Source organism: Condylura cristata, unplaced genomic scaffold (genome assembly GCF_000260355.1).
Source record: "Condylura cristata isolate star-nosed mole 26May11 unplaced genomic scaffold, ConCri1.0 scaffold00036, whole genome shotgun sequence".
NCBI lineage: Eukaryota > Metazoa > Chordata > Mammalia > Eulipotyphla > Talpidae > Condylura > Condylura cristata.
Genome location: NW_004567137.1, coordinates 13,399,311 through 13,471,164, shown reverse-complemented (window position 1 = coordinate 13,471,164; position 71,854 = coordinate 13,399,311). Strand labels below are relative to the sequence as shown.

At 43.8% G+C, this 71,854-nt stretch overlaps 3 protein-coding genes across 4 annotated transcripts in view; 2 read left to right on the top strand and 1 right to left on the bottom strand.

Moving 5' to 3' along the window:
• The window catches only part of CREBL2 (cAMP responsive element binding protein-like 2), a 19,250-nt gene extending 16,332 nt beyond the window's left edge, over positions 1-2,918 (top strand). Inside the window, exon 4 of the mRNA XM_004693268.2 lies at positions 1-2,918. This exon is cut by the window's left edge and continues 132 nt beyond it. The gene's annotated coding sequence lies outside the window, so the exon portion shown is untranslated.
• An 11,533-nt stretch (positions 2,919-14,451) lies between these two features.
• Positions 14,452-44,492, bottom strand: GPR19 (G protein-coupled receptor 19). Of its 2 annotated transcripts, XM_004693267.2 has the most exons (4): positions 44,427-44,492; positions 43,862-43,913; positions 33,100-33,252; positions 14,456-15,853 (listed from the first exon to the last, which is right to left on the bottom strand). In XM_004693267.2, exon 4 carries the CDS (start codon positions 15,829-15,831, stop codon positions 14,584-14,586), a length of 1,248 nt encoding a protein of 415 aa, XP_004693324.1. In that variant the 5' UTR covers positions 15,832-15,853; positions 33,100-33,252; positions 43,862-43,913; positions 44,427-44,492; the 3' UTR covers positions 14,456-14,583. The 2 variants fall into 2 exon arrangements, with proteins under 2 accessions (XP_004693323.1, XP_004693324.1); XM_004693266.2 differs by lacking the exons at positions 43,862-43,913; positions 44,427-44,492 and having other exon boundaries at positions 14,452-15,853; positions 33,100-33,306.
• Positions 44,493-59,293: 14,801 nt separating this feature from the next.
• CDKN1B (cyclin-dependent kinase inhibitor 1B (p27, Kip1)) lies at positions 59,294-64,369 on the top strand. Its single transcript, XM_004693265.2, has 3 exons — positions 59,294-60,302; positions 60,825-60,954; positions 63,087-64,369. The coding sequence occupies exons 1-2, from the start codon at positions 59,828-59,830 to the stop codon at positions 60,944-60,946; spliced, it is 597 nt and encodes a 198-aa protein (XP_004693322.1). The 5' UTR covers positions 59,294-59,827; the 3' UTR covers positions 60,947-60,954; positions 63,087-64,369.
• Positions 64,370-71,854: the final 7,485 nt, after the last annotated feature.

The window sequence follows — 71,854 nt, the reverse complement described above, 5'->3', positions numbered from 1 at the left end:
TTTCTACCAAATGTGCGATCCTAGATATCAAAGGATTTTGCTTTAACTTTCAACACATAGAAAATTTACTGACTTTTCAGACCTGTTCTAGTTCTTATCGCTGCCCATGGCATTTAACATGTTGCAATGCTTGAAAACACAGGAGTAGCGAAAAATGGTGAAGATTGTATTTTTGCACCTTAACTCCACGTTGCTTTGTTGGTTAATTTATATTCTTTCCATGTAATTCATGTAGTTGTGTGTGTGTGCGCACGCACGCACGCATTTAGATGTCGCCTCCTTTCTTGTCTTGTGTTGCCCTACAAAGAGAAACCAAACAGGCTTATCACTGAGTATAAGTTCTCAGTCTTTATGGACCTAATCTTACCTTTACATTTACTTGAGTAATGTTTATTTTCTGCATGAACCATGATTTCTCCTGTGAGCCATTCCAGCATAAGCTGTGAATATATATTAACAAATATATACATTTCTATTTTTATAATCCATACTGATATGACTGTTTTAAAAAAAAGTACATGTTAACAAAATCCATCAGAAAAACCCTCACGGCAGCCTCATATTTAAAACATTTGTTGCTGTCTTCTCAAACTATATTTATAAAAGTTTGCTAGGACCTAACTCATACTTGGAGAATAGGCAAATTTTATTTTTAAGCAAGAAGTAACTTTTTAGGCATTTCAGCTGCATATGTCACCTTGACAGCCCAGCGTATGTCTGTGTGTACGTGTTCCTATTGTATGTCTCTACATGTATGTGGGGAGGGCAGGAGTGAATGTTCACACACATTTCTTTGTGTACTCAACTAACTTAAAGAATTTTTTTAAAGAAAATAGAATGAAACTAGCTGCTGAGATCGAGTTTCAGCCTCAAGAGATCTGGAACAAAATGAGGGGTAAACTGCTGGTAGATTTAATGGCTGTAGCCATAACCGGAACACTTAGTTTCTTCCCTGCCATGTTTCTTCCTCAGAAGGTGTTCTGAGCCAGAAAAAGAAATGGTGTCATGTGCATCTGCGTCAGCACAGCCATGCCGGCAGCGTGAGGGAGGCACAGGAGCTAGAGCCACACACGAGGCCACGAGAAGGTGCCGAGTGCACCTCCGTTCCCTTCATAGCTGCCTTACTTCCTCCCTGGCTGGCCAGTGGCATGATGGTTGAGAAATCAAGCTCCTAATATGACACACTCAGATAGGCCGAGGAATCTTTTGATTTCCCATTGGACACTTCTCTTTCCCATAGTTAGATCAGGAGTCATATTCTCCATGGCTGCTACATTATAATTGTTCATTGGTCGAAGGAAACAAAATATTTGGCTTCCAAACCAAGTAAGTTCTGTTCTAAAAGGCAGTCTGAGAGGAGGTGTCATACTCTAGCTTGTCTGTGAGGTGACACGTGAGCTGGACCATATAATTTCAGATGACAAGGTACTTTCCCCTTTCTCCTAGGCCACACGTTTGAATAAAGTGCCTCCCTTCACCTGCGTTCCTAAAGATCTCTTGTGTGTAGGTAGCAAACTCAGATCTCTAGTCTAGTCCTGTGTGACTACTGATATACCACTAGCCCAGCTTGTTGGGTTTCTCTGTATTTTGGAGGACTGGGGATTTACGAGTATTTAATGTCTTTTTAGGATCACAAATATCAATAGATTAAGGATTGTTGATATTCAGGCCTTCGGAATTTAAGTGTTTTAAATATAGTGTTCAGATTGTAATGGGTATGTTTTTGCCATCTGGTCTACTCAAATGTATATTTTTATTTTACAAAACAACCCAAAACTTACTCTATGTTGCTTTGTGCAGGACCTTTTGAATTCCGGAGAGTTGTTTTCAAAGCAAACATTCCAAACGAATGTGGCTCTTCAATGGAACGTCTCCATTGTGCTTGAAGTATTTCTTCTCTGGTTGTAATTTTAAACACAGGGTCACTCAAGCTTCCTTCTCTCCCCTCATTACTTTTATTAAGAACAGTGACAGTAGAGGACTTGTTATTTTGGGTGAAAGTAAATTAAAATTTATTTTCGTTTATTCCTAAATCTATCTGTGTTTGATATTCTGGAGTAGATCAAATCAAGCAAAAGCAGGTCTCAACAAGGAAGATTTTGAATGCTTTGGGGTTTGTGCCAGCTGCTCACTTTGGCTACTTGAAGCATGTGTATGTCACTGGTTAAAGCAGCTGGAGCATTTCTTTCCCCATTCCAGAGCAGCAGCCAGCAGGGGCAGAGTCTAGCATCTCTGCCTTACCTGTAATAATGGCCAGTGGACTGAGTGAGAGCAGAGAGCTTGAGAGTGAGCTCAGGCCCTCTAGATCCGTGCTGTTCTCCTTGCCCTATGCAAATGGAGGGGTAGTTTTCTTTTTTTCCCCAAAGAAGAAAGGAAAGGGGGAAATTATCTGTGTATTTAGACCATCATACTCTGTCATTAATTTAGATAGACCTGCTGTGTATTAGAGCAACTGAACAGAATATGGAATAAGTTTGACAAGTCAAATTTTAAGATGTAGTTGAAGTTCTTAATTTTTTTCCTATTTTATCTAAAACCTTTCTATTATTTCTAAATCAGAATCTATCTTATTACAGCAAATTCGTATCACTGTTTGCCAGCTAATTGACAGTATTTATCAACAGCACTGTTTATCATTTTATTTTATCATCTTTGAATTGTGAGCCTTGATATGACTTGCTACAAAAAGCATAGGTTTAATTTGGGCTGACCTTTAGTTTAAGCAGGGGCAAAGAAAACTGAAAAACAGGAATGCTCTATTTCACAAGAAATCAGTTGCATATAATCAATTACATATTCAGTTAAAGAGAAGATTACTGTTAAACCACATGGTATTTGGGGGGCATTGATGGAATTTCTGTTTCTGAAGAGCATTGTACAATTATATTTTTATGAAAATAAAATATGTCTTCACCAGAGAGATCTCAGTTTGTCTGTCTCACAGTAATGAAATAGCATCAGTAGTAAAAGGAGTGTAAGATACAGACAGAAGAATAGGTCTTGAGTTCATTTTCTGAGTCACCTTGAATTACTTAATCTTTCAGTCTGTTTCTTCATCTTATAAAAAGGGGAAGGATAACTTTGACAGAGTAACTGGTAGGCCAAATAAAAGCTATGAGGAACTACTCCTAAATACAATATAATGCATAAAGAGGTCTAATGAGCTGGAAATCTAAATATGCAGTATTTTAAGTATCATGTTCCCAGTATTTAGCTGTATCATGTCTATTCCTGGAATGGTATAGTCGAAGGCTCTTTTTTTGCAAAATAGCTTTCTATTAATTAAGCTAATTTTAAGAACAGTGTTCCAACTGGCAACAATCCTACAATCTGCATAAAACAGGTTGTCAAGCGGCTTAGTAACTAGGTTCTCTTTTTTCCCCCCAATTCTGACATTTGACATAACTATAGCACAATCATGAAGCAGAGCCAGGATGGCCTTGAAGATCACATGAGTTGTACACGGCATAAAGACCCCTAGTCGAGGGGGCGAGCGGTCTAGCAGCCACTCAACAGCCAATGTGGCAGAAAGGGTCCCTGCACCTGCATTCCGGAGCGCAGGTGTGGCGGGAGCGGGTCTGCGCAGAGATGTGCTTTTCTGCTAATTTGCCCCAAACTGGTACCCTGCTTAACTCCTCCACCCCTCGTTTCCTTGGGTGCTGCAGCTGGCTTCTGGCTTTCCCCAGAGGAAAGCCACTTATGTGCCAGGCATCAGGTTGATAGATGTTAATCAGCAATGATGGGAGTAAAATCAGGTCCTCAAATAACATTCTGTTATAAAGTGAGAAAAAGAAACAAGCAATTCCCAGTGGGGGCCATAGTGTCAAGAAGTTGGCACATTCTTCAAATGTCTGTGTGGGTTTTCTCTGGGAACTGCAGTTTCCTCCATCACAAAGATGTGTGTATGAGGTTCACGGGCAGGTCTTATTTCCGTGTGGTGTGGGGGTGGTGTGCATGTGCACAAGTACCCAGGCTTATCCTCCCTGTAATGAAAGGGCATCCATCCTGGCTAAGGGTGGGTCCCTGGGAGCTGCTGGGGGAAGCCCCGGCCATCCACAGCCCTGAACTACAATACACATGCTAGAAAATGAACGAACACCAATTTTTGTTGTAATTTTTGTGTGAATACGAATAACTGGTCTTCATTTAGAAGGTTGGTGATGCTTTGTGGCCAGAGATGTGCTGTAGAAACTTAACTCTTATTTACATCAATATGCCTATGGTCAAATTGTTTTCGTTAGTAGCTTTGTTTAGAACCACAATTTCTAATAATTTATTGACCACATTAAGTGAGGGCTTATGTAAGTATTGTTTACCCCATAAAAATCAGTAAATGCAGCGAATCAGGGATTCCTCTCCCCGAGTCAATTTCTAGGATACCTCTGAAAAATGTCTAGTGTAAACTTGAAGGGTCATGATCAGAGCAGGCACATTTGAGACCCACAAATATATAATTGGGTTGGGGACACAGAGTTAGAAAGAATCTTTTTATAAATCTGTAAGTAGGGGCCCTCCCTGGTGGTGCAGCAGGTTAAAGCACAGCATTGCAAGCTAGTCCAACTGCTTCAGTGCGAGTTTGATCCCAAGCACTGGAGGTGATCCACCTGGCACAGCAGACCTCTCCAGACCTGCCCGCTGCCCCCCTCAGCAGTGTACTTCATCACTCTGCCTGTTCTGCTTCCCACTCAGTCTCCGGTGAATCCTCTCACCACCCCTGCACCTCTGGCCTGCACCCCAGTTCTCTATGCATAAATAAATAAATCTTTAAAAAAAAAAAGAGCTGTAAGTAGCTTGGAGATATATCAAATTAAAGTGAGTTCACAAAATAGCTAATAGCTGTGACTCAGAAACTGTTATGGTCACAGAGAAATATTCAGCCTCACTCTAGAAACTATGGGGAAATCTGCTGGATTCTTAAGGCAAATCCTGGAGTCAAAGCAGACACAATAATGCACCCACTGTGTTGTGATATAGTATTCTGATACTGCTGGGCTGCAGGCTAGCTGCAAGCTCTGGCTCCGAGGCCATTTTGAGGCTGCAGTAGAATACATAGGTGAGCAGGAAGAATTTCCTGTGGCCTGGCAGAACCCAACCCAGTCCTGTCATGCCTAAGCACCCCCTTCCTGAGAAGGAGTTGACAGACCCAAACCTTGACAGATGCAAGTCGGTGGTTGGTGTGACAACTGGTACCCATCCTGGGTAGGCCTGGGTAGCCCAGACCCAAACAGGCCATCCCATGCCCTCACTGACTTTTGGACTCTGCCAGTTCAATGGAATGGAGGTCATGCCTGCCAACAGCATAAGTAAAGTAGGCCCAGGATATGTGGAAATAAATAATAATGGTTCTCAAACCTCAGGCCAGGACAGCCCTGGGCCCCAAGTACCACACAACAAGAGAGCATGGAGAAAGGAAGAACACTCCACCTCCACCTCCAAACCCCCTAAAAAAAAAAAAAGAAAAGAAAAGATGGTCAAGTCTTTTCCCAGACAGAGGATTGCCATAGGGAGCCAATGGAGGATGAAAGCTGACAAGATCTCCTCCCTGTGGGACGCGCCCCTTCGTTTGCCGTTCCAGGCCAAAAGGGATATGAAAAGGCTCGGAGCCTTTTCAGCAGGGTGAGTAAGAACTATGCATGGCAATAGCCGATAACTATTGGTTCAAAACTGAACTATGGTAGCTCTACTGCTGGACAGGGCAGAGTAAAGGGGGCTTGAAGGATTGGGGTAGAGCCTTGAGTATCACTCAGCTCACAGAACCACAAAAAGAAAGGAGATGTTGCTCATGCAGATGGTAAAATGATGCCCAGACAGATAAACTTGCAGGATGTCAGCCACACGTGAAGTGTGAGCGAGGGTCCTTTCAAATGCATCGCAAAGTCACTTTAAGTTCACTACTTTCATACAACTTAATGTTTCATAGCTCACTAACAACATCATTATGCTCCTGGAGTAACATGAACATCAAGCTGCCCTGTGTCCATTTGCACCAGGTAAAGTGAAACTCGTCTTTCTTTTTATATGTGCCAAGGGCATTTTGAGTAAACATGGATCTTAGGAACAAATTGTTGAGTAAAGAGAAGTAACCAGTTGTGCTGGTAGATGTTTAACAACTAACTCTTGGCTAGGCAAGACTTGATTTATAGTATTTGCCAATTTCTGGGTGGAGATATTACCACCACGGTTGATTTTGAGCTACTGTGTGCTCCACCAGCAGCCAAAATTTTGCAAGTTTAGAACTTTGTTCTGGCAAACACGTATGAGCTAATCTCTACCACTGCATAAACTATACATAGTATGAGAATGGGAGATTTCGAGTCTTTCAGCAGCAAATAAAGAAAACTTGACTAAACTGGCACAAACAGTAAAGACCTGCTCCATCTCATATAATGGGAGTGAAAGCTCCAGCCATCAACAATGTCATTAAATCCCCAGAATATTTTCTTGGGCTGCCTATCACCTTCTAAAGAAGAACAGCTTGTATAAATTATCCTAAGCAGGTGGGCTCATATCCCCTCATGGTTGTAAAGTGGCTGACACAGCTCCAGCCATCACTCTGAGAGGAGAGATGGCTTTTAGGAAGTGATCCAGCAAAGGCACCGCTGAAGATTTTACCCCAGAGCTCATTACAAATGACTGACTTTTGGAGACCTCCCTAAGTTCCAATCAAGGTGACTTTGGAAGAACCTCAGGAAATCAAATTAGGATCTGATAGAACCAATTATGGAGAATCTATGACTAAACTCAAATGTGTCAGAAGGTGGAGTTCATTCACTATTCCTCAGGAGAAAGAAAATGGTTACAGTGGACAAAGCCTCATGGAACATAATTAGGGCATGGTGGTTTCTAGGTTCCAGGCGAAAGTGATTGGTTTATGGAGGAGACCATGACCCAGCAGCCCAGTCAGAATCAAGGAGACTTAATGCTGCAACTTCTATGAGCTCTCAGGGTAGCAAATTTGCTTTCCTGCTTGAAATTTGAAAAACTGTTAACGGCTTTAGTCCTGCTGCTCCCATTCATTCCCACTGAAGGGAAGCCAGTGTGAGGCAGAGCTGGAAGAAGCCTCTCTCGTTCCAGTTGTCACCAGTACAATAATGCCTGAAGCTCTACCCCTAAGTTCGCAGCTTAGGGGTTAGTCCATTCCTTCTTTTTTGCCAATTTGAGGCTGTCACTTATGATCAAATGTGACTGAACTGGTAAAAACAATTCACTACTAACACAGGCAAAAGGACATTGTTGTGCCAGCAAGCACAGGACAGGTTCACCATCGATCCAAGCACACAAATAAAGAGAGTCCTGGAATTCCTCAGTGGATTTTTCAGGCTTTAATGCTCTCTCAGGGACCCAGGGACCCAGGTACACAGGCACGCCAGGCAGGGAGGCTGGCATACGAGGATGCAGACACAGACTGGGCAGCGGGGGTGGGAGGCAGGCTGGCCGCTGAGCTTCCCAGCTCCCCAATAACCTTTACTCTTTCTGGGCTCTCTCTGGCTTTCTCTCATGGTCTTGCCTCTTCTGTGGTCACTCTCATAGCTGTCCACCTGTCGCAAAATGATGCTGCCCCTATTGCCCTGGCCTCTAAAGCTCAGGTGTGCCCATTAGATTTAGGCACATCAGGCAAGAATGCCCAGTGCCCACTCCCCTAAGCACCTTGTGCATTAACACAGACAAGGCTGCAGGTGGCAGCCATAGAGGCTAGTGGCCTAAAAAGCCCAATTTATCCCATTTACCCTATAGACATGAAAAGAAAATTGCTTTTAAATACCACAAAAGTAATTCAACCTCATAAGTAAATAAGTGTATATTGAAACATTAATATATCTGAATAAAGATCAAGTTAATAAAGGTTGAACTGGTAGATACTAAGGGGGAAACAGTTATGCTTATAACACTGTGGGTGGGAGATGAATCCAGCTGCCATGCTGGAGGGACAATCTTTTAGAAGGTAATTTGAATAACAACAATCAAAGTACAAATGCACATACCCTTTGATTCAGCACCTCTACTTTTATAAAGTTAGTCATTAGATATATTTACCCTTGTGTGCAAAGATATGTATGGGAAATTTATGGCATACTTATCTGTAAAAGAAAGTCTGGAAACAACCTAAATAACTGCTAGTAAGGATTAAATAAATTATAGTATAAACCTTGTCATGGAATAGTATGCAGTCATTAAAAAGAATCCTGTTATGGAATGATCCTTAAAATATATAAAGCAAAGCACCAAATAGTTTGTATAATGTTCTTGGTTGCATTTTTAAAAGTTGTGTTGTATATGTATATGTATGTATGCATGCCTTTATGTCAAGGGAAGGGGAGTATGCAAGGTGTGAATACCAATCTCAAAAGGCAGCAATCACTGGCCATTTTACCTGTCTACCACAACAGCAGAGTGGCATGTGGTAAAAAGCAGATACTCCCTCTTATAGTAAACCTCCTATCTTGTAGTCTTCTTTTCTAGGGGTAAAGATTATTTTTTTTAACTCCTTAGAAATCTAGAAATACTCTATGAATAGAAAAGTGTTATGATACTCAATTATTTAATCAAACACTAGTAAAGGTATGCTGTGATGACTTTTTGTAGATATGGCTAGCATTTACAATCAGAAGACTCTCAGTAAAGGAGATCACCTTTGACAATACATGAGGGCCTTATCCAATCAGCTAACAACCTTAAAAGCAAAATGAGGTTTCCTAGAGAAGAAATTCTGCCTCAAGAATACAGAATATATATTCAGTTATGTCCCTGGCCTATTCTATGACTTTTAAACTCAAGACTGTAAGATCATTGCTTGCCTGAGTATTCAGCCTGTTCTACAGATATCAAGCTTGCCAACCTCAATCACATGAGCCAACTCATTAAACCTCTGCCTATCAATAATCATCCATGTCCTACAGAGTCTGTTGTTGTTGTTGTTGTTGTTGTTTTTTGAGAAATCTAATACAGGAGGCACTGTAATTCATTTTAAAAATCAGAAACTTATTCCACAATGATATGCTGAGTTAAATAGATAGAAGACTGAACTTGGCCATAGAAGTTGACTTTAGAGCCATCGAAAGCAACCATCACACTAATTTATGATTTAGAGAAACTCTGCAGGCTAAATGTACCACTAACAGTTTGTATCTAACTTCTCCTAATGTTTAAAGAGTCATTCAAGTATACAGTGCACCTGCCTGGGGAGTCACATAGTCTAGATGAGTATAGATGGAGCATAATCCTAGCCTGCTCAGCTCCTGTGCAACTGTTCGTTTTCACAAGACTCTTTATATAGACTTGCAGTGGTCTTATCTAGCACCTTCAGGGTTCTACTAGCAGAATGAAAGCCTCCTTAAAGAGACTATTCTTTTAAAGATATAATGGGGGAGCAGAATAGAGACGATCCATTTGAGATTGCCAAAAGGAATTTTCAATCTCCTGTATCTAGCTATTGTGAGCAAACAGCTGGAACTAGTTTATTTAGGGCCTGCTGAACTCCAGATTATGTTCTCAAGCCTGCAGACCTGCATCCTAATCCTGAAACCAGATATACGTGTAGAACACCGCCCAGCAATTTACTTCCTGCAGCCCTAAGATCACACATTCTTCAAATTATAGGTCAACTGTGTAACCCTAGTGGTATAATTCAATTAGGATTGTGGAGTTGTTAGCGCAATGGTTGAAAACAGGCTTTTTCTAAGAAACACTTTTGAAAGGAAGTGTTTTATTGAGAAAAAGTTGAGAATGGCCCAATGAGACAGGTCTAAAATAAATAAACCTGCCTACTTAGCAGCAGCATAAGATAAGGACTTTTAGGGACACTCTAGATTACAGTGCTATAAAAAGGTCTACAAATGTTCAGTCAACTAATAAAAGGCGCAGCAAAGGGAGTTTGGCCCTTGTGAGTGTGGTGTGCCCAAATGCTAGTTTGAGGGTCTGATGGGGCTTTTGGGGAAATGATACCATTTGTAAGAGAGGTTTAAAATAATATTTGGACTCGCATGTCTGTAAAGGGTATTAGTTATTTTGGAACTTCCCCCAGCATTAGGTACTTTGTTTCGCACACGCTGATTGATTATAATCTACAGCAGCTTCTGGGTGGGTGCTCGGCACTTTTCGCCGGCTCGTTGCTATGACACCGGATAGCGCCGAACTCGCCCACGTGACGGGCATTTCCAGCAGGCCGCGGCTCAGCCGACTGACCACAGTGCCACCTAGCGGTCATTCTTCAAAACGATTAAACAATGTCGAGCCGCCTCCACCAGGGCCTAGGTTGCCTGTTTTCAGATGAATTAGGTTAATAAAACAGCGGGGAACTGTCTATTCTCTTCAAATTCTTATGCACCCAGTGAGGAAGGTTTTTCCTCCAATAGATGAATCATGCCACAGCAAGCAGAATGGCGAAGTTAAAGGAATTTTTGGACTGCATAGCAGAAGGCAGCTTAATGTACCCTAATTTGACATCTACTTGGTCTTCTGAACATTGAGGGGCTCGGGCTAAGACTTTCAAGGTTCCTTCTGCTCTAAACGTCTGATTCTTTGCTTCTTTTACATGTGCTTCCTAGGAGCATACCCTCCATAACCTTGAACCTGATCCTAGTCAAGAAACTCCAACAGGTTTTGGTTATATTATTTCAATGCGAGACAGGGTCCTGTCTTAGATACAGAAGTCCTGGACATATGCTGTGGCAAGCCCAAACCACCCCCACCCCACCCCCCTACCCCCCGAATCTTTACTGTTTCTCTGGGCTTTCTGCCGTTCTCGTGGTATCACCTCTTCTGCTGTCACTCTGGTAACCATCCTCTCCAAGCCGTCTTCCATCTCTGAGGCATGCTGCCTGTAGGGCCCTGGCCTCTAGGCTCAGGTGTGCCCACTTACGCATGCCCTTGACCCTGCTCCAGGTGGCCACTATCAGAGGGCCCTGAGCCCACGCTCCCAAACACCTTCTGCAGAGGCTAGTAGCAAAAAAAAAAAAAAAAAACTGATTAAGTCACTGTACAGCATATGGTGTACAGCAATTTAACTACTGGTAATAACATTCTATTCCTGACCTGAAATTTGCTGGAAGTAGATCTTTAGTGTTCTCAACAAACACTCAAAAAAAGGTAACTGAGAGGTAAAAGGTGTGTCAGTTAACTTGGCTATGTTAATCTTTGCACAGTGTATATGTAGCTCGGATTACCATGTGGACCCTCTGAGTGAGTTTGAGCAGTTTTGAGTTTGTCTTGAGTGCCAGCAAGGCAAGGAGGGCTGTGCCCACAGGAAAGGCAAAATAGCCAATGTCGTCTGGCAGTTGGGTCACTGCCCACAAGCCCTGGGTAAAACTTCCCGAGCACAGGCTGGCCCAGGGCTGGGAGCATCCTGACAGAGCTGGAATGGAGGCCCACGGGAAACCCATCTGAGCAGGAGACTACTTTTGGCAGCTAGCTTGTGGGACTGATATATTTAGTGACAATTAGAAAAATGGGAGCAATGTGAGTTCCTCCTTAACAGACACATCCCTGTTCATCCTCTAGTAATTTCATGGAATCTGGTGTCAGAATCGCCTCTACTTTGAACCCTACTCCCCTTGTCACCATTTGGGGACACTTCTGTGGAAGCCAAATGAATCCTGAGTCATAGTGCACCTCACAGGACACAGGAGTAAGATCTTATTAACTCTAGTAGCCCACCATCCTGTGAAAATTCTGGGTTTTATCAATTACGGTGAATATTCTGGGTTTTATCAATTACGGTGAATATTCTTTTTGTTGTGACTTCTGCAAATAAACCATCGATTTGGTCATCATATCTAGTATCCTCCAATTTCAGGGCTGAATGAGTCTATGGGACCCTGAATATCAAACTAAACTGAGCAAAGATACAGTAAATGATTAATATATTGAGGAAACAGCTGAACTATCACAGATAATTCACAGGCTATTAGACTGTTGAGCTCGCAATTGTGACTTAACACTTAATTCGTCATTATTTTAGAGAATTTTAAAAAACAAGTATTTGTAAAATGAGATTGTTTCACTGAATCTCCACCTAAGGGTGGTAAACTCACACAACATTAAAGATATTATGGAGTTTAGTCATCACTTGGTCTCTTTTTCTATAAACTAAGGCCTAAAGATGTGTGTATATAAAATTTAAATACACTGAATTTTAACTTTTTATTATCTGACTCTAATATTCCATTTAAAAGAGAATTGAAACAACTGAATGGGTCTCCCCATTTTTTAACAAGCTTGAGTCACAAAATTTGAGGACTAAGTGAGAAATCCATGACTCATTTTGTCATTTTCCAGTGCCATTTGCTGATAGACTAAGAATGGGAAGCAGGAACTAGAGAAAGAAAAAAAATTAGATACTATTTGTATCTTTTGAGTCTGTTGATTGAAAAAACATCAGTTCTGTGGATGTCTCATAGATGAAATATTTTATTGTGGTTGTTTCTTGCCCCAAATTTCAAACCGAATCTCTCTCGTTTCCTGTGTCTGTGAGGTTGGAACACTTAGGTTTCTTTCTTATTGAGAAAGGACTGCAAGTCCAGGAACCTGTTTATTCACAGCCAAGGAAAAGGTGGGGGACAGCTCCCCCATCTAGGTCCTTCTTTTAAGAATGACCAGATTCTCTTCCAACCTGGACTTCCTCAGGGCAATAGCCAGAAGCCCACTGAGGCCCAGCTCAAGGAAAGACAACAGACTTACGGTGTGAACAGCAACTGGGTCAACATTCCAACTTGGGCCAATCACCTAATTTTGACTCCAGCTTCCTCACCTGTGAATATATTACGGAATGTTTGAGAGGATAAAATGAGATAATACCTGTAAAATTGCTAAACAACTATAGCCACTATTTGCAACTCTGGCTAACTAGGGTGTGAAAATGCATGACTATATCTTCTTTTCAATGTGCTAGTCCTATATTTGAAAAGATTGAGATTTGGGAACTAAATCACAGACATAGAAGAGTTTGAACTTGGCCAGGATAAATAATATGACCTGAGAGAGATGAGGTAGAGCAGGTTCTGGCTGGAGAAATGGTCTCATGTCTGAGTCTCCAGAAGAAAAAAAGATGTTCCTGCCCCTCACTATCTGGGTATTAGGGAGAAGGTAGCCAAAGTCTATCTAAATTGCAGAGCACAGAGAAATGTCATGTCATTTCTCTCAGTGGCATTTTCTGGGCTTGTCTAGCAAAGGCACCTGCTTACTTGCTTGGATATAAATCAAAAAAGGGAAGTGTTCTCAGCACAGACTCGATGAGACACAGATGTGAGGAAAACATCGCATTGATTTCACATTTTTCAAGTATTGTCAGTTTCTTCAGTTAAGGGAGTTGAAATAGGAAGAGTGAGAGATAGAGAGCGGATAGATAGGTAGTTAAGTCGACAGATGGAGCTCAGTAAGAGAGAGAGCAAGAAGAAATAGGCAACTATAAGAATTCTTGTCCTGATTAAAATTCTTGCCCAGCAGGTTCTAGTACAGTCCAGCAAACAGAGTTCTTGTCCACAGCAGATCTAGGCCGGAATTCAGATGGCTACTAAGAAGAAGGTAATATAAAATTGTATATATTACTAACTCTGGTAAAATGTTGCTTAGTAGGAGAAACACAAGTCTCTGAAATGTGTGACACGGGATTTCATTTGGAACGTAAGGGCCATAGTCATAAAATTTCAGCATGGGGAAGGAGGAAAGAAAACAAGAAAAGTAAGTTGAATCATTAATAGGAAAATAGAAGATTCTTCTATTAACAATAATCATTAGGGGTCTCCCTGGTGATGCAAGGGGTTAAAGTGCAGCACTATGAAGCTATCTCCAGCTACTGCAGCACTGAGTTCAATCCCTGGCCAGGGAGGTGATCCACACAGCGCAGCAGACCTCTCCTGTCTTGCCCGCTGCTCCCCTCAGCAGTGTGTTTCACTGGATCTGCCTGTTCTGCTCCTCACTATGTCTCTGGTGAGTTCTCTCATCCCCCTACACCTCTGGCCTGTACTCCAGTTCTTGTATGCATAAATAAATCTTTTTTTAAAAAAGAATCATTAATAAGCCTGTGTGCATGGTTTATGCTTACTTGACCTAGTGGTATATAAAAGATCAGAAAGCAGGTCCTTGTTTATGCACGTCAACTAATAGAGCAAAAGGGGCCGGCTCAAGGTCAAGGTTCCCCCTAAAAAGCAACCCATAAACAAGCCCCATAAAAACTATAATCAGGGCCCTTCCTGCTGGCGCAGCGGGTTAAAGCACTGCACTGAGAAGCTAAAGCCACTTCCGCAAGAGTTCAATTCCTGCCTGCCCCGGAGGTGACCACATGGCGTGGCAGACCTCTCCTGACCCGCCCGCTGCTCCCCTCAGCGCTGTACTTCATAGATCTGCCTGTCTGCTCCCCACTTCACTGGTGAAGCCTCTCGCCACCCCTGAGCCTCTGGCCTGTACCCCAGCTCTGTATGTACAAATAAATAAATCTTTAAAAAATATATATATAATCAGTAAGTGAATGTACTTTACAAAATAAAACGTTTCCCTCAAAAAATAGAATACATATAGATAGCTTCTGTTTTCATAGTTAAAGCTTTTTAATCTCTGGCACATAACATTAACTGAAAGGATTCCCAGGAATTAGACAAAAGTATTTGGTGGATTCGAGTTAATGGGCCAAGCAAGCTTTTTTTCCTTGGCTTCTCTATCAAATGAATCATAGATGGAGTCTTTGGTTATACTTTTGGCCATGGGAGGGATTTCTGAGATGCCAACATAGTTTTTTTTGGCCATCCTTGAACTGGTTGTGATTGTATAGGCATTGCTTCGGTAACATTTCATCGAGGACATGCAAAAAGTCTCTTTCATTCCTCTCCTAAAATTTGCATTATAAATTGAATACAGAGTAGGTTTAGACGCTGAAGAACTAAAGGAAATCCATGTGATTGCTGTGAAAACAAGAGAACTTTTCTTATAGTCCCGTTCATGTGGGTGCCACAGCTGAGCTACATGAAAAGGCAGCCAGGAGAGCAAAAACAAGAGATTTAAAATGAGGAACATCTTGATCGTTTTCACTTTTGTCCTGGGGACAATGTTCATTGTCCTCCTCACTGTTCGGCCGTCAGTGCCTATTCTCCAGATATACTTTATGACCTTCTGGTAAAATAAGATGATGAGGACCGATGGAATCACAAAGCCCACAGAGAAGTGGACGATGGTGTAGGCGGTCGCCTCCCACGAGGCCGGGAGGAAATAGTTACAGTGGCGGCCCCAGCTGGAGCCGTAGAAGAAGAACACAGGGGTCACAAATGCCGCATCGAAGACCCACGATGCGGCAATCATCTTCTTGGCCTTCTCCCTGGACACCTTGAAGCTCAGCGGATAGACGATGGTATAGAAGCGATCTATGCAGATGGACAGCAGCACATAGATCTGCACGCCGGGGGTGACATACTGGAAATAGCGCACGACTTTGCACATGGCGCTGCCGAGCGTCCACCGGCCGGCGGCGAACTGGAGCAGGACAAAAGGCGTGCTGGCTACGCTGAGGAGGAGGTCGGCACACGCCATGGAGACCACGAAGTAGTTGGTGGTGGACTGAGTCCTCCGGCTCCTGTGGATGACCAGACAAACCAGAGAATTGCCAAAGATGGAAAACAACCACAGGGTCCCGAAGAAGATGCTGGCTGCGGCCACCTCCCCGGGTCTCGGTGCGAGCTGCGGGCCTGTCGCGTTGCCCACCCAGCCGCGCTGTGCATTAGGTTCCGTCAGGTCCTGGCTGGGCAGGGGTGTGCCTGCTTCAGGGCAGCTGTGGTTTGGGGGCGGCACTAGAAGGGTGGGAATGACCAAAGGCAGCTGGCTGTCTTCCATTCTGTGAGCAAAAACCATATTCACCTTTTCCCTTTTAGTTCTGGATAAGGAAAGAAGAAGGAGGCTTCCTGTTAAAATGCTGTTAGAGAGTGTGACCCCCAGGCTAACTGTGATGGGATGGTGAGGCGGGTGGGCACAGGTCAGCCAATGGGACTGGAGCACTGGCAATAAGTCATGACTACCATACTGAGAAAGCTCTGGCCCTGTATCTCTTTCAGTTTCGGAGCTGCTCTTGCTGCTCCCGCTCTGAATCTCTCCCACCTCCCCCTCTGTTGACCCGGAGCCCAGGCCTAGAACTCACACCAACCCCCACTCCTAAATCTGAGTGCTCCCTTCACTCCTTAGGAATCACAGAGGGCTGGGAAGCTCAAAAGTGGCCACTGCAGAGCTGCTGAAATCTTGGGAGATGTTCCTGAATGCCTAACACTCAACTAAAGCTGCAAGAGAGGAAAACACAGAGCGAAACACACAGACATGTGCTGTGGAAATAGCTTACAAGACTGTGACTACAACCTGCCTGACTACTGGGCAGGACTAGGTCCTTACTGTAGAATGTCCATTACAAAACATAATGGAGGCACCCAGAGCAATAACATTTCCACATGGGCCAAAGTAGCTCCAAATTTAATGACACCTGAAACAGCTTCCAAAGCTGTTCGTTCATGTACAAATCACTTGCAACCTGCCCATGACATGGTTCGAGGCTGTTCTGTTCTTACGGTTTCATAAAATGAAATGCTTGTAAAGATCAGGCTTAGTGAAATAAGCCAGAAAGAAAAGGTGAAATACGGGTGGTTTCTCTCATAGCAGGAGTATAAAGGACCAGGGGAGAAAATAATATTAATAACAAACAACTATATACCAGAGACATTTTGCGGGGTGGGGTGGGGAATGGGATCAAAAACGGTGGGGGGAAGGAAGTGCACTGGACTATGGTGATGGCACATGGGTAATTTGGTGATGGGAAGCCCACGGGGATTACAACTGAGATGGGAAAAGGCACAAAATGATGCAAAAATAAACTATACTTAAAAAAAAAGAAATGTTTGCCAAAGCACATACAAGTTAACTTCTAAAAAATATAACCAGATTATTAGAAACTTCTGTCAGTCCCAGGATTGAGAACAACTGAATAGAGCTATTACTCGGTGACATTTTAGCCCTTGGTCTTCTTTAGCTATAAAAGAATATTATCAAGTTTAGCCTTTAACTTTTTTGGCATGCTGTTCCACAAGAAAAACAAACACACATTTTAATATGTACAAAGATTGGGTCATTGTGGGCCATTCTATTAGAATTGAGGTGACTTCAATGGCATTGGGATTATTAAGATTGAATTGGGTCTGAACCTGTTAAACAGGAAGAGAAAGCGCAACAGCTGAACTGTACACCATGGCGGCTGCCGGCATCAAGCCCTGGCCCGGCCGGTGTCCCTGGTGCTGAGCCCTGTGGCTACACCACGCCAGAGGTATTTCTGAAATTTTAAAGATAGGATTACAGAGCAGTTCTTAATGACCCATTGTTTCTTGAGGGATTTTTATACTAAATTGTGGTAGGGAAAGGGGTGCTAATATAGACTGTCCTCACTAAGAGACCACACTCAAGAAAAATCTGGTGCTCAGGATAATGAACTAAATGCCAAGTGCATGTTACCTTCAAGTATTTTTGTTCAGTTAAGACAAAGCCCTGCTTAGTTCACCAAGAGAAATATAATTAGACACTCAGACTACCAAGAAACCTCTAAGCTTGTCTAACTGATAGTTTATCATGAGAACAGCAAACATACTTTTCCACACAAAAAACTGGATACAGTCTGAACACAGCACATAAGATCTAAAATCAGCATTGTCCCCCCAAGTCTGGGTTATATGACTCTCATGCTTACAAAACTGAGATCACCTTTTCACATTCATATTAGCAAAACCTATAGGCGAAAAAACATTTTCACATTGTTTTGCAAATTTTAAAATAAAACAGCAGTTTTTCCAGACAGAAAGCAGTGTTTTAAATTTGGGGTGATGTCCATGGCCTAATAACACCAAGGTCGTTAGCACAGGCACTTTTCAGTAGTCAGTACACATTCTTCAAAACCTGTGACCTTCCCTCTGTCTCTCTTCCTCTCATGGCAAAACTCTGAAGTAAAACTAAATTCACCGCTACCACTGAGCTTGGAGGAGGCTGCCTCGCGGCGTTTCTCCAGTTACCTCCGCCAAGAACATTTCTGCCCATTTCCCCAGCCTCCAAGGGCCCAGAGGGGCGGGGAAGGACTTGCATCTAGGTCCCTTGCTGATGGCTGACTCGCCCCCAAATTGCTGCGACTGTTAATTCACTCAGTAAACCAAGAAACTCCACTAGGTGCCAGGGAGACAAAGTCAGACCCTAAGAGGGTCAATGTCTAAATGATCAAGCAGTCTGCCACATTGTAACTCATTCTAGAAATTTCTCATTTTTGTATTCATTTTTTTCCTAGAAGAAATGTAAGAAAACAAAGTCAAATACAGACAAGGAGCTAACTGGCAGAGAAAAATAGGGACCAGGTTTCCTGGGGACGAGGGCAGAAAAGGCAAGATTTCATAAGGGAGGTGAGGTTGAGCTGCGGGCTGGGGGCTGGGGGCTTGGAGGATGAACACAAGGGAGAAGCAAAAATTCCGAGAGAGAGAAAGAGAGAGCAATGTGGAATGAATTTGGGCCTTTTCCCTTTAGAGACAGTTTCCCGCAGACAATTCATTCATCCAGAGTCGAGTCCCTAAATACCCTACAATCAAGTTGACCTAAATGTCCCCATCTTCCGCATCCGGGGCCTGAAATATGGTCAGACAGGAATACAGACATAAACCTCTCCAGAACCACTGTGGAATCCTGTTCCTACAGCACTTGTGAGCCCTACACAGCAGCTTTTTCCAACTTTCTTTGCCTTTAGTGTAATGGTTCTCTAGCTTAGCAACACATTGCTCAATACCAGGGAGCTTTCAAAAACCATCGATGCCTGGGTCCCTTCCCCAGGAAGTCAGACTTCCCTGGTCCGGAGTGTAGCTGGGGTGTTCTAGAGTTCCCCAGTGATCCTATGTGCAGTCAAGATTAAGAATCACTGCTTTAGGATCTCTCCATTTCTGTCCCCCCTCAACTTGGAGGACAATTCCCTTTTCCATGCTCACAGCTTCCACTGAAGTCCTTCACATTAATAACTGCTTATTAAATATTGACTGAACTGAATCCATACGGACAGACCTGAAATACACGATTCCGCCTCTGTGTGGCTCCGCTGAGAGAACTGCAGGCAGGCTCTGCCACCACTGTCTATTCTCAGGAAGCAGAAACACCGGTGACCATGGAGATGGAGGAAAACCTGACTCCAGAGAAGAGCAACGCTCAGGTCAACTGCTACATGAAACAGAACTCTCATTGATGAGAGGGTGAAGGTCGTGCAGGTGTCCCCAGACAGACTCCTGCACCCCACTCCCAGGAAAAAAAGTCAGTCATGTTATAATCTGGAAACAGAAATTTCCACAGTAGGGTTTTGAAAGACAAGAACAGCTGCATTAGTAATTATGTGAGGGTCATGCATACGCAGTTAGTTTTAGGAGCCAGTAAAGACTTCATTTCTTTTCAGCTCAATCTGTCTCTCCCTAATCAGCTCGAAGACTGACATATCCCCTTGTTGAGTAGTGAAGGCCCTTATTAACATAGATCTCTATCTGTGTGCCACTTCAGAGCGATCACTCATCAGGCCCTAAGAGATGTTTACAAATGTAGGTGAGGAAATGGTGATGGGTTGTCATGGATGGAACTAGGGAATGGCAGGAGCACTGAGGCGGTGAGGGGGCAATGGGGAGCCGGGGAGGGGAATTTGCCTTATTACTTTGTACTGGAATATTGTGAATGTTTGTTTCCCTCATTTGGTTATGAGTTCCTTAAGGAGAGACACTGTGTCTTTATCTCCACAGCCCTGGGGCATACAGATATTCACAAAGGTTCAATGAATAAAGAAATGGAAAAATACGTTCATAAGAAATATGTCTAGTACTGGAAAATAAGGCAAAGCAAAACAGCCTTTTTACTGTCAGGCTGGTACACTGGTCAACGGGCTTCCCCAAGGATTAATTCCTTGGGAGTATGTATGTATATGTGCTTGATTTTGCTATCGCTTTTTGAAAGCCATACTTTGGTGGCTAGAAGTAATCAATAATTGGAAACTAATGAGAGGTCCATAATGAAGAACAGAGAGGCACAAATGACAAACCTTGTCACCTCATGACTCTGCCCAGGGCTATTCTTGGCTAAGTATACTGATGGCTGAGTAGATTCCAGACTCAAGAAAAACCCTAAAGAATCATGTTTTTCCTTCCTGAAATTAAAAAGATTCACAGACAGGGCCTACCTGGTGGCACAGGGAGTTAAGTTTCAGCACTAGCACTATGAAGGCAATCACTGCCATTAGGAGTTCGATCCCCCCCTATTTCCCCCTAACCCCCTCCCGTACCCCCAGCCTGGGAGCTAACCCACAACGCACAGAAGACCTCTCCTGTCTCCCAGCTGCTCCCCTCAGCAGTGTATTTCAGTGGATTGGCCTGTTCTGCTCCACACTCGTCTCTGGTGAATCCTCTTACCTCCCTTTACCTCTGGCCCATACCCAGCTCTTATATGCATAAATAAAAAAAATAAATCTTTTTTTAAAAAAAGATTCACAGACATTCTCACAATGTAGGAAGACTGCTGTTAAGGACTTATTTCTGAGATTTATTTTAAAATGTAATAAAGTAGGCCCTCCCTGGTGGCGCAGCGGGTTAATGCACAGCACTGAGAATCTAAAGCCGCTTCTGCATGAGTTCGATTCCCGCCTGCCGCGGAGGTGACCACATGGTGTGGCAGACCTCTCCTGATGCGCCCGCTGCTCCCCTCAGCAGTGTACTTCATTGATCTGCCTGTTTTGCTCCCCACTCTGTCTCTGGTGAAGCCTCTCACCACCCCTGCTCCTCTGGCCTGTACCCCAGTTCTGTATGTATAAATAAATAAATCTTAAAAAAAAAAATGTAATAAAGTATACAAAACTATGTGTAATGTTAAATGTGTATATGATTTCATTGAAAGAACATTGCTTGTATAGTGGGAAGTTTCTGCTGGAACTAAGCAGACCTATAGACTACTAATGAGTAGTAAGATTACAATGATAGAGGTTATAACAGTAAAATTACCAAGAGTTGACACTTACCTTGTGTTTACTATGTGCCTAGAAGGGCATATACACAGCCCTTCTAGTTAATAGTATTTGCCCTGTTTCACAAATGCCAAAATCTCAAGCTCCACCCCACAGTCATGGACGTATGGGAGGAAAAGCAGTCAGTCACCCAAGACAGCTTCCCTATGAAGTCTGTGCTCTTTGCTGCCACTTGGGGTGCTTGCTCAGGGGGCCACAAAGGGCTGGATCTGAGCGCAGTCAAACTTGCTGTACCGCAGTAAGTCTTGATTTCTCAAACTCAGGAATATCAAGTCTCTTTTCACAGCCTCTTGCCTACCCACAGATACATCTGTTCAATGTGCTGGCTCGGAAATATGTGACAGGGAACATTTGGAGAAGAAAAATCACTCCCACCATCCACAGCACAGAGCCTTAGCATCAGAAACACAATGGACTTGTTGATCTGGAGGTACAGCCTTTCTTCAGAATACAGAGTATGCGAGCACTGGAAATTCAATATGGCAGATGATTAACGGCAGCCTTTTCAATGCAGCAGGGACCATCCCTGGTGGCACAAAAAGTTAAAGCACAACAGTTCGAAGCTAAATGAAGCTGCTTCAGCACAAGTTGGACACACCCATCCCAGCAAGGGAGGTGACCCACGTGGCGCATCAGACCTCTCCTGTCTTGCCTGCTGCTCCCCTCAGCAGTGTACTTCATCACTCTGCCTGTTCTGCTCCCACTCTGACTCTGATGAATCCTCTCATTGCCCCTGCATCTCTGGCCTGTACCCCAGTCATGTATGCACAAATATATCTTTAAACAATAAATAAATAAATAAATAAATAAATGCAGCAGCAGGAAGGTGGAACACTTTGAAGGACGTTAAAGTTGTACCAATGGTGTAATCCCAAGTAAGAAATTAATTCTCTTAAAACATTTTATTAGTTTCCATTTAGAAAATCCTTGGTGGTAGATATGTTCCCGTAAACCTTTCATGGTTCGGTTAACTGCTGACCAACATGTGAATGGGAGAAGTGCTAGGACAGTGGCAGGTGGGGCCCAGGCTTGCTCGCCTCCCCAGAGCAAGGCTGTACACATTTCCTACCGACTCCAGATTCATTCAGTGACATCATGTGAGCATCAAGCGTCAGCCATGGAAGGTACATCCAGCCTAGGGAAGCTGATAAACACCACAGGTCAGGGTTCTGTCATGCCACAGTCAATGGCCAAACATTCAGCAGCACGCCCCGCCAAAAGGCTGGGCTTACACGGCAGCCAGTCCTGAACTGAACTGACAAGACTCTTGAGAGGCTACACAAGCTCTTCAGAAGCTTCCTGAGTAACTACCTTGCTTTCTGGCCCTGAGCTGGGGCTCCATTTTGGACAGTGAACAGGGTATTAGAGAACCATGTAAGATTCAAACAGCCACCAGCATGCCTGTAGGGGTGTGGGAGGACCAGAGAGGGCTGGACGTGTTCCCATCTCGTGCCACCGGAGAGGATGCCAGAGCCATCCACGCTGTCCAGTTAAATGAGAACTTTGGAAAAACAACAATGATTTAGCATATATGTCTCATGTAATATCCCATACAATATTCAAGTGGTGTCTTGTAGTTTTCTTTAAAGATTGATTTCATTTATTTACAAGGGCTGGGGTATAGGCTAGAGGTGTGGGGAGAGAGGGGGAGGGGATTCGTCGGAGACAGAGTAGGAGGCAGAACAGGCAGATAAATTGAAATATACTGCTGAGGGGAGCAGTGGGAGGTCTGTTGCACCATGTGGTCATGTCCCTGGCTGGGGATTGAACCCACGCTGCAGTGGCTGCTGAAGCTTCACAGTGCTGTAACTTAACGCCTTGAGGTCCTGGTATCTTGTATTTTTACTAGCTTGGTCTGACCATCCTACACCCAGAATACAATCTTCTGCTGAAACACATGTATTTTTCACTTCACAAATAGAGATACTGAAATGGCTTTGATGTCAGAGAGCTGAAGAGTGACTCCTACCTCTGTCTCTCCCTAACTGGTTGTGGGATCTAGGCCAAGTTCTCCAACCCTCTTGAGTTCATTTTCTTATCTGTAAAAGGAGAGTAATTAATTTCTACCTCCTTTGATTATATATGCATATAGATCATCTATGCACAGGCACTAAAACAAATCTTCCTAGTATGAAGAAAGTACACAGGAAGTGTTGTTATCCTTGAGCAGATCTATAAGCACCTAGTTTTGTGCCTGGCACGTAGCACATGCTTCAAAAATGAACACTTACTACTGTACCCATAAAAGTATTTTTAAGTCATGTGACAAGCAAATTTTAGTAACCATATTTTATCACATATTACATAATACTACCCTTACTCACACAACTGAGCTTTGCTAAGTGTGAACAGCTTTGGTGTAGGGGCCTGCGTAATCATATTTGTCAGATAAAACACTTTTCTATGCCCTAAATTAAAACACATAATATAGCTGGATTAACGTTCTTTCTCAAAAGCATATAGAATCTATTCTTCTTAAATTATTTCCATTGGATAGCTTTGAATAATTGCAAAAAAGCCTCACACCTGCAGTGAAAACACAGCCACCCCCTTCCCCCCCAACAACATCTGAGACTCCTGGGCCCAGAATTTTCTCTAAATGCCCTTTTCTCTTTCCTTCCCATATATAAAAATATTCCTCCTCTTGCTCAAGAGGCAAGAAAATCACTTCCCACCATCCCTTGCAGCTAAAGGTGGTCACATCCACCTCCTCCACTTCTAGCAGGGGGTTGGGGGGAGCTTGAGAAATTGTTTCTTGATGAAGAAGCATGTGGGGAGCGCTCTCTGGGCCTCCTGCCCTCCCCCTCACCTCATGCACAACCATGTGACAAAGTCAGAGTGCTCCCAGTATCTGAGAGGCCAAGGGAGACCCACAAATAGCCCACCTGTGCCCTGACACCGTGGTGCCATAGCACAGCCGCTTCCAGGTTTCTTATGAAAGAAGCAGTTTGTTCCTTTATGGCTTCAGCCACTTTGACTTTCTGGTAACCTGGCATAGAAAGCACCCTGACCGGTTTCAGCTTACTTCAGACAGAGCGGTCAGAGAAGGCTACTCTGGGGGGCTCCCTGGTGGCACAAGGGGTTAAATCTCAGCACTATAAAGCTATATGCAGCTACTATACACAAGCTGACCCACAGGGCACAGCAGACCTCTCCTGTCTCACCTGTTGTTCCCCTCAGCAGTGTATTTCAGTAAATCTGCCTGTTCTGCTCTCCACTCAGTCTCTGGTGAATCTTCTCACGCCCCACACCTCTGGCCTACATCCAGCTCTTGTATGTAAAAAATAAATCTTTAAAAAAGAATGCTTCTTTGAAAAGCAACACTGGAACTCAAACCCCAAAAACTAGAAGCCAGTGGTGGGAAAATCAAAATAACACTCTAGGTAGGAGGCACAAATGCAAGGATGCTGGGCGGGAATGAGCTTGTACTGTGGCCGGAGTCTGTGAGAGGAAGAAAGTGGTTCCCGATGCCAGAAGAGGCAGGGTCAGCTGGCACATGGCACCATCGGGCTGCGTGATCCTGTCATCGTAATGAAATCCATACAGGTTTTAAGTGAAGGAATGACACGCATATGACCCAATTTGTTTTAAAGTCAACTTCAGTGGCTGAGACTACCAACCGGGAAGACCAGTCAGGAGGTCAGTGCAGCGATGATGGAAGAGAGGATGGTATCTTAGACCAGGGTGGTAGCAGCATAAGTGAAAAAAAAAAGAGAGAGAGAGAGAGAGAGAGATGGATATTGAAATATTTTGGCAAACAAGCCAAGATTTGCTGATGTGAAATGGAGTAAGGGACAGGGATGACACCTAGGTTTGAGGTCTTGAATGGGGGCGGGGAAAGAAAAACTTGGGTAAGGTAGAAATCAATGAATGAGTAAAATTCCAATTAAATATCTACGTAAAACTATAAGGTACAGCTGAATATGTATGCTGGGAGAAACACTTGTTCAGATCCTTCACCCATTTTCATGAATTCACTCATCACTGTTTCCCTAAGAGCGGGCAGAAAGCTGGAGCTCCCTGGTGGTGCAACGGGTTAGGATGCAGCACTGCAAGCCAGCTGCAGCTGCTTCAGTGCAAGTTCGATCCTCGCCCCGGAGGTGATCCACATGGTGTGGCAGACCTCTCCTGACCCGCCCGCTGCTCCTCTCGGCAGTGTGCTTGGTCAGTCGGCCTGTTCTGCTCCCCACTCTGTCTCTGGTGAGTCCTCTCACTGTCCCTGCCCCTCTGGCCTGTACCCCAGTTCTGTATGCATAAATAAATAAATCTTTTAAAAAATTATAATAATAAAACAGAGAAGGCAGAAATCAGGAGAGGAGTCTGACTCACTCACCAACTGTCCTGCTCCCCAGGGCAGTGGCCACTGCACTCGGACACCCCACCACAAGATAGAGGCAGGATGTCCCCACAATGTGCTCGATAAGCAATGTGCTCCTGACTGGGAGTTTTTCTCTCCCTGAGAAGACATTCCCTAAGCGCTGCCTGGCTTAGAGGAGAGCTGTATCCGGGGCCTGACACAGACCCACTTCTGTGGCTGAGTTCTTGGAGGGGACCCTCGATGGCGGAGAACATGTGGTGGCGCCCCAGGAGCCATGCAACAGGCAGGCCTGTGGCCACGGGGGCCGGCTCTGGGTGGTGATGCTCTGATGGGTTATGATGATGGTTGTAAACTTAACAATCACTGAATTGTACACTTAACACTGTGTAAATGTCGGGGTAAGTAAATAATATCTCAAAAAGACCTCATTTTAAAAAGGTAGGTGTGGGACCCCTGTCTCACTCCCTCAATCTGCCCCAGGTAGATGACAGGCACGGTTAGGCAGGTAACTCCAAGGTGCAGAGTCCTCTAGACAGGGGAGAGTCCACTGTACGAGAGGTGGTTCCCAAAGTAGCAGGCACACCGTGTTCAAGGACCCATGTGAGCTCAGATCTTTTATTCTGAGCATGATCCCCAGGATCTAAGAAGAGGCAGGCTTGCAACGATGTGTCAGTGACTCCCCTTGGCCTGGTAGGATGCGCTAGCCATTACTGAGAGGAAACGTGTGTGTAAGCAGGCAGAGCGGCGCACACACGTCCACAACCTCATTCCTGCAACTTGTGACCTGGTTACATTAGCCCACCTTGCACGCATGACTCTAGCACTAAAATAGGAAGATTATTTTGGATTACTCAGGTGGGCCCAATCTAACGCATCCTTAAAACAGACAGCTTCCTCTGGCTGGTGGCAGAGAAAAGAGGCAGAAGTTGGGGGCCTCGGGGTTAAGTCTCACTGCTATTACTGCTGCAGCCTGAGTTCAATCGCTGGCCAGGAAGTTAACCCACACTGTACAGCAGACCTCTCCTGCCTCGCCCAAGGCTCCCCTTAGCCATGTATTTCAGTTAATCCAACTGTTCTTCTCCCTACTCTGTCTCTGAGAATCCTCTCATACCCCCACACCTCTGGCCTATATACCAGTTCTTCTATGCAAAAAACAAATAAATAAATTCTTTAAAATAAAAAGAGGCAGAAGTCAGAGGGAGATTTGTGAATGAGAAACGACGTGGTCTTGCTGGCTCTGAGATGCAGTGGGTGGGCGTGAGGAGCTCACAGTCACCAAGGAAACATGACCTCAGCCCTGCAGCTACAGGAACCCGAGTAGGCCAGCCACCTGAATGAACTTGGGGTGGGGGGAGGGGGCTATCCCTGAGGCCTCCAAGGAGGAAGAGAGTGATGCCAATACCTTGCTTAGAGCTTAGAAAGGCTCTAAGCAGAGAAAACAGAGTTGTAGCAAAATAAATGCCGTCACTGTAAGCTGCTGCATTTGTGTCTGCTCATTACAAAGGCAACAGAAACAGTCAGCAAAGCTGGCCTGTATCTAATTGAGTGTGAAGACTAAAATGGATGCCAGCCCTATCACTTTCCACTACCCCAGTGCTAGAATAATGGAAACATTCTACCTAGAATGTTCACTTTCCACCTCCCCTTGCATGTTTGACAGTGGGCTTTGCAGCTGGAGCACCAATGCTGATAGTAAGCATGGAACAGCAAATCAAGAGACCAAGTCTTATTTTTCTATCAGCACAAGGACGGTAAGTAAATCAATCTCTCTGAACCTCCACCTCCATGTTGACAGTATCAGTAAGTTGGGCTGGATGACTTCTAAGTTCATTTCAGCTCTATAAACTAAATCTTATAGGAAGACCTTGTAATCTGTATAAACAACACACTTTTATTTAACTGTCGCCTGGCAGAGTGCTCACCCTGAGAGCATTTGGGGGGAAGGGGAAGAGGAGGTGTGCAGGGCTGTAAGTCTGCACGGTGAGGATGAGCCCTTCACCCCAGTTCAGAAGGAGGATCTCCAAAGGAAAGATGAATTTTACCTACAGGCCGGCCAAGCCCTCAAGTATCCTGGATTTGTCAACGACCCCTTACAGAAGATTTCTTTGCAAGAATCAGAGAGGAACAGCTACCTCAGTTGATTTCCATTCAATGCCTGATTTCTCAGAAGGGAGTGAGAGCCTCTGGGAAACCCCACCCCCTACAATGGCCACACTCCTCTTCCCAGGATGGTGTCTCTGGAATTTTGAAGAAAACAATTCAGCTGGGGGAATTTGCACTTCACCAAACTTAATTTACTCCAACAAACACTTCTTAAACAGCTGCTGTGGGTTCAGTGCTTTGTGCTCAGTGAGGTGAAGCCCAAGTAAGACGTGGTTTTGGAGGTAAATATTCAGTTTCATTTCCAACTCTGATTTCAGTATCAACATCTCTAGTAGTGAGATTTAGACAGGAAAGAGATGAGGAGGTAAAGACCAAACTCACTACCCTCAAAACAAAGAACTGTATAGCAGATATGATTTACCACAATTTGAAAGAAAGTGAAGGATTCGTTAAAAACCGAGCATAAGCAGTGGATAGGAAGCTACTAAGAACATTTGTTCTCGAAAACATTTATCTTCTGTTTCACATTGAATTTCCATCAACACTCAGTCAATTTTGATCTGCACCGCTGTCCACATCAGGGATTTCCAAGAAAGCAATCGTCAAGTCATAAAGTGGAAGTTAAATATGAATCTGCACTCATCTGTATTTGTCATGGACAAAAATTATGCAACTACATGTAATCAGAAATTACTGAAAACATGGTTGAACATGTATCTGCATCCATTTCACATGATTAATATATAGATCATAGATTACTGTCATTACAGTGTTGTAAACAAATGGTACCTCAATAAAAATAAACAATTTTTAAAAGACATGTTAAGAAGAATAATTATGGAAATATCACTAAGTGTACTCTAATTAACTTTTTAAAATTGGGCTCTCCCTGGTGGCACAACAGGTAAAAGCCACTGCAGCATGAGTTCGATCCCCAGCCAGCGACGTGACCCACATTGTGCAGCAGACTTCTCCTGACTGGCCCACTGCTCCCCTCAGCAGTGTATTTCAGTCAGTCTGCCTGTTCTGCTCCCCACTCTGTCTCTGGTGAATCCTCTCACCCCCCACATTTCTGGCCTGTACCCCAGTTCTGTTCACATAAATAAATAAATCTTTTTTTAAAAAAAAGTCACTGGCAAACTTTGATACTTCATTAGCACGCAATTATTTGCAACAGACATTCTTGTTTAGGACACAAACACATTTTGATACTTGAGTTTATAAGTGCTGCCCTGTAAAACTCATACCTGAAATCTGAGTTGGTTAAGGCTGAGTGTGCCTGGGAGAGTAGTAGGGGGGCATGATAATGAGGAAGAGAAGCAAAGCTATTCTTTCCACTGACGACTGCAGGCTTCTCCCAGCCAGGTGCACAAGTCTACTACCGAGCTTGCTCTGGAAGTAACTAATATCCTATGACCCAGAAAGCCATTGACATTCCAGGAAGGCCTCATAGCCTGCAATCTCACCATGCCTCCTACTTTAAATGGAGCATAAATTAACTGCATTTTCAATAAAACAAGGCCCATGGAGCACAGGACTGAAAACACTTCCTCAGAGAGAGTCTGCCTTCTCAGAGGGCTACTGGCAATGTCTAGAGTCATTCTGGGTCATGGGGCAGGGTATGTGGAGGGTGTGTTAATGACATCTGCTAGGCCTCATGAGGGCAGGGATGCTACTAATGGGTCTACCATTGACAGGCTTCCCCAAAAAGGAATTATCTGCTGCAAAATACCAATGTGCTGAGGATGACAATCCTTGCTCTAAAGCTAACTTTCCTGGGTTTCAAGTCACTTATTACCTGTGTAGACTCAGGCAAGAGCTTATTGAGTGTTTTCACCAGTTAAATTAGGATACTGAGAGTACCCACCTTACTGATTTGCTGTGAGAATAAATGACACAAGAAAGGAGCAGAGCAGTGTCTGAAACAAAGCAAATGTGCACCATTTACTTTCAGTATCATTATATGCAATGAAAAAAACTTTAACAGAGGCTCTTTTGAGGTGGCGAGAAGACTGATTTTTATTTTCATTAGACTTCCCTATATTTTGCAAATTTTCAAGAACTGTACTAATATCCAAAAACCATACAGCTATGTTTTTCATTTTTTAAAGAATGCAGAAGGAAGAAAATTTTAAAGTGCACAGAACTAGAAAGCCTTGGATTCAGGTCCTGGCTCTATTGATGTGTATGACTTGGGGCAGAGAAGTTAAAGTCTCTGAACTTCAGTTTCCCAATCAGCAACTGGAGCTTATAATACACATTACAGAGTGCCCATGAGGACGAGACATGACAGCTATCCCATACCTAGGAGGGCAAGCTGAGTCAAAGGCCACAGGATATGACTGCTTTCAAAGTTTAGCCATGGGAAAATGACTCAACAAACCAGTCCCTAGATTCAAGCCTTTGGCTTTTTAAACTATCCTCTCAGACAAGCCACTTCCCATCTCGTCCCATCTTTTGCCTGAGCTCCCGGAAGAGATTGCCTCCGCTTTCTGGGCCTCTGTTTCTCTCCTCCCACACAGACACGTTGGGTAAGGGTGAGGGACCACTCACAGGGCAGGGCCTGACACATCTGGCTGGGTTCACTAGCAGCAGGCAGGCCTCCACCCCCACTCTTTGTGCCTCTCCTTTCCTCTTTCATTCCCAGTCTCCAAATTCAAAGAACACTTGACAAGGCCTCTGATCAAGGGGAACCTCTCCACTAGCTGCTCTTTGTTCTAGGTTTTTGAGTTCTGGTCCAGTCGGTTGTCCGCAGTGAGAGAGAGGGTGGAATGGGAGAGTGCCCATGAGGACGCTCTCATGTTAGGCCTCCAGATGGAAGGCTCTCAGGGGCACTGGGCCCGCTAATACCCGAGAAGTCTGCCTGGGCAGTGGGCAAATAGCCCTCATCCTGTGCCTTCAGTGAGGCTGTTGCTTTTATATAACTCACTCAGCAGGTAACATTGTATGTAGAGGATGAGAGGGTGGGATAGAAGTGCCACACCTGCCCCACAAGCCCCACTGTTTTGCTCCTTAATGATTTGATGCAGTGGAAAAAATAATATTCCAGGTTCTATTTATGTACATCACCACGAGGGATGGGTATATTTTAAACCTAGTTAGCCTGCTAACTTAAATTCAAATTCCCAGCAAGCTTCCAAGATGCCCTGAGCTAATCTTTCACACTCAGGTCCTAAATGTCATGGTTTGGGAAAGTTTGGCTCCAACCTACTGACATGGTCGATCGCAGAGTTCTCCAAGGGGATGTGCTATGGTTGAGGGAGTATGGTACCACATTCTGGTGTCCAAAATCACAGTTGATTAGCAAAGGATGGCCTGGGGCAGGAAGTGACCTCCAGACATCCATTCTCATCCCTAGAGGAAATGCTTTCATATGGGGAGATTGCGCCAGGCAAAACATCCGAGGAAATAAAGACTATTAGCCTTAGTACAAATAGCAAAACTTCTTTCTAAATATTAATCACAGCATTGCAGGGAATTGGTAATCCCCAGGCAAGAATTAATGGATACTTCTTGAACTTTATTTGCTACTGCTCCAGGGTCAGCCTGACTAGCAAATATAAACTTTAGGAATCATTTTGACTTCAACTATTTACTTCTTCACTATAAACACTACAAAATAGGCAACGGTTCCCCACATGGCTCTAGCAGAATACCGTCAAAACTGGACACTCCCCATTCTCTATTCATAAATGTATCCCGAGAGAACATGCCCTAAACCAGCCCTCGAACTCTAGAGATGGAAGGATATTGGTCCCTTCTCTCAAGATGCCCCTGTTAGCTGAATAATCTGAAGATTGAACAATATTATAATAGTGGGTAAGTTTTACCTGTTCCTGGGAAATGTACATTTCAGCAGGACCAGAGGATTAAGCTAAAGGACTAAAGCTCACTATTGAGGGAACACAATTTCTCTTCAAAGCATTCTTCAGTGAAATCCTGAAGGGAGACACTTAACTAAGTCAAGAATTTTACCAATTTTGGATTCCGATCTCTTTTTTCCCCCTCTTGCATCGTAGTGACATCTTTTTGTTTTCCAATGGCCTATGAGAATAAGGTCAGTATTCTTTTTTGTCAAGACCCAGAAGGCAAATTATATAGACCAAAAGGAAAGCCTTATAGTTCAAAAATTTTCAAAAGTTAAAAAACACCAAATTTCCTCTACTTCCCTCAACCTAAAATAATTTGTAAAGAGAGCACTAGTCCCTCACTTTAAAACATGATACTATTATTTTCAAACAATAAAACAAGTATGTTTGATAGCATAATTATATCCCTACTTTTAGAAATTTGTCATCTATTTTATTTTGAAGGCCAGGTAAGGTCTTCTAAGACAATATGGTCAAACGGCTCTAGTTTGATTCTAAGGATGGAAGAATGTTTCTAGGTCCCGTTAAAAAAAATCTACCATGATGTAATTCTAGATTTCTTTTTTTTTTCCTTCAGACATCATTTGGTCACCATAGAAACACAGTGTTTTACTACCAGACATCTATACGGCGCAAAGGGAAGAGAGGAACAGGCAATTACTTTTTGGGTTATCTGGGGGTACAGAGTATGACTATTGTGATAATAAAAGATTTTATGGGGATCTGCTTTATCTGGGCAAGCTGAACAAAATTTGCAGCTGGATTAACTGTTGACATCATTTGAAATAACATGAGCAGAGAGACTGCCGTTCAGTGGTTAAGATCATGGACTCTGAGGTCAAGTTTCTTATATCCAATCTATTTCTAATATCTGCTGACTGTGTGACCTTGGGAAAGTTCCCTAATTTCAACATGCCTTAGTTTTTTCATTTCTAAAACATGGGTAATAATACCACCTCCCTCAGAGGGTTAATGTAAGGATCAAATGATTTTTCTGTGTGTGCTTAGAATGATGCTTTGTACATCACAAGAACTTGAAAAGTATTTGTTAAATAAAGACAAAATAAAATTCCATTTTGCTCGCTTTCCTCTTTGTGTTGGTAGAAAAATAGCAAAGATAATGAAATTTAAGTGCCCAATAAATTTAAGTTTCAGCCTATAACTTCAGTAGATTCCTTTGAAAAACTTGCCGGGGGTCCTCTTGGTAGCTAGCTTATACAATTTAGAATTTAGTGGTGGTCTACCATCTACAGCCAGAGCTAGAAGCAATCACAAGCTCTCCTGGTGCCGAGAAGATCAGAAGGAAGATGCTGGCATAACACAAAGCAGCAGCAAGCCTGCCCACTCAGCCTCCTAAGCTATTGCCAGTAACCTCTGGGAACATGGGCACAGAATAAGCAACTAAAATGGGATGAAAGGATTTAACTGCATTGACAATGAAGTCTACTTGGGCTCAGTAATATTATTTTTTTCTGTTTCCAGGAATCAATGGACCAAAAAATCTATCCTTTTCATCACTAAGTGCTTTGTTCTATTATCTACCACTATATACAATTTTCATCTCATTTTTTCCCCAACAGGTACTTAATCATTTGGTGAATTATTCATTTTTCAGAACTACCTAGACAGCTTTTCTGGTCCTGTATCGAATCTAAACCCTTTAACTAGCATCCAAGTCAGGACAAAAAAAATCCATCCCCAAATTGCCTGGAAAAAGACGAAAGTATTATGTCCTCTGAGCCAAATTCCAGCCCCATTACGGAGGGATCTCTAGCACATACCTTCATCAGGATTTGATTCAGAGACGGTCTCCTTGGATCTTCTTGGTGAGGAATAGCCCTTGCACGAGTTTGGAGAATGCCATAAACCACCAGGACAGCAAGGGAATACATTCATATCTGTCATCTGCCTTCCCCTCGCTCATAGCCTTCTTCCTGGTAAGGAAGACAAGATGACGCGGAGCAGAGTTGACTGCTAAACCATCTTCCCGCCCCCAACCCCACTCTTGGCACCCCTCCCCAGCTCCTTTCCAAGGCTCTGGAATGTGTCACATGGGAAATGGATCATGTGGCTCTAGGGAGAATGTGGCCCTCTTCCCTCTCCCTTCCCCCACCTTTTTCTTTCAGGACCAAGGCAGCAGAACTCTCTGACCTGATTGGCTCTGACTGAAAATCTCCATATGAAAAGGGGAAGATCCAACCATCCAAGCCTCCAGCCTTCTCCACTTCCCTTTCTCATAAGAACATTTTATCCTGAGTTGTCTGGTAAGAGGGAAATGATGCTTTCTCCCCGCTGCCCCTCTTTTGTTCTTATCATCAGTACCCCAACATGGCAAGATACTCCCTCATCTCCATCCGCAGCCCCTTTGGCACATCTGGGATATTATAGTGTTCAGCACCACGGACAGCATTACACCCCCTTCAGGGCTCATTAAATCTATTTGTCTATTTCACTCTCAGATAAATAAAAATATTTTAAAACATTTCCCTGAGGTCTTGTGTCTAATATGAATCAGGCTATATATTTAGGGTTCCCACTTCCCCTACTATCAACTTACTATTACTTTATAAATAAAAATATGTATGATTAAACACAAAAAGGTGATCCCATGCCTACCTCCCTGCCTAATTCACCACGCACCAGCTATCACCCCCTTTCCTCTTCAAAAAAAATTTTTGGAGGGGTGGTAGTGGCATTCACATCACATTAATTTACTATGTACTCATGTGTCTATGTTCCTGGACAAGGGAGGATTTCTTGAGTGTGACTGTTTGCATGTCTCCAGTCCCACCCGAGGCCTCAGGCAGGATGGAATTAGAGAGGCCGGGAAGGAGCCTGGCAGGAGCTGTTTTGTGTGGGTCTGTCTTGCTTTGCTGACGTCCCGGTTGCCATGGTGCTAGGTAACTGCTGAAGGGGATGATTTCTTTCAGCACTGGTCACCATGGGACCCTGCTGACTAAAGAAAGGATGAGGGAAAAGAGCTGAATGGCTGAGGAGGGCTTTCAATTAGCATTTTCGGAGACAAAATTACCCAGTGGGCCCTTTCCCCACTGAATTGTTTGCTGACCCTAAACCTTGAAAGGATTCTAGGATTAGTATGGACGCTGAGCCAGTAACCCCCTACAACAACCACTGTACCTGAAAACCTGTTTAGATGCAGCTGGATGAAAATGCCAGCTCCATAAAATGAGGGTGGCAGGTCACCACAAAACAGGGAAGGCCACGAGAAATTGTCTCCTCAGGTTGGAGCTTCTGACTCCTACCTAACCTTAGTGGGAGACACTTTCCTACCACACCTGACTGTTGATATTCTTAACAAGATGCTACTGCTTTACCATTTTATGGGAGAAAAGATTTTAATTTTTAAAAAGATTTATTTATTTATGCATACAGAACTGGAGTACAGGCAAGGGTGGTGAGAGGATTCACCAGAGATAGAGTGGGGAGCAGAACAGGCAGATCTACAAAGTACACTGCTGAGGGGAGCAGAGGGCAGGACAGACAGGAAAGTTCTACTGCACCATGTGGGTTACCTCTGGGGTAGGCAGGGATTAAACTGGCGCTGAAGGGGCTGTGGCTAGCTTGCAAGTCTGTGCCCTAACCTGTTGCGCCACCAGGGAGGGTCGACAGAGTATAATTTCAAGAAATTAAAGCACCTTTGTGGCTCAACAGCCATAGTTTTTGACATAACTGCTTCTATTTTATGGGAGGAATAAGTTTCATTTTAGTTTTTCTATATGAGACTCTCCAAGAAATACACTCTGTAAATTCTAATTCTTGCTGCTTTTGGAAAATTTACTTATCAGAAAAGTTGGATATGTGTTTGAAGAAATTTTTAGTGGTCCAGCAGGCCGGTCACTTAGTCCATAATAACAACACAAAGTCTCTTCTCATAGTAACTAGAACAGAAGCAGCCAACGTTAGCATGTGCCAGGCTTTTAGTCCACGGCCCCATTAAATCCCCCTACCAAGCAAAGAAATAAGCACTGTTTTAGCATTTCTGTTTTACAGGCAAGGAAACTCAGGCTTAGAAAGGATAAGCCATGTGCCCAAAATCACACAGCTAGTAAGTGTGGCAACTGGATTTAGAACTACGTGATCTAGAGCAGGTGCACTGTACCTGGCTATTCTGCATCACGAATAATGGACGAGACTAAAATAACTTGCCAGCTAATGGGACGTGACTCAGTACTGTGGCTCTTTCACAGAAAAAAATTTAAAAATTGCTTTAAATTATTTGAAAAAAGACCAGAATATTCATTCCTTTTAGGATAACAGAATATATGTGTATATAGTTACATATATGCTATATACATACATACATGTGTACATATATACATATACACCTATACATAAAACTCTATATACAGTTATATATATGCAGTTATATATATATGCAGTTTTATACACACACAAATATCATGGCTTAAAGATTAAAATAATAATTTTACAAGGATTCCTAAGTCAGACTATTATTAAGGCTGGCTATAAACCTACAATGGAACATACTAATTTTGTTTTAAAATATTAAATTTGTAATCATCAATTTTATTCTTAATCATTTGGATGAAGATAAAGAGACCATTATCTTCAATCCAAAATAATAAAACCCCACCATACTTGTGCAGATGGGATAATATTCTGAAAAAGATTAAAGTGATTTTTTTTTTTCTCCTTGGCCTGGGGAATCATTTTGTCCAGGGGAAAGGGAATGTCATTCTGCTTCACTTTTATCAAAGGAATGAAAAGAAAGAAAAAGTTAATATTCAGCTTCTGAAGTTCAAAATAGGAGCGTGCAGACAGACACTGGCTTGAGACCCAGGCTATGCCTTAAGTCATTATCTATTGGCATAATTTTTGCCTTCACCTGTCATCACTCACATGTGGAAGGCTTGGCTCAGAGCTCTCAGCACTGCAGCGCAGGCCTGAGGTCAGGGCAGGCAAAACTTTGCAGGGGCCCCACAGCCTACAGACAGTTTGGTGGAAACCAATTTCTGGATCTTCAACCACAAGTATGCTTTCTAAACCCTATCTTCCTGAGAACTGGTCATCATGGTTCTTGACTCCCACCTAGTAGTTATTCTTCTATTTAATTACAGAAAGGTTTATTATAGATACTACAATGAGACATTGTATTTAAAAAACTGCTGAGACAAACTGATTGGTAACCAGGAATATTGGAGATGCTACCGAGATTAGTGAATGGCTCTTTTAAAAATCAAGAACTTTCTGGGCCTCTCTGGTAAAGCAATGGGTTGAGTCTCAGCACTATGAAGCAAGCCTCAGCCAATGTAGCATCAGTGTCATCCCTGGGCAGGGAGGTGACCCACATGGCACAGCAGAGCTCTCCTGACCAGCCCGCTGCTCCCCTCAGCAGTATCTTTTGGTAGATCTGCCTGTTCTGTTCCCCACTCTGTCTCTGGTGAATCCTCTCATCCCCCATAACTCTGGCCTGTACCTCAGTTCTTTTGTGCATAAATCTTTTTAAAAAATCAGGAACTTTTCAAAAACACTGAAAGCAAACCACTATGCTGGCAGCCCTAGGATATTCATTTAAAGAGTTTTCTGAAAAGATGGGCCACCTTGATGAGACAGGGGTTAAAGTCTCAGCACTGTCAAGCTATCACCAGCCACCATTGCATGAGTTCGATCCCCAGCCAAGGAGCTGACTCACATGGTGCAGTTCTGTTCCCCACTCTGTCTCTGGTAAATGCTCTCACCCCTACCACAAACCTCTGGCCTACACACCAGTTCTTGTGTGCATAAATAAATAAATCTTTTTTTTTAAAGTATTCTTAAAAGAAAGCTCTTTTTGGCCCTCCCTGGTGAGGCAGCAGGTGAAAGCACAGCACTAAGAAGCTAAAGCCACTTCCACATGAGTTCAATCCACGCCTTCCCCAGAAGTGACCACATGGCATGGCAGACCTCTCCTGACCCACCCGCTGTTCCCCTCAGCAGTGTACTTCTCGTCAGTTGGCCTGTTCTGCTCCCTGCTCTGTCTCTGGTGAATCCTCTCACTGCCCCTACATCTCTGGCCTGTACCCCAGTCCTGTAAGCACAAATAAAATAAATCATTTAAAAAAGAAAGCTCTTCTTTACAGAATACCAGCTAATAAGTGCAGAATATTCTAGTCAGAAACCATTTTTGTAGCCCCTGACAAAATACCTGATTCAGCCAAATACCACACTGGGCATTCAAACCATCCAGTGAAGACATCAGAAGGAAGCAATTGGCCAAAATAAGATTGTAGAATTAGTCTGGACGAAGATGAAAAGACCAATATCTTCAATCCAAAATAATAAAACCCCACCATACTTGTGTAGATGGGATAATATTCTGAAAGTCAATGTCAAGAAATACAAAGGTCAGTTGCTTGTAAGGTAAGCTGTCAAGAGATCAAAAGAGCCAAATTTGTAACCAATTGCAAAGCATATAATTTGAGGAGGTGCTGACCAGGGAGGAAAAAGAGTTGGCACAAAACGACCATAAAGTATTATTTGGAACAAATAGGAAAATGTGCCCTCTGAACTGGGTACTAGACAAAACTGTTATTTATATTAGCTGTGAGAAAGGAATCGGGGTTAACAAGAGAATTTCCCTGTTCTTCACAGCATTCAACACCAAAGAAAGATGAATGCATATATAGACAGGGGAAGTAAAAAGGACCAAACTTTAGCAATTGGTGAACCTGAATGAAGAGTTCATGGCTTTATACTGTATTTACCTTTCAATTTTGTTGACTGGATGGGTATAAAATAACAAATAATGGAACAAGGACAGGCCACATGAAAAGTAAGTCTATCCCCCTTGGAATCAGGCTTAACGACAGTGTGGGGGAGAGAGGCAGATGTACACAGGAGAAAGAGAGAGAACAAGAAGAAAGCAGTGTCTGGCTTGACCTCTTTCAAGGTCACAGCTGGATATAAACACATCCATTTCTACTGCAGCTATAGCAAATTCTCACAAAAGCAGTGGCTTAACACAGCATAAATGTGTTATTTTACAGTTCTGTAGGTCAGAGACCAACACGGACCTGCTGGGTTATTTGCTGTTGACTGGGCTGTATTTCCAGAGGCTGGAGGGAAGAATCTATTTCCTTGCTTTTCTCAGCATCCCACATCCTTGGCTACCATGCAGCCCACTTACTCTATCCTTAAAACCAACCACTTTGCAATTCTCTAGCCATTCTTCCCTGGTCACATCTCCCTCTGATTTTAACCTGAGACTTAGAAAGTTCTCTTAAGGACCCATTCAGACAATCCAGGGTAATATCTCCTTTTAAGGCCAAATTTAATGCTGCATTCCCACAGGTTCCGGGGGGTTAGGTCATGCCCTTTAAGGAACATTGCTCAGGTCTCTCCTACCTCATTCTCTGCCCTGTCCTGTCTTTCAGGTCAATGGCAAGCACCTCAACAGCACATGAACCTCAGAGCAGTTGGCCAAAGGCAGCTGGATCAGCACGAAGGTGGCGGACCAGTACCCCCTGGGAGATGTGAAAGGACTGTGAATGTACCAGCTGCAGGCTTCACAGGGCAAGCAGGAGTCAGGCTGCGGGGGGCACCCACTGGAAACCCACCAATGCAGACTCAGGTACAGAAACTATTTAAAGGAATCACTGAAGAAATGAAATTGAACTCTATTTGAAAACAGATAACCATCTCAGAAGTTGGCTGGCTTGTTTTTGTAACCTAACAGGTTGGTTGATTTTAAAATATGTTTACAAATTCTTTGTTTTGCCCCCCTTCAAACAATGACACCTATTACTCTGCCTGTGAATGTGGTCAGACAGAAACTTGTTTTAATGAATAGGAAGTGGCAAGATTGACTGTAACTGTGGATCACAATAAAAATAGTTTTTACCTGGCTCTTTCCCTCCGATATGACTCATTTTGGAGGGAGCCAGACACCAGGTCATAAGTACACTCGAGCCATCTTGTGAAGGGGCCAGTGGGTGGTAAACAGGACCCTTACCAACCAGCATGGCAGAAGATCCTCCCCCTCTTTGGGGCCAACATCTACATGACCCCAAGTCAAAACTGCCCAGCACAGCTTCTCCCAGATTCCTGACTCTCAGAAACTCTGAGGTCAGGTTTAGAATTCTTTAAGTTACTAAGTCTTGGGGAGCTCTGTTACGCAGCAACAGAGAATTAATCCACAGATAAAACCCCTAAATAATAGGGACCTATCCTTTCTTGGTACATTCGAGCTGTACTGAGTTAAAGTACTATCTCTGATACAAGTGTGCTCCCGATGCAGAAGGCATGTGGTTTCATTAGGCCAAGACCAGTAAGAAGGGGGGCTCGTAACTGTGGCACCCAGTGGGTACAGAGAGTGACTTAGGTAGAAGTGGTTTATTATAACGACTCAGAACTACAGGGAACTCAGAACAGGAAGTGGTGGTTAGACCTGAGGTCAGACTGAAATTGAGGACTTGCTGCTCAGACAACCACTTACTACAGCTCTTTCTCTCTGAGGCTGAGTTTCTGGTGTGGTTTCTTCATTAGCTGCACTTACCTGCTTTTCTATAGAGGTCAGCTTGTTCTGCTTTATACTGTGTGACTGGCCCCCAAGGCAATCCATCCTCTGAAGTTTACATGACCTTACAAATTCAACCCTCCCATATAAATAAGCCAGTCTTATTAAAAACAGAACTGCCATATGATTCAACAATCCCACTTTGGGGTACATAGCCAAAGGTATTAAAATCACCATCTTGAAAACATATCTAAACTGCCATGTTCATTGCAGCATCATTCATGTAGCCAAGGAAAGGAAACAATCTAATGTCCATTTCAGAGGAATGGGTAAAGAAAATGGGATTTAGCCACAGCAGAAATACCATTCAGTCCTTAAAAAGGAGGAAGGAAATCCCATCGTTCTAACAACATGGATAAACATGGAGGAAATTAAATGAAATAAGCCAGCCACAGATCTCACATGTAGAATCTAAGTCAAATTCACAGTAACAGTGAGTTGAATGATGGTTATCAGGGGCAGGAGGAGCAGGAGAAATGGGGAGCTATCAAAGAATACAAATTCTTAGTTATAAAATGAGTAAATCCTAGAGACTTCATATACAGCATGATGCTATTCTTACTGTATTGTATACCAGAAATTTGCTAAGAGGCATTTCCAAATTCTCAATACACACAATGGTAACAATGTGAGCCATATATGTTAATTAGTTTGGTACATTTCACAATGTATATGTATATCAAAAGATCACATTGTGTGTATATATATATACACGCGCGCACACACACACACACACACACACACACACATAGATATTTTTCTTTTTTTGAGGTAACATTAGTCTACAACATTGCATATGATTGAGAAGTATAGGATCACCCCTTCAGGAATATGGCATCATACCATATCCACCACCAAGGCACCTATAGTCCTCTACCAGAGTCCATTTTATTCCCCTTCCTCCTCCGTTCTCTCATGTAGCCTCAGCTCTACAGTCAGATTTCTAGGATTTGTTACTGGTTTGGTTTTATCAGGCCTTTGCTTTTTTTCTTTATATTCCACATATAAATGACACCATCCCATATTTCTCTATCTCTTTCTGACTTATTTCAATTTGCATCATCCCCTCCAGTTTCATCCATGTTGTTGCAAATGGAGAGTTCACCTTTTTAATGGCTGAGTAATATTCCATTACATAAATGTAGCACACCTTCCTAATCCACTCACCTGTCTTTGGGCACTTAGGTTGTTTCCCAATTTACCTATTATAAATAATGCCACAATCACATTGCATATTATAAATATATTATACAATTATATTATACATTGTACATTGTATATCTTAAATATATAGTTTTTGACAACAATTTCCATAAAACTGGGGCAGGGAGACACAACGCAGTGTCTCAATGATCCAATCTAAATATTTAAGAGGCAGAGTCTGACACTGCTTAAATGCGCTGCATTGGATGGAGAAGCATTCCCATACAAATCTACAAGCAATTAAACTTGCAAATTTTACAAAAGGTCAGGGCAAGGGGAAAGGGGTGACTAATTGGTGGAAGAAATGACTGACATCTTTATGTGTTGTGGCTATATATTTAAAATTTCACAAAGTACTGGACTATGGCGATGGCACATGGGTGATTGGTGATGGAAGCCCAAGGGGATTGCAAATGAGATGGAAAAATGCACAAAATGACGTAAAAATAAACTATTACATATAATATATATTTATTATATAAATATGTATATATAAAGTTGCTATAAACATTAAAAAAAAATTTCACAAACTCCTGTCATTACTGACCACTGCATAGTCTCTGAATCCCTTGTCTCCTTACTTTGTGAAGAGTGTTTTACCCATGCTCTTGCTAGGGACCTGACAAATAAATATGCTTGTAAACAAAATGGACTCCCTGAAAGACAGGTTACCCTGTGTGGCCAGGATTGCTACTTTGGGTCTTAGTCTCCAGTGGCTGATACTTCAGCCACAATAGTTTCAGCACAATAGTTTCAACTTCTGGACCACAGCTGTCCTACTAGAAGTACCTTGTCTCCTAGTTCAAATTCCTAAATAAGACATGCCATTTCTCCTGTTCCAAATAAATCATTCCCTGAAAGGCCACACAAACAGGCTTGAACCTCCCCTTCCTCACCTGTTAATACCACAAACCACCTCTACAGTCAGAGCAGCCACTTCGAGCCCAACAGCCTATGAGAAGACGTTTCATTATCAAAGGACTGTGATCCATACACCTGCACCAGCACTCACCCGCTGCAGGGCACCACGAGCCCACACTTCAGAGATGCCAGCCTATGAAGCAGGATATATCATAAACATCCGTTCCACCCTACCACTGCCATCAGTGAGCCAAGGTTCACTATGTAGTAAAGCAATAAACCTATCATCTGTGTTGCCTGTACTCAATCACGGCACCAGTGTGGGGGCTCAAAGCCCTCCCTTCCCACAGCAATGCCTGTATATTCTTGAGACATACTACGGTGGAACCTAGGCTTTAGGATTTTTCATTTAAGAATTATTGCTTTATTGGGGCCCGCCTGGAGCAAGGGGTTATTGTACAGCACTATGAAGCTATCCCAAGCCACTGCAGCTTGAGTTTGATCCCTGGTCAAAGAGCTGACCCACATGGCTCAGCAGACCTCTCCTGTCTCACCTGCTGCTCCCCTCACCAATACATTTCAGTGGATCAGCCTGTTCTCTTCCCCACTCTGCCTCTGATGAATCCTTTCACCGCCCCCCATACCTCTTGCCTTACCCCAGTTCTTCTATGAATAAATGTTTTTTTAAAAAAAATAAGTATCCCTTTATTGAAACATTTTTATTTATTTTGCATATAAGAACTGGAGTGTAGGCCAGAGGTGCAGAGTGTGAGAGGATTCACCAGAGTGGGGAGCAGTACAGGTGGATTTACTGAAATACACTGCTGAGGGTAACAGCAGCTAAGACAGGTCTGCTGTGGAATGTGAGGGTTAGTTCCCTGATTGGGTATAGAATTTAGGCCATCACAGTGGCTCTTTGCAGTGATAGCATTGAATTTTAACCCCTACGCCACAGGGAGGTCCAGCTTTAGATTTTTTAAAGCCCCTCCAGTGATTCCAAGATACAAGCAAATTGAGAACCTGTTTTAAGGCTCTCTAAGGACAGCTATGCACCAGAAAGCCTCCACAATTTGATGGATAAAGGGCACACATAAATGTGGCAGTTGGCTCAAGGACAAAACTAATCTTTTGGTTATATTCTGTATGTCAACTTCTATGCTAGTACTTCATTTTCATTTCATAACCATCCTGTGAGGTAGGCACTGTTATCTTTATTTTACAAATAAGGAATGTGAGGTATGGAAAGGCCAGAAAGAGTGCCTGTCAGACCCAAGAATCAAACCCAAAGTCTGATTCGCAATTCCATTCACTTCCTTTGACACCCACTGAAATGTTGTGCTTCTTACAGCTAGATGATCTCACAAAAAAATAACACTCAGTCTTCACCCAAAAATCCTAGTCTATTGCATCCAGATTTTCCCTGCAACATTTTCCCATGAATGCCACACCTATAACCATGGCATAGACTATACTTAAGGCTAGTCAAATGAAGAGTTCCAGGGAGAACTTGAAAAGGGTCTACAAGTCTGGACCTTCCACTCTGTATGTTAATACCTGGCTCCTTCTCCATCACTACTAGTTTCAATGCTCTCACTTCCTATATGTACTTTATTCTTACAGATGAATGCTACTGCTCAGGCCTCCTGGTGTGGTAGTACTAGGTTCTCCAGCAGTATTCTCTTGCTTGTACTGCAGATAATACACAAAGAATCAAACTATACTGGCTAAGGTACATAAGACTGCTGCCAATATCAAGATTGACTGTAGCACCTAGTGAACAGTACAGAAGACACTTTTGTAATGCCCACTCTTTCATCTAAATAACAGCAAACTTCACCACTTTACTTCTTGAAATACATTTTTCATTGTGGCAGAGAAAAAGGCTTGTGGGAGCTGGAAGGAACCTGCGAAAATCTTTGGACACTTGAGGTGTGAGGCGGTACCTTGAAGGTGTCACAGGGCAAAATCCAATGCTTGTGCAGGTGTCCATGAATCCTGGAGAGAAACAGAGCAATTAGTTCTCTCAAGAGATTTCCCATATTCTAAGTTACTTTAACTGCTTTTGCTAATCCCATCCTCTGTCCTTGTGCAGGGCTATCTATGGTTTCTGGAATGTTCTTGGTTCCATTCATTCGGGGCTTTCCCGATTGTCACTTTATGAATCTGATATAAATGGACATTTCGCTTTTTTGTTTGCAACCATGCACAAGTTCACACAATTTTAAGAAAAACTCCCTTTACTGACAAGAGATGTCTTTTCAATCCCAACTCCCTGGTGTGTAGTGTGGTTCCTGCCTTCATTTACCTCTTAAGTTGCCCATCTTCTCCTTCCCATTTCATCACCCCAGGTCACACTCACAGGAACAGTGATCTCATGGGCTCCAGAAAAAAATTCAAAGCTCATTACCCTTATTGAAAAACTGATGGTCTCACCCACGCCCTTCGCTACTTGACTCGCTGAACCCTCCTCCTCTCACACAGTTTACAGAAAAGAAGGGACGATCATACACATGGATTTGGGACCGTAACATCTCGAAGAATGTTCGCAGCCAACGGATCAACGTGACGATCTTTCTCAGGGGCCAAACTGGACAGTCAAGGAGCCGGAAGCAAGTTTTGAAATTTTCGCGCTGTAAGTAGCGGGCACACGCACGCGCATGCGCCCGCGCCCGCGACCGCTGCAGGGTTCCGCGTTTCGCGCAGGCAGATCTCGCGATGTTTGGGAAACCCCGGAAACTGGCTGGTTCCTGAGCCGCGGGGCGACCCCTCCCGCCCTCACCCCTCTCTTCCCGTCTTGGTCCCCTGCACCCCTTGTGCAGAGGATCCGCAGTCACGTTAACGGTCTAGATCCGGTGACCGGGCTGGCAGCCGGCGCGCTACGCCCATAGGCCGTGCAGGTTCATCAGGAACAAAAGACGGGGATGTGTAGACATGTTGTACAAAGTCAGTTTACTAACTTAGAGGCCTATGTTTTGTTTGGGTTTTCCACTTTCCACACTCGAAGAGACCCCCCTGGACGACCCCCGAGCAACTTGACGCCCCCCCCACCCCCACCCTCACCCTCGTCCTCGGCGGCCACCGCGCCTGCGCGGGCGTTTGTTTACAAACTGTACGGCCGCGGGGTCCGGCTCGCCGAGGGCCTTTTGCTGCCTCAAAGGCTAGTGGGTCACCTGGCCCTGCCTGCTTGCCGGGTGCTAGGTCGAAACCGGGCGGTTTCGATTCCTGTTTGAAGCCAGTAAGACCCCGAAGGACTCAAAACTCGGAGCACTTCGAAATCGTCGCCCAGCTTGTGTTTGGGGGTATTTTTATAAAGAACGGAAGCAAGAGCTAGTAGCATTGTACCCGTGATTGACAAGTGCTTAGCAACCGCCAAACGCGTGTATAGGATTTAGGTATCTCTTCAAAATGCGGACTGTTACAGTGGAAATACACTTAAGTCTAAACTGAAGGCCGTTTTGCTCAAGCAAACCTCGAGCAGTGCTTGATTAAGGCCGATTCTTGGAGCAATGTCAGAAAAAGCAACATGCAAATTTTGAAACTAAAAGGAGGGCTCTAGAAGCAACGGGTAGAAAAAGCACAAACCAACAAGCAAATTTTTAATGGCTTGACATTTCCTTCAAGTCAGTCTCAAATGACTTAGAAGGCAGTGATGCTTAGCTTTTAAAGTGAGCAACTCAGGTGCAACTTTGTGTTATGGATGTGACTGGATCTGGTTGACAACAGGCAGGCAAGCTGATTTTTGAGGAAGTATCTTCATGAGCGATTTCTAATGATTCATTTCAGTATGCTCAAGCACATCCTTAAATAACTGAAAGATTCAGCTAAACCTAAATCGTTAGCTTAGAGTTGGGTAAAAGCCTAAACGTTCTATTTGGCAATTAGACTCTTTTTTAGACATTAAATGGCGAGCAGCGAGCGAAGGCTTATTTGTAATGGACATTTCTACAAAGGAAGGTGAAATTTTTGGTTATTGTGAAGTAAAGGAATTTTATCAACTGGTGTATTGAAGGTTCTGGACGCTTGAGCACCTTCATCTACAAAATAATGAGGCTCTGGATTTTTTTGTATTATATTCGATATGCTAGAACCATTTAGTGATCTAAATATCTGGGTGTTTTAAGAAAAATGTGTGCTAAAATCCAGTCCCGTTATCTAGAGGTTTGCTCACTTGGTGGGTGGGGGACAAGGTGTTATGATAAGTAGTTTTCTGAGCCAGGACTGAACTGACATTTTCTTCATGAAGGAAAGACATATAGATAAGGCGAATTGATTCTTTGTTCCCTGGACTGATTAAGAGTGACTCACACAGACGGCTTCCTTTATCAAGGCCATCAACTACTGTAAAACAAACAATACTTTGCTGGTACAGGATACAATGGCTAATGAAAGTTAAGTATATGATTTGGGTGAAGAGTTGATAAAATAGAATCCTTTGTGACTCTGTAAGGCTGGTAAGTGATCAAATAAAATATTAACTTTGTTTGCTAGAAAAGAAAACCCTTCTGAGGAAAAAACACACCGTTCTTTTCAAAAAAATTTGGTTACCCCTTCTACAAGCTTGTCATGTGACTGATACACTTACCAAAATGCCACAGTCAGCAATTTAGAAGGTTATCCGCACCATTTATTGCATGTGCGCTGCTGTGAACACAGTGAGATTGTCAAGCAGTTAAAAAACAACTTGCCATTTGTGTCTATATATTTATATGGATCTGGGTTCTTGAAATTTTGTGGATCCCCACCCCAGACAATTAAAAAGAAAATGCTAAACAATGAATTTGATACATAGTGCTGAAAACCCCAAGCTGCGGAGAATCAGCACAGTACAATCTTATGTATTAACTGCGTGATGTTTTTTTCATGATAGATGACTTTAGATATTCTTAAACACATGTATCAGGGTCAGATCACAGTGTTTGTGTATGAATCCTTAATGATAAACAAGGGACATCAAAGAAATTTTGTTGCTACTTCTAGCTCTGCACTCTTAAGTACTGGGAGTAATTCCAGTACTCTTGTCATAGCTAAAGAGAGAAAGTTCCAGTCCAGTGGAAGGGATTCATAATCTTGGAAGGGAGGGTGGGGAAGTGACTAGACAAATGAGAGGAAAAAAGAGAACTTTGATTTTGGATATGAAGCAATGCACATTGATATCTCTGCTAACACTCTTCCCACCACTAAGGAATTCTGTGCGCTGGCTTCTTTACTCCATGGACATATCTGGAAGTATGCCTCTCTGTTCTGCCATCCTCAGTATATATACTTTTGAAGATTTATTTATTTATGCTTACAGAATTGGGGTACAGGCCAGAAGTGGTGTGGGTGAGAGGATTCACCAGAGACAGAGTCGGGAGCAGAACAAGCAGACTGACAAAGTACACTGCTGAGGATAACAGCGGGAGGTTGTAGAAGAGGTCTGCCAGCCATCTGGGTCAGTTCCTTGGCCGGGGAGGGAACTCATGTTGCAGTGGCTACGGAGAGCTTCATAAGCCAGAGCTTTAACACGTTGTGCCACCAGGAAGAGCCCCATCCTCAGTATATTCAAGAAACTTCTGTCATAGTCACATGATGATGGCCAGAGAGCCAGATATCACAGTTTTCGTAGGAAATGTTCCACTCAGAAACGAAGGGTGCCAGTATGGGTGTAGACTGAAGCAAACAACAACAAACCTTTTTCTTTGTCCTCTGTTATGGGTAAACAGTCTTTCCCATGTGACTCCCCTTTACATCTTACTGCTCAAAATTGTATCAAAAGACAGCACCTAGCTGAGGAGGCTAGAAAAATATGTACAGGGAAAACAAGTGTGTTCTTTAAAATGGTGCCCTAAAAGGACCATACTCCTGGGAAATATGGGGTTAGGTGTAGACAGCTAGAACCTATGCAACTATGTTACCTTTTGGGGATCATAAAAAGTACTATGTTAATAAGAATAAAAAGAGAACTAATAAATCTCCTTTGGCTTTGGTACAAGGTGATCTTGAAAGCTAGCTGTCCAATATAGTAGCATGCCATGTGGTTTGTGTATTTTAACTGCTAGAAAAATTTAAAGTACATTTGTGTCTCATATTTTTAACCGAACAGCCCTGATTTAGAGCCTTTAACCCTGGAATATGTGTTTCCTCCTTGGACTTATAGCTCCTTGAGGGCATTTACTTCCAATGAAAACCAACTTCCTGTCAAAACTTAAAATCTGACCCAGGATTTAGCCTTCCTGATCAATCAGTTCATACCCGGCCCCAACATACACAGGAGAAAATTATTAATGTGGTGAAAAGCTTAAAGATTCTTGAGGCCACCAGACAAGCTTCTATTTTCACTAAGGGATAGCATTCCTGGAGAATTTTCTGTTGTTTTTTTTTTTCTTACAGTTTTTATATTGCTAAGGTTTTTAATTATGTGAATGTTGGCCATTGATTGCTTCAAAATGTAAGGAAATTAAATGGAGGAAATTAATGAATCAATGTAATTTCTGAATTACTGACTTTATTTCCCCATTTACCAATTGCATATAAACTAATAATGACTGTATCTGGCATATAACATTCTTATTGTGGGAGGTAGGGCTGTTAGTAGGCAAACAGGAGAGATAATTCCAATCCTGTGTTTTCAAAAGACCAGTAAATGATTCTGGGCTATCTTGAACAATAACATGGGAGTAAGATGACATTTCTTGTCACCAAGTTAACATTAATAAATGGGTCTCTGATTAATACAATTACCAACTTCCCTGTTCCCATTTGAAACCTATTGAGTTCTTTTTTTTTTTAAGTTTTATTTATTTTTTAAAGTTTTATTTATTTATGCATACAGAACTGGGGTACAGGCCAGAGGTGCAAGGGTGGTGAGAGGATTCACCAGAGACAGAGTAGAGCACAGAACAGGCCAACTGACAGAGTACACTGCTGAGGGGAGCAGCGGGGAGACAGGAGAGGTCTGTACCATGTGAGTCAACTCCCTGGCCAGGCTGGGGATTGAACTTATGATGAAGGGCTGTGGCTAGCTTCATAGTACTGTCTTTAAAGGGTTGTATCACCAGGGAGGCCACCCATTGAGTTCTTAAGACCTATTTCAAAAGCAGCCTCTTTAGTGAAGCCTTCTCTATATATATGTATATACATACATATATATATGTATGCATATATATATATAAGATAGTTTATTTTTACATCATTTTGTACCTTTTTTTTTTCATCTCAATTGTAATCCCCACTGGTTTCCCATCACTGAATCACCCATGTGCCATCACCATAGTTCCGTGCACTTCCCTCCCCCATTTTTGATCCCATTCCCCACTCCACCCCCACAAAATATCTCTGGTATATGGTTGTTCATTATTATTATTTTCTCACCTGGTCCATTATACTCCTTCTATGAGTGAAACCATCCGGTATTTTTCTTTCTCTTTCTGGCTTATCTCACTAAGCATGATCTTTTCCAGCTCCATCCAAGTTGCTGCAAAAGACATGTGTTTCTTTTTTTTTTTTTTGGTTGCTGGGCACTATTCCATTGTATATATGTACCACATCTGTTTTATCTAGTCATCTACTTTTGGGCATTTGGGCTGCTTCCATGTTTTTCCAATTGTAAATAAAACAGCAATAAACATGGGGGTGCAGGTATCTTTTTCAATCAGTGTTTTTGTGTCTTTTGGGTAGATACCTAGGAGTAGGATTGCTGGATCGTAGGGAAGCTCCATGTTAAGCAGTTTGAGGAACCTCCAAACAGTTTTCCATAGTGGTTGTACTAGTTTGCATTCCCACCAGCAATGCAAGAGAGTTCCTTTTTCTCCACATTCTTGCCAACATTTGTTGTTGCTAGTTGTTTAAAGATGTGCCATTCTCACTGGGGTGAGGTGGCTTATACATTTTTTTTTATATAGCACATACATTTGGCCTTGTATTATTGTCTCTATTTAATTTCTATATATAGAAGAAACTTTCCCCCATTGAACAAAGTGAATGTATTTTATTCACTTTTCAAAATTTATCTGATGATAGGCCTATTTGTGCATACACTTCAGTATGTGTCAAATTTAATCATGCTGGATCTATCCTAAATGATTTGAATAATGGGATGTTTCTCAAATCTGAAGTATGAGTTAGTATTTGACTCACATCTCTAGTGTTTGGGGAAAAGAGGACAATGCGTATAAAATCACATTAGAAAATGAAGCCATGGAAAATTTGAGTTAGCTGATAGCCATCTTCTTTTAGGCAGAGTTGTCTTTCAGACCCCATCATAAAGTACGTTTCTTAGCCAGGAGCACATGCCCTGGTTAGAAGTAGGGCACTCTCTCCAGGAAGGGGCTGCAGGCTTCTGGGCCCCTGGCTGCCTTAGCTCCAACCCCTACTAGAATGTAACAGGCTACTTCTTTGATCTTCACTAGAACCATGTGTATTTGCCAGTTTCTATAGGTACTACCTACCTACTCTGCATTTAGTTTGTTTAGGAGATTGAAATTGGTCTCCATGGAGGAAACAAAACAGGCTCAAGACTAGATTTATATTTGAAGCCAAGGTGACATGTCTTGGAGGCTATTTAAGTGGACGCTCTCTTTGATGCAACCAGGCATATAGAAAACAAATCACCTTATCTCTTTGTTTTTACTTCCTCGTGTGTTAAGGGCTATAATACTTACCTGACTGCAGTTATTAAAACACGCTGCTGTGAAAAGTAAATGTTAAAGTCAGAGTATAATGTGAGTGCTGTATGAAAATGATCTAACAATGTTTAATAGGTAGAAGTATACAGTTCAATGGAATTTGGTAGGGATAAAAACTCTTGCACATGTATTTAGAAGAGTAGATTATAAATGTGGTCGTGGTTTGGAGAATTTGCAGGATTAGGACTGACACTTCTGGCCTGGTGCTGCCCTCCTGTGATGTTTAAATAGCACAGCAGGTCCATTGCATTTCTGGTTCATGAACAGGTCGGGAATTCTAGCTCATTACAAACACTCTCCTGTCCTCCTGTGGCCACCAGCGGCCTTACGAGTCTGAATGTTTTCTTCAGTAATGTAGAAGATGGAAAGCTACTCTGAAAAGCTAATCCCAAATTAAGGAAACAATCAACAGACTGCAGATTATGTTTGACACTAGACATGTGCTTGGTCCAGTGATAATGGGTAGGCAACTGAGGTTTGAAGAATACCATCATGATTGCACCAGGAAATCTTTTTGTCAAGGATAAAGAAATATAATTTATTGCCCTTTTAATAGACTAAGAACTTTAAAAGGCTTATACTGTTTGTTTGGTAAACAAGACCATCTATGACGGTGGGAACAGAAGATGCTGTTCTACAATGATTTTTCAAGCAGAACATCAGCCAGTTGAAATATGAGGCTCACAAGCCAAGCTAATTCTACACTAATTCTTTTAGCACATTCTCCAAAAGTGGTTCCTTTCAAAGAGGTTGAAGGTAATTTGTCAACATCACCAAGATATTGAAGGAAGCAGTGTGAAACCATACAATGAGACCGGCAGAGAAGGTTGTCAGGGCGCTCACTCCCCCAATCAGCCCATGCCAGAGCTCACTCCTGGCCTGCTTCCAGCCTGGTTTCCTGATTTGAGAACCTAGCCACCTCTGCTTAGACTACATACATGCTTGCATATTTTTTCCATGTGGTAATACAGCATGAGTGTACATGGCCTTCTCCCTCTAGTCCATTCAAGCTAGCCTTTCATGTTTTCCACTCCTGACACTATTCTCATCAAGCTCACCAGTGACCTCCACATGTGCTCACTGGTCAGAGTTTGGTCCTCTCCTTGCTAACTCCATTCATCAGCAGCACTCAGACCACTAGATGTTTCACCTCCTTGAAATGTTTCTCTTACTTGGGTCTAGTTGCCTCTCTCCTGGCTCTCCTTCACACATCAGTGGCTTCTGTGCCATCTCATTTGCCTACATTCAGCCATGGTCTGCCTCTACAGGTGGTGGAACCCACAGCTCACTGCTCAGGCTCTTCTCTGTCTAAGCTCACTTGCTTGGTAATCTATCAACAAATGCTAAAAATGTGCATCTCCAGCACAAACCTCTCACCCTGAATTCCAAACCCATGTCTACCACCGCTTACTCAACATCCCCCATCTGGATGTCCAGGGATGTTGCAGATCTAACACAGTGGAAGAAAAAATAGTTAATCCCTACATCAACCCCATTTTGGTCAACAGGGTTGCTTAGACCAAAATACCTTAGAGTCCTCATGGGCCCCTGCTTCTCCTGTGCATACCCAATCCTTCACTGTGTCTTTACAAACACCTACCCCTTCTCCTCTTCTCTCCATGTGTGTGCCGCTGCCTCTAGCTGAGTCAGCCTGATCTCTTTTTGGAATAGGGCTGACCGGTCTCCTTGGTTCCCACTTTCAAGTACTTCCCCCTCAGCAAAGTGATCAAAAGTAGTCAAAGTCTAAACTCTGCTCAAGGATGGCTTACTTTGATCATAAAGTCACAGTCTTTATTTACTGCATCTTCTGGTTATGACTTTATTGAGATCCAATTCATAGAGCATACAATTTACCCTGTGGAAGTACACAATTCATTGATATTTAGTATAGTCCCAGAGTAATTCAACCAGGGCCATCATCAACTGTAGAACATTTTCATCACCCTCCCACCTCAAAAGGCGCTTCATATTCTATCACACTCTCCCTCAGCTTCCCCAGTCTCTGTCTCAGCCCTAGGCAACCACTTCTACTTTCTCGCTCAACAGATTTGCCTATTTGGGGGCATAAAATTCAGAGTCTTTACCATGACTTAGAAAGTTTATGTGATTTGGCCCCTACTTCCTCTCTGATTTCATCTTCTACTTCCCAGCTTTTACTCCCTTGCTGGCTTACTAGTTCCCGTGTTACTCATTTCAGGCACAGTCCTACCTCACGGCCTTTGGATGCACTATTTCCTCTGCCTGGACCACAGAAGATGACCTGGTCTCTGCCCTCTTTTCTTTCAGGTCTCTGCTTCATGCCCTTTGTCCCAGAGTTCTTGCTGGTCACTACAGGCTTCATTACTCTCAGTCCTCTCCACCAGTTTATTTTTCTTTTGATCCTTTACAACAACATGACATACTGTGCCTATGTATTTGTGTATTGTCTGCCTTCCACCCTTGAGTGTAAGCCCCATTCTGTGAAAGCAGGAACTTTGGCTAGCTTTGTTTTCTGCAGTGTCCCCAGAGAGTTTTGGCATCTGCTCTGGGCTCATTAAAAATTTAATGAAGGAAGGAATGAACAAATACTCATGTGAACAATTATTCAAAGAGTAAGCAAGGGCAGAAAATGGGCAATTTCCAATTTTTTTTTTAGGTGTAAGTTTGCATATACTGAAGACAGATCAGAAAGAAGTGAGGTTTTCTTTTTCATGTGTTCTCAATGTAAATAATAGAATGTATTTGAAATGGTGAATTGGTAGTAAATACATGCATTTTTCCAGCTTCTGTTTTCTAGTCACAGAAGTTGTCCACTTGTATTTTAATCATGGAAATTAAATCATAGATGGGCCACGAATCCAGGTTTTGCTATTTATTTCCTATGCTTATGAAACCGGAACTGCTGGTAAATTTGCATATGCTTACTACATTTCACTTGAAAAGGATGATTTTTCTCTAAATAAAAATGCTTGATTCATTTTTTTCCCCTTTAGATAGTAAATCCATCATGAATTCAGTTTCTTTTAAAAATGCTATTTTTCTCTTTCTGGAACCTTCCCTGTTCTTTGTGACTTGGGCGCATGCACTGTTAATCAGGGCTTCATCAATTGGAGAAGATAATAGCATTTGTCTGGAAGTTACAATTATATGGGGATGCAATACGATGGTACCAGAGCTAGCTACCTTAAAAAATGCATAGAAGTGTTCATTGGTGAGATCTTGGTTTCAGCAAAGGGAAAGCCATATCATACTGGCTTGGAGCAAAAGGGGGAATTTTATACACACAGGGCTGGCCCAATGAACTTCATTCCAGGGGGTGCGGCTTCATGCACTGCAGTACCTAGAAACTGGGGAGTCTCTGGTTGTTAGGGTTATCTGTCTCTGAAACCCATGATCCATGTCTCTGCGCCGCTGTACATGTCCTTCCTGTTCATCTGACGTGCTCCAGTCTTTATCTGCTTCTCCATCACACACTGAACTAAAATAGCATTTTTTAAAATGGTACTTTTGATCCCAAATCCATGCCACTTTATTAATCTCTAGGTCGTGGTTCACTAATGGAAGTTTCTGAGACCTGGTTCCACATTCAGGAAAGAGACTCTGGGTGACCAGATAGACACCTCATCGCTTATTTCATCAACTTCAGGAAGGGGGTGGGGGCAGTGTCATAAATATCTACTGTCTCTCAGCAGATGTGGCTGAGGAAGCAGGGTCTCTGAGCAGGGGCCAGTATTCCCTTCATAGCCTAAGGGAGATGACAGGCAGTAGAGGGGATCAGTAGAGGCAGTAGAGGCCTGGAACGCAGGGCACTTTTGCTTATATTCTGTTGTAAATTACTATTTAATCACAAGGCCACACCTACTTGCAAAGGAGAGTGTAATTCTGATACCAGGGAAGAAGAAAGGATTCTGGTGGGTAGCTGGCAATCCCACACATTGTCCCTGTGTTACCTCTTTTAGTTAATGGCGTTATTGTGTCAAATGCCCAAACTTGAGTCTGTCACAGTCAACTTCCACATCTCTACTCTTCCCAGGCCCCTTACCGGTCAACTCCCTGAGTAGCCCCAGCTTGGTCCTTACTGTTCCCTCCTACACACCCCGGTTAAGGCTGTTGTATCTCTTGATAAGTGTCTGAAATTGCCTCCTTGTGTGAGCCTCTCCAGGCTCATCGCTGTCTCTAACACGTCCCTCCTCCAACACAGCATTGCGCTGCTGTCAGATGCCACATCCAAACAAAGACCTGATTGTCCAAGGCAGCTCAGGCCCCTTAGCAGTGACCTCCACGCTCACCGTCCAGGCTGCGAGTGTCACATGCAAAGCAGCCTCTGCAGCTGCTTTCATGGCTCAGGAGCTCATGCCAGATGCACCCTCCCCTGTCCCAAAACTACTCAGCCTGCTCTGTGACCTGTGCCTCTACCCTGTTGTGTCACACTAGGACTCTACCCAACACAGGCGCCTCAGGGTCTTACAGATCTGATTTCAAGTCTCTCCTCTTCCTTGCCTTTCTGCCACAGACAAGCGTTAACCACAACTGATTTTCATCTAGCTCTGTCTTGAAACTCTCTACCGGAGACCTCTCTCAGGCCCACCTTCTGCAGGGCATCCTCTCATGTATCATGTATCCCAACCCCAGAGCTCCAACCCGGGCCCAGGACTGCTCTTGATCAAGAGACACGTCTGGGCAGTGGTCATGTCATTCTCACCAGAAGCTTCATCAGTTCTCAAAGTTGAAACAGGTTTTCTTTAGTGTGCCAGCCAAGGCCTGGTCCCACCCCCAATCACCTCCACTGCCAGTGCATCCTTCTCATCGTGACATTTCTCTCATTGTCACGTCCTCCATCTTTGTCTCTTCTTCTCAGACTCTATGTCTGTCCCATGTCCTTCTATGCGTGGCTTCTACCTCTGCAGGTTTTTGTGTACACAGCGTTCTCTTTAGGAACATATTCCTTACAGGACTGTGATTTGGACATCTTTTCACTCCCCGTTTTCGAGAATGATTTGGCAATCGCTGGGCAAGATCTCATCATTCCACTGCTTCCAACCTCTTTTTTCCTCAATGGCCTCAGTGATACAAACCCAACACAGGCGCCTCAGGGTGTTACGGATCTGATGTTCCAGTCTCCCCTGCTCCTTACCTTTCTGGCAACAAGGAAAGATAGACAAGATCCTACCTGGAGACCTTGGCATTTCTGTTTCTTTATTCCTACCCTCTTTCCCAGATTACTGCCCTCTCTTACTTCAGCTTCTCTCCAAGGACACTTTCTCCCTGAAGCCCTCCCACTGCTTGTTGTTCTTGCACAGCACAGATCACCTCTGCACATTGTATATATTTGACTCCTTAATTCTTGGGTACATTTTCTGTCTCCCTCCCCACCCCCCACTAGAAAGTACATTTCATCCTCTCTTAAATCTGTTTACATCTGTATTCCCAGAGCCTAGGGTAATTCTGAGCCTGTCAAAGGGACTCTTTATTTGTTCAAAGAAAAAAAAAAGGCAAATTAATAGAAGGTGTTCAATAAATATTGCTTAAGTAAAGTGAAAAATGTCAGAAGCGGATAACTGAGATTGCCAAAATGTGTACAAGAGTGAGGTTGAGTGGAAGCAGCCTCGTGATAAACAGCCTCCAGGAAAGATTAAGCCTATGTACGGTAGGAAGTCTAACGGCACAGCACGGAAAACTTTTGGGGCGATGTCTGGGGCGGGCTGCCCGCCTGCCACCCCATTTGAAGACTTGTTTGTTCCACAGGTGCTTTCTCTTAAGCTCATCCTCTCTCCACAGCTCGTAAAGAACACAAATCTTGGGTGGCCTATGTGACACTTCTCAGCTCTAAGTAGGAAATGGTCAAGAGTGAAACTGGCAACAAAAACATCGCCCAGGACCCGATTAGGGATCTTGGGGGGAAAGCAGAGTCCATTTTAGAGCCGTGGCGAGTGCAACTTTCAGTCTTTGCCCAGGCTCCGCCTCGACGCTGTTTATCTGAACATTTCCTCGCTGGCTCAGGCTTTTGCAACCGCCTACTTTCCGCAGGAGGATGGCGCTCTGATCTCCAAGCTCCTTCTTCCCTCCGGGACTCCATAGTATATATATATTTTTCCTTCTTTCACGCTTCGTCGCTACTACGGCAGACGCCTGCCTTCTCATTATTTGCGGTACAGATCTCCGGTGCCTTGACTGTAAACAAAACACTTTAGATCATAGCAAGGTCGATGTAAACATAGCCCTGCTGCTGGCAGCCAGACGTCTTAAGGTGGCGTGACTGTGGCTCGTTTACTTTCCAAGATTAACCAAGCAACAAAATGGTGCTCCTGCTAGGGAGTTGTAAAAAGATTTGAGTGTGTGGTGGTGAGAGGACTACTCATTTTCTGCTTTTATGTAAGATATCAATTCCATGAATCAAACTTCCGTGGCAAGGTGGAATACTCTAGAATACCCCTGTTTACATAGATGGGGGGGGGTTGTGTATGTGTGCACATGAATACATCTTGATAGTACAGGATTCCTGTGTAGTTTGGCAATGTATTAAAAAATTTTCGACAATGACCTATTTCCAGGGGTAAGGTATATATTATGGTATTGAAGCATATGTCATTTTCCTGGCCCTCTTTCCCTCTTTTGCAATCAAATACATTAAGTGATTGAGGCATAAAATCTGGAAAAAATTAACAAATGAGATTTGACCTATTTTTGAGCTGAAGTCCTTCCTGTCAGGTAGGACATCCTGATTTTAAAGCAAGTTTTGGGCACTGCCTCTCTCACAGCTCTCTGGGGGTCACTCAGCCCTTCCTTTTGGAATCTGCATTAAAGTTGAAGGAGGGATAGTGATACCAAAGACCACTGGCAGCGCATGTAAATATCAGCGACCACAGACCACAAGGAAACATCTGCAGGCAGTCTAGGGGCAAGCCAAGGAGCCATTTTGACTCACTTTTGAGAGAGGGGACCTGCAGATGACAACACAGGAGCTGGGACAAAATCTCCAACCTGCAGGGGCGGGGCGCGGGGGAAGGGGGCAGGGGGGGAGGGGGGATCAAAAAGGAAGGGACCAGAAAACGAACCAGTCTGAGAATCAGGGACCTGCACTTAGTCCTGCTTCTACTCCCAACGGGATCTGCGTCCTGTACTGGAAACTCTGAGTCTCTGTTTCCTGGGTGGTAACAAGAGGGGGTTGGACCACAGGGGTCCCAAAGCCCCCCACCCTTTCCTTCCCTCCCCGCCCCCCCCACGCGTTTCCAATCTGGTAGGTCTAGGGTGAGGCAGGCCCCAGAACAGACAAACAATATGTGGCTAAGAAAACAAGTTAAAAATCCAACTCATTTGTAGCCTAGGTGCCTAAGAAAACACTGTGTCTACTAAGAGAGCTGAAGGAGTTTCCAGTAAAAGTTATTAACTTTGCCTCAAACCATTATTACCAGCAGGGGGGGGGGCGGGGAAGCAGTCAAAGACCAATTGAGCTTCGCGAGCTGTCCCAGATAGGGGCGCCCAGCCTATCTTGTTTTTAACTTCTGCGGCACTCGAGACCACACTGATAAACCTCAGGTGGCAACGGAGAGCAGAGAATGCCCGAGAATTAAATAAGGCACGGTTGGGGTGGCTTTATAAATCACTTCATAATCGAGACTGCTTGCTTTCGCTCTTTCCACGGCTTGTAGCCAGCCCTCGAAACGCGTTCACTTGCCTCTGGATGTTGTTCTGGGTGGGCTGGAGCAGTGACTTCGGTGGGAGAGAAAGGTGGAGGAAGGAAGCTGTTGTACTGGGCGGCTAGACTCAGGTAGAGGAAACTACTATAACCCGGGCAAGGACTGAAAAATACGAAGAGGAGACGAGTTCCCACACGCAGTTAACGTCAGTGGCCTTAGCTGCGCTTGGGAAGCGTGAACCTGGACCGGGCTGTAACCTCGTTGTTGAAAACTGCATCTGAGATAGACACCAAGCTTCTATCAGGGACTTGGGCGACGCCGCGAGTTTCTCATCTTCAAGTCTTCTTTGGGGTTCAGAATACATTGTAAATGCTGGCCTACTCCTCGCTAATTAATAGAAAGACATTCGCCATGCCCTCCTCCCTTGCCCCCCTCTACCCTCCATGAGAGCGCAGTATTCTAGGTTAAGGGTGAGCTAACCACTGCTCACCCCCAGCCAAGGCAACCAGCCAGGGGGTCTCGCAGTCGCCAGTCGGTTTCCCCGCCTCCCCTGCGGTGCGAGAGGTGGGGGGCAGCGGTGGAGAGCGCTGCGGGGGGCAGAGCTCCCTCTGTCCGCCTCCGCGCCCCCAGCTGCCTGCTTCCACGCTCTGCGAATGCGGGGGGCTGGGGTGGTGGTGGTGGGGGGGGAACACGAGCTCGCCACGGAGGCGCAAAGCCAGCTGCCAGCCACCTTCGAGTCTAGGGGTGGATGGGTCGTCTGGTGCCTCTCCAGTTCCCGGGTCGGGACTCCGCTACCGCGGTCCATCAGGTTGCTCAGAGCTGCGACCAGCACCCAGGGCCCCGCCGCCAAGCCGCTCAGGCCCCTCCCAGCTTCCCGGCCGTTCGGCTAGTTTGTTTGTCTTATTTTTAATTTCTCCTAGGCCAGCCAGAGCAGGTTTGTTGGCAGCGGTATACCTCCAGCAATCACGCGACCAGCCAATCTCCGGGCGGCGCTCCGGAGGCGGCACGCTGAGGAGGCGGGGTGGCTGCGAACCGCGCCGGGGCCACCTTAAGGCCGCGCTAGCCAGCCTGGGCTGGGCGGCTCCCGGCGCCGCGACCAATGGATCGCCTTCTCTGTTTAAATAGACTTGCGGTGTCAATCATTTTCTTCTTCGTCAGCCTCCCTTCCACCGCCATATTGGGCAACTAAAAAAAGGGGGCTCGTCTTTTCGGGGTGTTTTTCTTGCCTTGCCCTCTCCCCACTTTCTCGTCGCTCCGCGATTCTGACGCCGGCAAGGTTTGGAGAGCCGCTGGGTTCGCGGGAGCCGCGGGCTAGCACCCGCCTGGACTTGGACTGGCCCGGCCACCCCCTCCTCTCTCCTCTCCCCTCCCCTCCCCGCCCTCCGCTCGCTAGTCCACTGGATCCGCGGAGACTTTGGGCTGCCTGGTCCGGGGCTTCCCCTCGCCCCCTCCCCCAGACCCTGCGCGCTCCTGACGCTCGGGCAGTTAATCGCTGCTGTTTGTTTCTCTTGGCTCCGCGGGCAATCGCTGGGCTTATAAGAGGAGTGCGGGCTGGTTCGGGGCGTTTTGTTTTGTTCGGTTTTGTTTTCGGCGAGCGCAAGAGAGGCGGTCGTAAAGACCTGGGAGGAAGATGTCAAACGTGCGAGTGTCTAACGGGAGCCCGAGCCTGGAGCGGATGGACGCCAGACAGGCGGAGTATCCCAAGCCCTCCGCTTGCCGAAACCTCTTCGGCCCGGTGAATCACGAAGAGTTAACCCGGGACCTGGAGAAACACTGCCGAGACATGGAAGAGGAGAGCCAGCGCAAGTGGAATTTTGATTTTCAGAATCACAAGCCCCTCGAGGGCAGATACGAGTGGCAAGAGGTGGAAAAGGGCAGCTTGCCCGAGTTCTACTCCAGACCCCCGCGGCCCCCCAAAGGTGCCTGCAAGGTGCCAGCGCAGGAGAGCCAAGATGTCAACGGGAACCGCCAGGCGGTACCTTTAATTGGGTCTCAGGCCAATTCAGAGGACTCTCATTTGGTAGACCCAAAGACTGATGCATCGGACAGCCAGACGGGCTTAGCGGAGCAGTGCACCGGGATGAGGAAGCGACCTGCAACGGAAGGTAATGACCCCTGCCCAGACATAAAAGGTCTGTCTGGGGCACCGCTCGGCCTGCCTGGGGGTCAGTCCTTAGCCTCAACTTTGTTCTCAGCGCTTTTTGATCTAGCTTAAGGGGAGCGAACTTTGCTGATCTTAGGTTTTAAAGGCTATCTACTTGCTTGCGTGCCTGTTTATGATTTTTATGGCAGCTGCCCGAGATTGTTGTTATCTCTGATCATTTTTCTAACCGAAAACATCTCAGTTGGTCCCCGCCAGCCTTAGGGAAGTGACAACGTTGGGATGTTGAACTGTGGTTTCCCTCGTCTCTGTGGACAGAAAGAGCTTTGAGGACTTAGAATACACCTTCTGTTGTGTGAAAACAGCCTTATTGTGTACCCTTAAAGGCCACTGCGAATGACGGTCCAGGATTGTGGGTGGAGGTGGTGGGCTTTTCATGCCCTGACTCTTGGGCCAACTTAATGTCAGCCATTGTTTTTCCTAATAAAGATTGTGTGTTCTTTTTCAAATTCTCCCTCGCCCTTAGATGCCTCTCCTCAAAACAAAAGAGCCAGCAGAACAGAAGAAAATGTTTCAGACGGTTCCCCCAACGCGGGCTCAGCGGAGCAGACGCCCAAGAAGCCCAGCCTCAGAAGACGTCAAACGTAAATTACTAGGTGGGTGGATTACTAGGAGCAGACAACTGACACCCACCCGCCTTGGGCAGCAGTGGCCCTGGGCTTCACTTCCCAAGATACCCGATCTCAGTGGTTGCTGGCAGATTAGAACTTGTGGGTTTCTGTTTTGTTTATATACTCCTGAGATCAAAAATGTAGAAATGGGGAAGGCGGGGAATCACTTGTGGGGATACTGTATTTCCACACTTTCCGAGTCCTCAGATCGGTTTGCCGCAAAACTGAGAGGACTAGAGCAAGTGTCCCCGGCAAGTCTTTGGAGCAATGCTTTTTGGGTAAGAAGGTCAATTCCCTGGGAATCCCACCAAAACATGTTGGGAACAATAGGGTCCTTTTCCATCTGAAGAACTGGGGTAGACCTCAGTCCCACTTCATGAGAATTCATTTTTCCGGAGGGTCGGCTTGTTTCAGTTACAAATTTTGGGCCATCCCTGGGGAAATGACAAATAAGTGATGACATTTAAATTTCGAGGGAAAAGTTAGTTACAAATCACTCCTATTTGGTTAATCATTGGTCAGTAACATGAATAGGCAGGTGTGTTGCATTCTTTTATCTTCATCATTTTCACAAACTGTCACTTTCCCTGTGTTTTAATAACTTTTGAAAACAAGGAGAGAGCCAGTGTACTAAACAAACAAACAAAAAAACCGGAAGGTTCAAAAATACTCAAGTTCCTATAGTGTTTTTGATAACACTGAGGTTGCAAAGCAGAAGTTAAATTAACTCTGCCAGAGTAAGCATTCCAAGAACACGTCAGCATGTGTACGCTAATCTTGCTAGCACAGGATGATTTGGGTATTTGTGGGGGATATGTAGTGTAGTTTTTAGGATTGGGGAGTGTAGGTTTGTCCTGAACAAAGGACATGGAGATTTTCCATCTACTAAAATCTGATCAACATGAATAACTCATTTGAATAATTCGGCCCCCAACTTTATCCGATTGGCTCTCTGTAAAGATCAAACTGCATATATGAAGTTTGTAAACCTCTTGCAGAGGAGGACAGTGACCTCGTTTTTTTCCCCAAACACTTCTTAAATACACTCATTGCCTGGCAAATAGAGATTTTAATCAAAGTTGCCATGGACGTTTTAAATCTTCATTTATAAAAATTTAAAACTAAATTAAAAGAACATAGGGATTAAGGTAGGATTTAAGTTTACTGTGTTTTTAAGCTACAATACCATCATATATAGCTATAAACATGTGCATGTATAGATGATATCTTTATATATGTAATTTTCCAGAGCCTATACAACACAGCACTCTAGAATCTTTATATTATAGTGTTATATAAAAGTGACAAATTGGATGAGAATTTCCTGCAGACTCCTGCAGGCCTATTGGTTTGGGACTTAAGATGAGCCACTGTGTTTTAATGAGTGGACGACCAGTCGCCTTGGATTTGATCTGGCCCCATCTGACATGCAGAGATTAGAGGCATTTGTTAGTAAATATTGCCAATTTAGAGAATACTAAAATTACTAAGTATATATTCAAAAGCAAAAGCATTCATATGTATATTCTGTTTATGACTAGGAAACTAGTATATTTTGAAAAAAAAAGTCAATAGAAATTTCTTTGCAGAGGCCTTATTATTAGTTCAGTTATTTTCCAAACCTAGAAAGCTTTGTTACTCTTTAGTGTTACAGTTTCTGCACTTCTTTCAGTGTCTTAGGCCCCAGTTCTCTAGACCAGGGTCTCTCAGCCTTTGTACTGTTGACATTTTAGGCCAAATACTTATTAGTTGTGGGAGTCCATCCTGTGCATTGTAGGATGTTTGGCAGCATCCTTGAGCCTCTCCCACTAGATGCCACTAGAGCACCCCCTCACCCCCCAAGAAAAGATGTGTCCAAACATTGCCACATGTCATCTGGGGGAGCAAAATTGCCCATTGTTGAGAACTACTTGCTCCAAACAAAAGCACACAACACGGGGGGAGTAAAAATCCAGTGAAGGGAGTCTTGGATGGGGATGACTGTAGTCATCAATTTTGAGGACATACTTTTCCATCGCTCAGGAATTTCCCAACCAAAAAAAAAAGGCAAAGTGATTCCTGTACTTGATTGCTATGGACTGGGCTTGTCTCCTAAATCTTTCTTGTTTCTTTTGCAGAATGTCTCCTTGTTTATCAGCTACATGGCTACAAGGATTATGAAGCAAGGAAGATACACATTAAAAAAATTAAATACATATCGCTGACTCCATTGAATGGACATCCTGTCTAAGCACTGAAAAGCAACAATACCATAACACTAAAATTTTAGGCACTCTTAAATGATCTGCCTCTAAAAGCATTGGATGTAGCATCGTGCAATTAGGTTTTCCTTATTTGCTTCATTGTACTACCTGTGTATATAGTTTTTACATTTTATGTAGCACATAAACTTTGGGGAAGGGAGGGCTGGGTGGGGCCGAGGAATTGGCATGGGAGGGGTATGAAGTACTTGCTTCGTTTATAGCAAGGAGAAAAAATACTGGACTTGCGTGAAGAGGAGCAGTTTGGGGAAGGGTTTGAGTTATTTTCTTTAAAGATGTAATGTCCCTTTCCATGAGAGTTGATACAGCATTTAAAAATCATTCAAGTTTGAATCCTGGCTACAAATAATGGCTAGTGTTTTTTACATGAAGCTTTTTCTCATTTGGGAGTGCTGATGATTGCACATGTAGCAGCAAATGTCTTTTAAACAAAATAAACAACTACAATAAGAAGTGATCTCAGTGCTTCTCCCCGTCCCCCTCCAGCGCCCCCCCCCCAGTTCACTTTAAAGTTGGAATTTACCAGTGTTTGGGTAACCACTCCAGGTAATTCTGGGCAAAAATCTGGGGTGTATCAGGGGTGTTTTGAGTACTCAGAAGTGATAATTTTTATCACTTGTTGAGATAATTCAGAATCCTTGGATATTTTTTTTAAAAGATCTATGAATAACTTCATATAAAAAATAATGAAATAACTTTTACTTAAAGCTCATTCGATTTGTTAATTATGCCCAAAGGAAAGTGTTTTTTAAAGGAATGTGTAGAGAGAAAGACAGTTGTGAAGTGAAATGGATACTACATCTTTAAACGTTATTTTTACATTGCCTGTGTATGTGTATGAAACAAAACCATTTAAAGTGTACCTGTGTACATAACTCTGTAAAGACACTGAGAAATTATACTAACTTATTTATGTTAAAAAGAGATTTTCTTTTTAATCTAGACAATATACAAGCCAAAGTGGCATGTGCATTTGTAAATGCTGTGTTGGGTAGAATAGTTTTCCCCCTTCTGTTAAATAATATGGCTATGCTTAAAAGGTTGCATACTGAGCCAAGTATAATTTTTTTGTAATGTGTAAAAAAGATGCCAATTATTGTTACACATCAAGCAATCAATAAATAAAACTTCCATAGCTATTCACGGAGTTGTATTGTGTAATGTAATGAGACCTGGCCTTCTAGTCCTATTTACACAAATACCGTCTGGAGTGGCAAATAGCTAGATCATTCAGCTCCACATCTCACATAATGTCTTGTGGGTGCAAATGTAGTGATTGTTATTTTCCACTTAGTTCTGTATGGGTGGAAAGGCTTTAGAAGTGGAAAGTGGAAAAGTCACATTTTCATATAAATAAGGCAGTTGAAGTCTGCATTAGTTCAAATATTTATGTCTTCTAGGATATGAATGTGTCAGAACCAAATATTCTTACATAAGGGTAGACTGATCACACTTTTGCGAGGTTGAAAATGAAAGTAACATGGTGACTTCTCTAAATTCTGTTTTAAAACATGCAAAGTGTTGCGAGGACACTTCTCATCCAAATTATTCAATCTACATAATTCCTTTAGAAACTGGCAGGAATTCCATAATAATTTAGATATAATATGTATTCAGATAGATTCAAGTTATATCACCAATTCTTTAATTTCTTAATGTCCCAATTTGCATGTACACAACTTAAAAAAATGGTCATGTAAATACCAAAATTTGAGTGTTTTGGGTCCTCATAACCACTTAGCAAAGGAATTTTTTTTTACTGAAATAAAAAAATTAAGCCATTTAAGATCCAGATTTATTGAAATGATTTCTGTAATTTCACATTCTCTTCCAAATGTGGTTCAAGTGTAAAAGTAAACTTTTCCCTAGGAATAATAATAGTGCTTAAATAATAAAAACCTGAATTTTGTTTAAATTGTCTCCCTCGAATACTTGCATTAACATTATTGTCCCTCTAAAAAGGGACTCTCCAGAGGACAGTTTCAGCTTATTTTGACCCGAATATTTTTTATTCTTATTAAATGTTGAAAGCAGTGTCTTCCCTTTGCTATCGGGAAGGGAAAAGGAGATGCTTGCTGGCTGGGCTACATCTTCTCAGTAGGTATTTTATTTCAAGACTAAAGTTGTTTTCGTGATTCTATTCAAAACGCATACGGGGTGTTACTCAGGAAGAGACTGAGAAAGCAAGAAAAACAATTCAAAATGGGGTGGAAGGAGTGGAAAGTCAGGAAATAATGAAATAAAATTAATGTCTCCTTGAGTTCATAAGAAGACTTTAAAAAGTGACTAACGGGGGGAAATCCCTTAATTGCTGTGTGCACCCCACTTTTCTTTCTTAAAGAGGCGTCTTTAATGTGGATTTCTAGAGACTGCGTTCTAGGACAGCTGGGCCGGGACACAGTGGATGCTCGCCGCGCTTGGCACGTTCACAGGGAACTCAGCCCCCAAGTCACCGTGTCTGTGCCGTTCACGTCTGTGTCAAGTCCCCAGATCTGTCCCCCGACCAAGGGGAACATTTTCCCCAAGGTTGGGGACTGAGGGACCCGTGGCGGGCGTCCCTCCGAGGGGATGTAGCCTCCTTGCTACCCCGCCCTCGCGCCGTCGTCTCGCCAAACTGCCCCGCAACCCCGCGCCGGGCAGCCAGCAGCTGACTTTGCGGGATCGGGCTTGGCGTGCGGTCCGGGCCGAAAGGGACGTCCCGTCTGACTGATCTGCAGCAACTTGAGGCTCCCACACCGTCCTGGTCGCTGCGTGCAGTTCCCGCGCCCCGGGCGCCCGCAGGCCGGGGCGGGCGCCTGTACCTCGGCCCGCGTAGCCGGGCTGGGCGGTTTCTCAAAAACTTTCCTGTCTCATCCTCTCTTTCCTGGGATAAGAAAGAAAGGAAAGACCCTCTGTCCTTGCACCCACAGACCCTCCGCCTCTGTCCCCTGCCAATTCCGGGGCCGCTTGGGAATCGGGGCGAAGGGAGAACCTTTCCCAATTCGTGGACCCTCCCGGGAAGCAGCCCGCTCCCACCCCTACCCTGGGCTCCAATGATCCTCCGCCCCGCGCATTTCGAAAGGCTTCCCGGCTCGCCGGCGGCCGAGGGCCGCAACTGCGAGCCGGCAGGGCCGAGCGCCACCGCCGCTGCTGGGGGTCGCTTCCTCCCTTCCATCCGCTTTGCAAAGTTCCCCCGTCGCATCCCTGGCCGCCCTGAGTGGGGGACTGGGACAGAGGAGAACTAGAGGAAAATGTGGGTTTACGGGCATGATCCGGGGGTTCTTGGCAACCGACAGGAAGGCAGCTGGGCGGGCGGCCTTTCAGGCCACCGTGCGCCCACCACCCTGGCGCGCGGAGCGACCTTTCCCGGTGGCTGGGAACGCTGCCTTCACCATTTCATCCTCACCATCGTTAGCGTGAGACACTTGCTCCTCAAAAGCTTTGGGATCGAAAATGCTATTTTTAAAGTTCGTCTAAGGCCTCCGATCTGCTTTTTCGGAGTACGGATTTTTTAAAAAAAAATGTATTCTCCTTCACCTGAGCCACACCCTACACACGCCACCCCCTCCCTCGCGGCCAAATGTAACGTAAAAATCCCGCCAGCAAAGCTGGGGGATGGGAAGAGGGCACCGGCCAGGGTAGGCGCCCCTTCACCCCATCCGGGAGGGGGGGGATCTCCTAGAACTCGGCTCGTGTAGGGGCGGGGTGGGTGGGGTCGGCTTCAGGCCCCGCGGAACCGAAAGTGTAATCTTTACGCTTAAACGCCTTTCCCCGAGTGGCCGGCGGCGTACCTGGCCTGTCTTGCGTGGGGACACACGCAGGACAAGCAGGAATCAAAGTAAAAAGTATCCCCCGTAATAGAAGCGCAGGCGTGTTGAGCGCGAAACCTCGACGCGCCTCAAAAGGAGCGTTAAGGAAAGGCCGGGAGCTGGGAGCGGGGCGAGCGGCCGGGTCCCGGCCCGGGGATTGCATCATCGCCGCTCCCCGGCCAGAAAATGGGCTCCGAACCGCGGCCACCATCATGGCGCTCGGGCCGGGCTGCGCTTCCCGCGCGCCTACCCGGAGTGCTCGGGCCGCGGGCGCGGAGTCTCGAACCGGCATTTTGCAAAACGTCCCCCTCCTCTCTCCAGGGCCCGTCCCCTCCCCCACCCCCTTTTGTGTGCGTGCGTGTGTGTGTGTGTGTGTGTGTGTGCGCGCGCGCGCGTGTGTGTGCGTCGGTGTGAGCTTCGGGCTGGAGAACTTGGAGATTTTTTTTCTTCTCTTTTTTCCCTCCTGTGCTGGTGGTTGTAAACTTGATTGGCATTGGCTGCGCCCACTGACCCCTGCGCCGAGTCCACTGAAGATTTAAGGTGGATCCGAGCGGCGGCCGCGACGGGCGGAGCCTCGCGCTTTAGCTGGTTTGGGAGAAGGGGAAAGAAAAAAAAAAAAAAAAGCTCATGAAAACACCCCAAACCTTGGGCCCGCCTGGCTGTGCGAATCCCCGGCGTACCAGCCCCGACACCCGCCCCGCCCGCCGCGCCGTCCCTCCGCGTCCTCCCGCTTCTTCCCATTGGCCCGCGCCTGAGTTTGAATTTTTTTTTTTTGGATGCTTGTTTTCTGGTTAAAAAACACACACACACACACACAGTACCCCAGAACGTGTGCTGAAACCTACTTGTGCGACTAGAGTGGGGTGTTTTAGCTGGTTTTGTGGAGGCTGGGAGGAGGAGCGAGGAGGGTGGCGGGTGGGAGGGGCTTCGGTTCCAAAATCGCCCCCCCACTCCCCCAACAAAGTGCGGTTGACAGTGTGCAGGCGGGTGGGGGAGCGTGGGGCTCCTGTAAACCAGCAGGAGAAATCTTGGCGCGGCGGAGATGTAGTATAAAACGTTAATGGATGTCCAGGGCGCGCCTTTTCCCCGGCTGCTAGCCAGAGGTACCAGGGAGGCGCTGGCAGGAACCCAGGCGAGGATGTACCTTCCCTGCCTTGGAAAGGTAGAATTGCGTAAAGGTGGGAGGGTGGGTGAAGGTGGCCCTGAAAAGAACTGCTAAGAGAAAAGAGAGAGACGCAGAGACAAGATGAGAGAACCAGAGAGAATGCATATCATAATTCAGGCAGTCGGTGTCATTTTTACTGAATTTTCAAAAGTTGTGCCTCAGATTGCCAGTGTTTTTGAGCAAGGAAAATCTTAAAATCACGACAGGAAGTAGGAATTTTCCATTGATTTCTGGGTCTGGAAACTGATTCTTGTGACAACGTGTTTTTAAATTTAGGATAATGACATTTGTAATGCAGGTCTCCTAGCAATGATGTGTTTTACTGGTTATCACTGAATTAAGTTTGATTTTACTTCAAACATTTTGAGTTTGTAATTCAAGTTATTCTCCAAATCACTCTAGCTTCAGATGAGTGAAGTTAACTACTTTTTTGGTCTGTTACTTTTGTTGCATTGCAGCTAAGGATTTTAATAAAATATCCTACTACTATCCCTGCCTTTAGTTTTACAACTCCTAACCCAACTTCTCAGTCCATTTTAGTTCTTAACTCCCCATACCTTCCTCATGGGCCTAAGCCCTTTTGACCACCATAGACCAAATCTGCTTGTGCCCATAGCAAGTTTTTTTTTTTTTTTTTTTTAAAGTTAATGTTGCTACTTTCAGGAGGTCACAGTGACTCATCATACATGGAATAAGTCAGATATTCTTAGTCTGGGTGACCCCTTGATCGGACACTGGAGACAAGATACAAATATGAATGATTGATCAGACTAGTGACTGTGACTTTCAAAGTTTGTTCCAGCCCCTTAAGATATTGTATCTTCAGCGTTGGAATTTCTAGATTTCCACTAAATGAAGCAATCTTCCATGACCATTGCCACCTACAAGAGTTGTACTGTCCTCAGTGATGCCCAGAAACCAGTGTGTGGCTTTGGGCACAACAAGGATAGCCACTGTCATATGATATAGGTCACACATGTGACATAGGTCTCCAGGAATCAGAATGAAAAAGTGACCTTAAATGTCAGTGGTTTTTTTTTTTTTTTTTTTTTTTTTTTTTGGCCCTCCCTGGTGGCTCAACTGGTTAGGACACAGCACTGCAAGCCAGCTATAACCGCTTCAGTGCGAGTTCCATCCCAGGCCCCAGAGGTGACCCACATGGCATGGCAGACCTCTCCTGACACGCCCGCTGCTCCCCGCTGCTCCCCTTAGCAGTGTACCTCATTAGTTGGCCTGTTCTGCTCCCCACTCTGTCTCTGGTGAAGCTTCTCACTGCCCCTGCACCTCTGGCTTGTACCCTAGTACTGTATGAATAAGTAAATCTTTTTTAAAATGTCAGTGGTTTTTATATTGATTACACTTTGAAATTATATTTTTGCTATATTTGGCTAAGTATATTATTAAATTTAATTCTGTTTCCTTTTTCCTTTTCTAGTGTAGTTACTAGACAACTTTAACTTGGAGTTGTAACTTGCCACGTATTTCAGATGGGCTATACAGCTCTGGGCGGACATCTATGATAACTTGAAACCTGTTTTTGAGAGTGGTAACTGATAATACTGAGGAATCAGTGGCAACTTTCAGCTGCCACCCTAATTTCCCAAGTTAAAGTGAGGCCCAAACTCTGTCCCTGGGACTTTTAAAAATAATTCTGCCAACACCTAACACCTACTGTTTAATCTTTAACACTTAGTGTTGGGTTTGAGCCCAGACTATGGAAATATGGTACAGATAAGTCTGATTTCATCAGACTTGATCTCAGCTTGCCACACTGTAAATAGATTGGAAGTCCAATATGTTAAGAATAACTCTGGAAAATTTTTTAGATGGAAAGCCTGCAAATGTACCTTTTCATGATTGTTCTTCAGTGGAGAAATAGAACAATGTCTCCTTCCAAGACTGAAAACTGTATGTATGTAGGAATACTCAATACTGTGAAAAACATGGCAATTAAAATTCTGCTTTTACACTGAATTCTGATGGGTTCTGACCATACTCTTCCACCCCATTGTTCAGTTTATGTACTTAGGACCATATTATTTAATTTTGATGACTGCATTTAGAATGTGTTTTAATTTCTGGTAGTTAGTACCTTTGCTTTTTTTTCCCCCATAGTTTTCCTGGCTTATATTGCTCACTTTTTCCCCCTTATGGATTGAAGATGAATTTGTCTAGTTGCAAATATGATTCTTATTTAAAAAAAAAAGTGGAATCCATATCTTTTACTTTATAGCAGGATACACTCTTGAAGGATTCAAGAGTAAAACAAAACAAAACAAAGCCATAGACATACAAGTAGAAATCTTAGAGGATCCCAGAGTAGGGACCGTCTTTGTAGGTAGGACATAAAACAGAATACATAAACTCTAATACTGCTATATCTGATCCCATTTAAAAAATACAAAAAAAGCCATTGTAAGCAAAGTGAACAGTCAATGAGATGGGCATGACAGTGGTACAACTACCTGAATGTACTTAATGCTACTGAACTGTGTACTTAAACTTTAATGAAGGTGGTAAATTTTATATTATCTGTATTGAACTCTCCAAAATAAACACACATACAGGGCCTCCCTGGTGGCAAGAGGGTTAAAGTCTCAGCCTTATTAAGCTATGACCAGCCACTGCTGTGTGAGTTCCCTGTGGGCCAGGGAGCTGACCCAAGGGTACAACAGACCTCTCCTGTCTCCACCCCTGCTCCCCACAGCATTGTATTTCAGTCAATCTTCCTGTTCTGTCTCTGATAAATCCCCCCTCTTCTTCTCCCCACCCTCCACCCCCCAAACCTCTGGCCTACAGCTCAGTTCTGGTATGCATAAATAATAAAAACACATCTTGTTGTACATATAGAAACACTGGAATAATTTTCAAGTTCATCTATGTAATATTTCAAAGAATATCAGACACAGGGTTGTAGTTGCTGTTCTCTGTGACACTCTGCTGTGGTGTTTCTGTCCACAAAGGCTCTGGGATCAGATTGCTTGGCTTTGAGTTCCAGACACCTCACTTAGGGCCCATGAGTCCATAGGCCAGTTACTTCCCCTTTAAAAGTTTCTATCTCTTTGACTATATGAGAATTCTTGTAGCTTTCTTGTAGGTTATTAAAACTATTCAGTGGGGTAATGTATGTACAGTAGTTAGCACAGTACCTGGCATATACTAAATAATAACCACTGTATATTTACAAACCATATAATTAATTGAAATATTCTGTTCTTATTTGTATATTCAAGAACTCCAGACATCATTAATTTTATAAATATATTTTTCTCATTTTTAATTACTGCTATTACCTTAAAAAATTTCATTAGGCATGTAGTTAACACAATATATATATATTGCAATAAATAGTTGAAATGATAAGTTTTACATATATATTAAAAGTATTTTTAGAAAACAAAGCTTATGTTGAGTTTAGGGCCTTCTCTAATTATCTTAGAGAGGACCTGGTATAAATTAGTTTGTGATACTAAATCATTAACACAAAGACAATGGCACATGAAAAAATCTTTGTACTCAGTATATTTGAGGGCTAATTTCCCTCATAGTTTCTACAAATTAGAAAAAAAAAGTCAATAGAAGACACAAAAGAGATGAATAGTTTTCAGAAAAAAGAATATGAAAGACTTGAATATGAATATGAAAACATCTCAGATGTAATTTGATACTGT

Excerpts from the sequence above, each read along its gene's own strand:
- CDKN1B (XM_004693265.2), top strand. The coding sequence starts at position 59,828 with ATGTCAAACGTGCGAGTGTCTAACGGGAGCCCGAGCCTGGAGCGGATG. Across the intron at positions 60,303-60,824 it reads GAAGCGACCTGCAACGGAAG|ATGCCTCTCCTCAAAACAAA; the intron begins GTAATGACCCCT and ends CCTCGCCCTTAG.
- GPR19 (XM_004693267.2), bottom strand. The coding sequence starts at position 15,831 with ATGGTTTTTGCTCACAGAATGGAAGACAGCCAGCTGCCTTTGGTCATT.